This window comes from Catharus ustulatus, chromosome 5, assembly GCF_009819885.2.
Source record: "Catharus ustulatus isolate bCatUst1 chromosome 5, bCatUst1.pri.v2, whole genome shotgun sequence".
NCBI classification, from domain to species: Eukaryota; Metazoa; Chordata; class Aves; order Passeriformes; family Turdidae; genus Catharus; species Catharus ustulatus.
This window is the reverse complement of record NC_046225.1, coordinates 61131511-61203599: the sequence shown is the minus strand read 5'-3', so window position 1 is coordinate 61203599 and position 72089 is coordinate 61131511.

Below are 72089 nucleotides of genomic sequence, written 5' to 3'. Positions count from 1 at the left end.
GGGCTGAGACAATCAAGAGAGAAAAGGAGAAAACTCATGGGTTGAGATAAAGATAGTTTAACAGGTAAAGCAAAAGCCACACACACATGCAAAACAAAATGAGGAGCTCCTTCACCTCTTGCCAGTGGCAGGCAGGTGTTCAGCTATTCTCAGGAAGGATGGGCTCCATCACACCTCATGGCAAAAAGCACCATCACTCCAAACCTCACTTCCTCCTTCTTCCGCAGCTTTATATGCTCAGTGCAAAGCCAATTGATCTGGAATGTCCCTGAGTCAGCAGGGGTCAGCTGTCCTGGCTGTGTCCCCTCCCAGCTCCTTGTGCACCCCTGGGCTCCTCACTGGTGGGGTGATGGACAGAAAAGGCCTTGGCTCTGTGGAAAGGCTGCTCAGCAATAGCTGAAACATCCCTGAGCCACCAGCACTGTTTTCAGTGCAATTCCAAAACATATTCTCAATACAGTAAAGAAAATTAAATCTATCCCAGCCCAAACCATCACAAGTATAAATATTAATTCATCCCCACTCCTGTGCCCATCCCCCCCTCCATTTTCAGTTCTGCAAACACATTAAGACAGTAAATTACCATACATACGTTTCAATGAGGACATCAACTAGCCACGTACTATCTTCCCTGCAATTGACTACATCCATATTTCTCTTTGCTGTACTTTGAAAACTGTAAAATTAGTCCTGGTAATATCAAAACAAATACTCTGTGTTCATATTATAATGAAAAGAAGCAGAAGGTCTTTATTCAGTATACACTTCAGTTTCAATAAAAGAAAAGGAAGCAGAAAATTACTCAGCTAATTTTTTGTGTTTCACCTTTCTACTGCCTTTCAACAAGGACCATGACCTTGAACATCTACCACCTGCATATCAGAGAATAGCTCAAGGAATATTGTCACCTTGAGATCTTCTAGTATTGTGGAGTGAAAACAAAACCCAAGGTTAAACGCTCAAATATTAACAGAATAAGCTGTGAACAAAAGAAGCAGTCAAGAATAAAAACATTTGTGAAACAAAAACTGAAAACACCCTTTAATTTCTCATTAAAAGGACGCAACCAAATTCTTAATAAGAAGAACAATTTAATTCCTGGCATGACTAAAATTTGGTTGGAAAGCTGTATTTCACAAGCTTCCTAAATTCCCTATAGGTAGAAATAAATACCACAGTTTAAATGTTCTCAAACCCAGTTTAACACTTTCATTGTTTTGAGCATTTTATAATTTCTTAACTCTTTCCTTTGGTTTCTAAGCTCACAAAGCTGTGTTTTGCCTAGAGATCACGCACTGGATCACAGGTACACACTTCAGACAGCCACGGCAGAGGGAGAAGGCAGTGGCAGCACAGGATGGAAAGCAACCATGAGACTCCTGCTTCCAGGCCTTCCAGACATTTCACTGCACTGCAGCCTGTGTGTATTCACAAAGGCTCCCCCAAACCATGGCCTTGCTGAAGAATTTGGGTGCTTTGGGCAAAAAGATCTGCCCTGAGTGGATTATTTTTTAGAAAGGGGATGAGAAAACATAAAAGTTGTCAGATAAGAAAACCTTATATGTCTTGAAAAGTGCATCCTACAGTTCTTCTGGAAAAAGGTTTTGAGAAAGAAAATGAGAAGGTGCTATTTGAAAGAGATGTACTACTTTTAGCTGGAAAACTGCACTTGGTTGTTTGAATCTTCATGCTTTCAGGCATGGAGCTTTTTTCTAAATTTCTGACATGGGAAATACTATGAACTTTAATTTTATAGCCTGTTTTTCATCCTATAGCCTATTCCTTCTCTCCTTGCCACCACTGGATCCCAGAATTGACAACCATCTTGTCTGTGTCTGTGTATTCAGCACACAGACCTTGCTCACCCTTCCCAGGGGGAGCCTGGGGAACCCCCCCAGCCATCCCCCAGCCTCTCACGACAAGGCTCCCAGCTGATATTTTGGCCCCTTTCAAATGGGGTTAAAAAACCAGCATCAATGTCCCATGAAAGCCAGAGAGGGAAGAAACACCAGTAGTTTTCACCAGTAATTTTCTTTTGTTGGATACCTGTAAATGACCTTTTGGGGGGTTCTGTTTGTTTGTTTTGTCTATTTTTGTTTGTTTGTTTTGTCTGGTTTTGTTTTGGTTTTGTTTAATTTTCTTTTGTTCTTTTTTTTTCTTTTTTTTTTTCTTGTTTTTTAGTTTTACTATCTGATTCTATGAGAACATATGTCTTCTGCTATTGTGAAAAACAGATTTATGGATTAACTTAGACTATATTTCTGTGAAAGTTTTTGGTTAAAGTATCTCTGGAAGAAATTATTCAATGAACAGCAAAATAAAACAACTAGTCACACTGAATTTACTGAATAGTAGAACCAAAAGAGGTTTAAAGTAGCCCTCCTTCCCCCACTCCCCAAAATAAGTTTGATATGTAAAGAAAATTGTGTGCTTATACTTTTTTCTTTCAAAATAATGTAGAAAATTTTGAAAATACCTTTTTTTTTTTTTTTTTTTAAACTAAAACTAACCCAGATAAACTAAAAACCCCAAACATTTAAGCAATGTATTTTGCAATCTGGCCAAAGAAATTTCATTTACCTTAAAAATGCTTCCTTTGCACACTAAACCAAAAATTATTTCTTTACTATCAGAAATACCGGCAAAACAAAAGATTCACTATTTACACAGCTGTTTTCCTGACACATATGCCCCAGTCTCAGGGCTACATTTCTTATTCCTGGCTGGGCTTCCCAAGAACATTCCACTAGTTAATAGCAGTAACACGGGTCAATTCAGGCTTGAGGTAGGTAGGTAGGTGGTGTTTAGTGGATTTTTGCCCACTGTGATTCTGACTGAATAGATTCCATTTTGTTATTTTATCAGTTTCTCAGAATTGGGATAACATTTTATGCTGCAATCTGTTCTTTGATCTGGATGCAAGATTTAAAATTATGATAAAGGTACATATACTATATGCATATACTAATACATATACTAATATATGCATATACTAATACAAGTTTTCTCCTTTAGAAGGTTTTTTTTTCACTTCCTTATAATTTTCTTGCAGAAGTAGTTTTTGTGGCCTTGTCTATCTTACTGATATTTCACATTCTTATTTTTGGTTATCTACTGCATGCATCAAGATTTTGGATTGCTCTAAACTTTGCCCATAAACTATGGCTACTGTGCTCTGGGGTAAGATACTTCAAATTAGTTTTCCCAGTTTTGGAATTTACTTCTGCTGAGGCTGTGGGATTGATATGTTTCACTAGGGGTTAATCTTAAATGAAAAAGAGAGACCAAACATTTTCTTTAGCATTTAATCAATTTCACACCAAAAAGTTCTTCCTCTTTACACCTTCATAGCTTATCTAAAATTTATTGCTTTTTCTCTTTCGCACCTTCCCATTTTAAGTTTTCTGAACATTAAGCTTATACTCCAGTCATTCTCACCTTTCACTCACCTTCTCTCACTTTATTTCACCATTTTCTTTTTATTGACCCACCAGACATAATTCGCTGGCACCATTTGCCTTTCTTGTTTCACTGAATGCTTTTCCTAGTTTGAACTTCTTTACTACTTTCTGATGCATTCCCTGTCCCTCACCATCTCTGGATCCTCTGTGGAGTTTTCTTGGCTCTGTTTTTTTTTACATTTCTGCTCATCCTCATGCTGATGTACTGTTCAATATCTTTTCTTCTTATTTTTTCCTCCAAATCCTTTATGTAGAAGTTGTATAGAATGCTTCCCATTTAATACCTCCAGATGGATATCTACTAACATCATCCTCACTTCCTCTAAAGCCCAGAACTACCCTTTGCATAACCAATTTGAGTAACCACAGCAACAAGATCCTTGCCTGCCTTTGTTCACTCTAGTGCGATACTCGTCATCTTGGTCTTTTCTTTCCCAAAACTATTTTATTGAGTTTGTAGATATGATCAGGACATAGGCTTCAAAGTACTGAAAAGGCATTTTTGATAATATCTACAGCTTAGCTTTAAGGCATCCTTCCTGTGTCTCATGAAAAATCTTGCTCTCTTTTGCTTCCTCAAGGGGACCATGCTTAGCAAATGGATCACTGCTCCCAGTAAGAGTATACACTCCCCATGCTAGCCAGGCTGATCCCTGAATTTCTGACCAGGGGATTTTTACAGCCTGGATGGAACAAGGGCCAATAAGTAGTCTGAGAGCTCACAGCAAAAGTAGCAAAGTAATGAAGTAGCTTAACTATAACTTATTCATTGCTAACAAATTTTAGTTTACAAGGTAAATCGAAAGTAGAGAAGCTTTCTGTATCACCTAAGAAAGCAGAAAGGAAAAGATGTCACCACACTATATCTTCTATCTGTTCAGACATGGAAGGAGATCATCATATGAAATTTAGAACAAGTGTGATATTTGTTTGTCCAAAATAGGCGATGGAATTCTGCAGCCTATTCCTCAGGAGCATCTTGCTGAGAGTGCCTGAACTTCAGGATACCACTGCAAAGGTGACCTCACTGTGAAATCTAATCCAAATGAATACAAAAAATATTTGTTTATTAAAATATGTTGTAGCAGTTTTCAAAAAGTGATCTAGGGAGAATTACAGCAGTGGAAAAAAGATCTATTTTAGTTACTTCTCAGTTTGGTATATTATGCATTAATGTACGGTTTCTTTTGCCAAGGTTTTTAAATTGTTTTAGAGGAAAACCGAATAAATAAAATCATATATATTACCTCTACAGAACCATTTTTTCCCTCTCAGTTATATCAGCCTAAATTCAGAGTAAATCCAATTAAATCAATGGTTTTATAATAGCGTAAAAGCGAACAAATCGAGCTCTGAAGCTTTTCATGTTTTATTTGCCAAGTGTTTTCATGCTATGCTGGCAACCGGACAGTGACAGGATGTACAGGTTTCATGAGCCCTCTGGCAGGCACCAAAGAAGCCCTATTATACCCCATGACAATGCAGCCATTTGCAAGTGCTACCAGAACTGCACTTCCTAGCCAGAAGCATAGCAGTTCCTCTCAGTGGTTTGTTGTCCTCACATGCATACTTGCTACATTGTAAGGAAAAATGCATGCAGAATGCTTCCTCGAGGTGGTAGTTGAGATTTTTTTTCCAGTAAAACTCAAATATGAATGAAGAACATTAAACAGAAACTACCAACAACTGTCACCTACTCTTCCTCCTTCCTTCAAACTTGGGCTCTCAAACTTTGCATGCTTCCAGAGTACTCAGGATCATGGTTCTTTTATTCAGGCAGAACAAATCATCTCCTTTTGGAGATAATCTTTCAACCTCGCATTAAATTACTTACATTATTTATTTACAACCTATGTTTGCTGAAAGAATATGGAGTCATTTATCATAATTAATTTCATTTATACTTAACTAATCAAGAGGGCAATCCAAAAATGACCTTGAGCTCTCTAAATGCAACTTGAAGTGCTGGGCTCCAAAATCTCAGCTTTCAATACTGAGAGCTCTCTCCAAGTTGCCACCCCACATGAGGGTGCTGCCACTACTGAACCACTTCCCTCCAGGGGTCAAAAAGCCCTTGCTGCCAGACTGCCCCTCCAGGCACAGTGGGAAGCCAGCACATTGGTAGAGCTGCCTGGAGGCTTCCAGGAAAGAGCAGTAGTTGTACGGGGCTTACATAGAAGGGTTTTGGTAGCAGGGTGAACCTGCAGGAGTGCTTTCTGTGAGAAGTTGCCAGAAGCTTCTCCCATTGTTGCTGCCCAAGAAAAAATTGTGGTCTAACAAGGCAGACTAGGAGGAAAAGTCCTGAAGTAGTTCTCTTAGGGAAAAAGACTTCTTCAGTGCAGCCTCAGCTGTCTTTGAGGCTTGTCTCCTCTGCCAGTTTTGACTTGAGTTGGTCAACAAGGCTCAGAAGCTACTGAAGGGAATATCAGCAATTTACTTACCTACAGGTGTATAAAACCTTAGACCACCTAAACGCTGAGCCACTCACAGTCAACAAGAACTTTTATGTTGTTGAGACAATAAAGCACAGTGATCTCCATCACATCAAACAAAGTTTCCAGTTCCATTGTTCATCCCTGCCTCGTACACCTTGGACATACTCCTTCCCCACTTAGCACACCATCTCTTTCCCTGAGTGGAATTAGAATATGAGTGCAGACAAAGTCTAAAAGGAAGGAGATTTTCGCCATTAACTCTTGTTAGCATATCTGGGCATCAGCCTATCATCTGCTGTTAGTGTACTGAAACACAGAATAAAGCTGCCTTTCTGTAAAAGACATTGGGAACAAAATTGGACAGAAGAGTGTCAGACTGCAGTTTTTCCATTCTTTCACACAAAATGTGAAATAACATGTTAACTGCCTTCTGGCCATACAGTAAGCTTCCATTAAAATAATTACCATATGGCTCTTTTGGAGACATGGTAACTTTCCTGTTATTTCACGATCCTTTCAGATGAACATTTTCACAATGAACCCTACAGGACCTTGAAAGGTTACTGGATTAGGGCTTTGATAGAGATTCTGAGGAAAAAGCAGGTGGAAATAACAGCTCACAGAGTGGCTCTGCAAAGTGATTACTGGACTATATTCTCTGTTCAAATGGGAAAAGGAAATCCCTTGAAATAAAAAGTCTGGCTGCTGCTGATTAGCTGACAAGAATGAAATTGAACACTATGCACATAAAACTCTATATGTGCAACCAACAGATCCATCATGTCAGCAATTCATTTTCTTATGGTAGCATGGGCTTGGAGAGAAATCCATTAAGGCCCAAATAAATTAATATCGCAGAAGAGAAGTATCTTGTGCCTTGCCTGTTTTTTCATACACATGGCTTACAAGTCTAGTTTGATGTTGTTATTTTTTTATATTTATCCCTTCCTCATTCATCAACTTTACTGCACTGTATAGTCAGGGACGCGAATATTTTTTTTCTGTTATCAGCAAATAATTTCCATTAGTTTCTCCAGCTGCAGAAATAACATAGTAAGAATATGCTGTATATCTATAGATACCTCTAAATCCTTGGGTGGTTCCAGTTGTACCTGCACCTTATAACAAGGACTAAGGGCAGAAGAGATTGAGGGTGAAGTCTAATTAACAGTCGTCTCAAACATCATTACATCGGTAATTTTTTTTTAGCAGCCTATATCATCTCTATCTTTCTCTCCAGTTTTTCTCCTTGAGATTTGTTGAAATGCATTTTCTGTTGGAGGACTCCAGTTGTGGTGGTGACGGTACGTTAGGTGGCAAGTCCCATGAAGCATGCTAATATGCGCTAATCTTTTAATGATGATGAATATTTGACTCTTTGTAATGGGGGTATTTTTTTAAAGAGGCTTTCCACACACAAAAAAAAATCATCACAATGGTTGTCACAAGTAAGCTTCCCTCCCCTTTGAAAGAACTGACTGTAGTGGAAAAGATAATTACTTAGTTCCTTTATCTCCGAATTATTTGTAATAAAACCTGAAATCGCACCACAAGGTCTTTCATGAGGATGTCATAAATTAAGATGCATCGATGTATTTGGTGCATCTGTTCAGCTCTGTGCTCCTTTGTCTTCTGCAAATAGCGCAGCAGCTTCAATACCCAGCAGACAGCATTTACGCAAATGATGTCGTGGTCTGTATCATTAATATTCAGCGATTGTCTGTCATAGACACCTTACTGTACATCTGTTATGCAAATTTATGTTAATTTTCGCTCACTGACAGCTGCCTTGGTTCCCTCCCTAAAATGATCTTTTCCATTTTGAAGTTTGCAATCTGTTCCCAAAAATGTTAATCTAACAATTAACTGAAATTGCTAAACAGAAATTTTACATGTTATGTCCAAAATAGAAACCAGTGTTTTTAAATAGATGGTGAATCTTCTCTTCACATCATTTGTTTTATATGTGATTCAGAGAAGGGTAAACATTGATCTTTGCACAGTCTGTGTTGGGATAAGTGACAATCTCCCTATATAGTAATAGGTTTTGCAGGAAATGGTGCCATCTTTTCACATAGGCTATCGGCATAAACTGGCTTTCCCATTAAAAGCTGTTCTTTGTACAATTGTTTTCTACGTAGACTTTTAGAAATGGAAAGGTCATCCTTTATAAACACATTATTCATTTAAACCTTTTATTTAAAATAATAAGTCAGTATTTCAAACAGAGGTAGCAAGCATTTAAAAAATGTGTCAGAGAAATTGCATCATGTTAATGTAATATGTCAGGAAAAGTGAGATTTGGTCTTGTAAGTTAGGTTCAGGCTGCTGGGGAAAATGCTTTGGCCCGATGTGCCCACAGCAGGAACAGACAAGTTGCACCAGGTATCCTATATGGAATCAGTGAACATCTGGACAGTTGGTGTACAGGGAGGGTTTAAGTCTGTTTGACATGGGGGAAGGCGCACAAAAAGAGCCTCAGCATAGAAATAGTCTCCACCTTAAACCAAAGTGCAAGCGGGTTGCTGGCACAGTCTCTCTGAGTTCTCAGACTTCCCTTTGATACGGAACAAAAGAAATATTGACAAGAGCTGGGGAGAGCTTTGGTCAGGCAAATATCTGCAAAGGATGTCAGAAATGCAATGGCAGCAGGGATGAAATGTAAAGGAACAGGTTATAGCCACTGTTTGGGAAGGTAGTTAAATAGGAGCAGGCACACTGCCTGTATTGGGAAAGAAGCCCTTACTTGTCTGTGTACTGAGGACAACAGATTTAAAGCAGAAGCTGCTTAACTGCATGGCCTGACATTGTAATAAGTTAATGATGTAATAGATTTTTCAGAAACCTATGGCCAAATGAGAATTTTACATTATAACACAGAAGCTGACTGTAAAACATAGAGAAAGACAGGCTGAAAGGAGTTGAGTTTAGATATTAGGAACAGCATTACAGTGCACCAAAAAATTCAGTATCAGTCTTCACCATAGCAAATACAGCCAAGATACCTATCCAAGCTCTATCCTTATCAGGAAATAAAGAGCACACTATGTCAGGCTGATCTGTCAAAATAAGAAGAGTAGGAAAATTAAACTGATAAATTAAAGAGCAGCATGTCACCTGACTGATGGCAACCCTCCAGGAGATCTCTTAGAAGCATAGCTGCTGTTTCTAACAAAGAATACAGAATAGCTCATTAAAAAACACAGAATGGCAGGGTAGCAAACATTACTCTTTCCTTCCAAAAAGGGAAACCAGGGAATTCTCAGAGTTACAGGCTATGAATCCTCAGAAAAGTTTTGGAACAAGAATTAAGAGAAAAGTAAAAAATCACCAAAATAAGAATACTATGAGACCAAGCTGACTAAGGACAATTGTACTTTTCCAGTCTATTGTAATGCACCAAGAGTGTTAAACAATGGATGATGAAGACAATTTCATAAATAAGTTCACTTGAAAGACAATGTATTTAATTGGAAAAGTATTTCCCCGGGAACCAATTAGGAAAACAAAGTAGTCATGAAAAAAAACTGAATACTCTGCTGTAAGTTCAAGAAGTGATTGACAAAACTGCAGCAAATAGAAGTATGTAACTTAATCCCAAATTAGAAACTTATAGTGAAAAATGATGAGCTATTTTGGAAACTGCAGTTAATAAGGCTGTTTGGAAAAGAGCTAAACAGACATATCAGTATTTGCAGGTGACAACACATTGTCCACATGTCCAGGCAAAGAAAGCGCTTGACAGATTTAAGGCCTTTAAAATAAATCACAAGGTAGCACTTTAAAAACAAATTCAATGTCAAGCACAAGATAAATTTAGGGATATGGGACATCTGACTATATTTCAAGAAATTACCTGAGGCATCAGGTTCTACCATTTACTATTACAGGCAATCACACCATATAACTCTCCATTAAAGGTTTAACAAGTCCAAGAATTTTTTTCTAATCAGGGTTGTCATTGACATTTTTTTGACAAACAGTCCTCTCAGAGCAAAGTTTGAATTATTTCAACATTTGAGTGTCTGATAGAGGTTACAACTAAACAGAATGACTCATAAAAATTAAAGCTGATTGACTCTTCACCTGCCTCTTCATGAAGCACTTTTATAGTTAAAGTAGAACTTGCAATATAGTTCCAATACCATTATACTATACTAACACAAAGGGAAAAAAACACAGCATTTTTTTTCATATTAACTGACATTGCTGGGGATGATCCATTTTGCAGTAATTTCTTTTTTTTTAGGCACCAACAGAGAATGGAAGGACCCCTCTTGTGTCATGTCCTTAGTCTCCAGTGTGTGTATTTCAGCCCTTCAGCCTTCATAAATAGTTTTCCTGATTAATTACAACATCCTGAAACATCTTTCTGTGGAGGTTTTGGGGGTTTTAATACAAGAAATTGGCAGGGGACACAGGAGCACACCAAAAGTTGTCTGTCTAGCATCACCAGCAATGCTGGAAGAGGGATGACAGCAGGAGAGTGGTGAAGGCACAGAGCCGTGAGAGCAGTGAGCCAGCCCAAGGTTACTGCATCCACCCGGCACCCCAGCAGCACATCTCTGCCTGCTGGATGCTGTTCATCAGTCCCAAAGCTCAGGGCTCTGCTGCTGCACTCTTAGCTTACTTTTGAAGTTATTTCAAACCTCCAGAGTCCAGAAAGTTTGTTCTTAAATTGAGGTCCACAGAAAGATATAGTTTTCATTGTTTGATATAGTTCAGTCACAGCAGTTGGAAGAACAAGATGCCAAAGAGCAGCTACAGCATAACTAATCTCAGAGTTTAAATCAGATATCTCTTTGGTGACTGAGGTCTTCAAGAACTGATTTTTTCCCCTTGATGATATTAAGATTATATGATGCCTTTTTAATTATTTTTTTTAAACATATCAGCATTTTACTGTCAAATATCTGAATCGTTTTTAAGGAAAAAGAATTTGATTAACTGCTTTATTTAATGTCCTTAAAACCTTGACTGTATTTTTGTACTGTGTAAACCTTAAGTTGCTGACTATAGCCTCAGCAGGGGCTGAGGGACTATGCCAGGAATTTCCACATATAGAAATGAGCTAATACAAAGACAATTGCCATTTTGATTTTCTTTCTCCCCATCTTTGGAATAGAAACAAACATTTCAATGTTTCCTTATATTATATTTATATATATATGTATGTATCAGAAAGTAATGATAGTCTGATTAGGCTATTTTGTTTCCAGAACACAAACACTGTATCCTAGTTTTCAAGTTTCTGAACATCTTTAATATATAGACAAAATTAGTTTAATCAGAAATGGCCCCCTTAGATAAAACCAAATCAAAACATTGTTCCAAAATTGGTGAAGTACTTTTTTAAATTAAATGTTTTAAATGAAAAAAATTATTTCATTTTTCTTGTTTTCAAATTGTGTTTTATAGTCTTATTTTAAAAGTCCTAATAAATCATATTTCATTTGACGTAATGGAAGAGAGTTTCACAGGATCTTTTGACAGAAGTTTCTTGAATAGCTCTTTCCTCCAGCCTGAGACAATGTGCAAGAAATTGAAGTTTGAGCTGCTTGTAACCTAAATTCTGAATCTGACTGAATAGCAAGAAGTCACACCCTATACCCTTGTTCATGTTTTGTGTAGAAAAACCAACCAGAGAGAAAAAATTAATAGCACAGTCGCTTTCCAGGCCCCCCACCTTAGAGAAATGTGGCAAAAGCCTACCCCAAAAGTGCAGAGATGAACTGCAGTTCTTGGAAAAACCCTACAGCTGGGTGTTCACAGCCTGCCCCTTGTGTGGCTGGTGGGCTGTGTCACAGCCCTGTCCCCTGGCATCCCTCCCTGCTGACCCCGGTGCCATCCTGCTGCCAGGCTGGCACTGCAGCTTCTGGAGATGCTGTCTGCAGCCACAAGGACAAAAGGGTTTTGTTTGTTTTAGGAGTGCTGCTGAACCAGACAAAGCCACTGTTATTTTCACTTTTTGTTCTTTATCTTGACATCTACCTCCCCAAGACAGAATACACACCTAGAAGACAGACTTAATTAGATTTCTAATTTCTGACAGCCACTAGTGCAATAATAGTATTCTTGTCTCGCTACTCACATAGGTCACAAAAAAAAATATTGGAGGGACCTGAATAGATTAGAATTTTTCTAAAATAGTCACAAAAGCAGAGCTGAGGCCCACCTCTGAAGAGCAGCATTCCTTTACAGGACTGACTTTCATAATTTTAGAGATCAGTGTAAAAAATTATGAGCACATGAAATCTGATCCAACACCACTTCTCTGGCTGATGCTAATTAGTAGTAGGATCATGGGGTTTGAATAGGTGATTTTGTGGGTCTATCACCTCAGTGATTAATAACAAACAAGCAAGTCATCTAAATAGTAGGACTCATTAGGAGAGGAGTACAGAACAAGGAGAGTATATGCACAGTATTGCTGAATAAATCCATGGTTTACCCACATCTCGGGTATTATGCTTTAAACTCCCAGTTCTTAAAAAGTAGAATTAAACAACCAAGCTAAGAAATTCCAAGACAAATGTAATGAAAAGCCACTTATGTGTAAGGAATATCTAAATAGACTATGGGTCTTCAGCCTGTAGAATAAAAAATTGTGTATAGTCATTACTGGTATGGGTATCTGGGAAGTGGTTGTTTATTTTTTATTCACTGCAAATGTTCAGGAGCAAAGAGAAGATGAACTTGGTACAAAGGAGGTAGATCTTTATTCACTGGGTGCTGAATTGCTGAATTCTCCTCAGAGAAGCCATACCTGCTTCAGAAAGCCTCCAAGCTGGTACCTCCTGGAAACTGGATAGGGAGAGCAGGACCATGTGGATCTATCTGCTGTTCTCTGGGTCATCCATTTGTCTCAAGTAAAGACACAAGAAGTTAGGCCAGTGAAAGTTTAGAGGCTCAGGCATTTTCATCAGATAAATAAAAGATCTCCATGCTACCCACAAGAGAAATGAATAACTGAAAATTAGAAAAAAATCCCAAACACTAAGTATTTTGACTTTTCAGTCCTCAAGAGACCACAAAACATTCCTAAAAACAACCAGGCAAACTTCCCTTCAGATACAGGACTATTTATTCCCCATATGACAACTCAGCTCTTCATTTTATGCTGCTCAGCAAGTCCCAGCACTGAATGAGTCCCCAGTGTGCCTTCACTCTCACTTTAATAGGCTGCAGCTATGTTCTGTGGCCAACCAAAGGCTGACAAGCATCATGGCAAAGAAATCCCCTTACCCCCCTTCCCAACTCTTCAAAATCCCACTCACAGATGAAAACCCATTAGTCTGCAGTATCACCACATAAGCCATTTCACCTGAGAACAGCTCCCACCAGCTATGGTGCTGTTGGGAGCTCCTCCCAGCTCTTGCAGTGCCTCTGCTTCCTATGCCATTCTTGTCATTTCCAAAAATAAATGTTTATCAAAATGTGTTTATCAGCTACAAGAAAGTCAAACTCACGTGTTTTAAAACAGGTTTAGCAACTCAGTGACTGGAGTTAATACAGAAAAATATGTATGAAGACTTGTCATAAATAGTGATACAAGAGATTTTTGATCACTACATTGAATTATGATCACTTTCCCTTTCAGTACCACTGATTCTAAATCCAATTAAATATTTGCCTCCTCCTTGTATTTAGATACAAATTTTGCTAGTCTAACAAGTGTCAATGAACTGCTGCTATTTGTATTTTATTGTTTTGCTTCTTTAAAAATGACAGTGATAAAGAGGAACAAAACAAAAATAAAATTTTGATAATTAATTAATTAATATGTAGGGACAGCTTAAATTCATGAGTGTGTATATGCTGGCACTTCCTGAGGTCTCAGTAAAAATGACACTGTACCAGAAGTAATATCAAGGGGAAAATGATGCAAAATGACTTCATAGTTGGGATCAAGTTATAAATATCTTCTGAGGATATATAACAAATGCTGAACCTTCTGTGGCTGTAACTGCAAATAATTGTGATGATTCATGGAAGAGGATACCTTTACTATTAGAATAATGCTGCTTTAGAAGGTCTTTTAAAATGTTTTTTGTTTTTTTTTTTTAAATACACGTATATATGTATGGACTTAAAACGACACCTCCCTAGACTCTTTGGAAAAACTTTCATTAATCTACTCAGAAGAAAAAGTCAAGATCACAGTTGAGTAGAAATAAATGACATTTTGGTCTATGTAATATGAGGATATTCAAAGCATAAACTGAGATAATTCAGTTGTGTGCCAGTGTCTGTAAGTTTAGAATTTTGCCCAGAAATTTTCATTAAATTGAAGTACTTCTCAAATGCCAAATATTATTTGGCAATAAAGAGAAGTGCCAATGAAAAGAACAAATAAACCCAGAAAAACTTTTAAGATTAATTGTTTAAGCAGGTGTGCAGGTTAGAGAAAAATCACAAAGAAATTCCCCCTGGGAAAAGATATATTCACCTCGTTACCTGCCTGGGTTTCTACATTCACACCCCTTTGGTCTTTGTTTTTCGTTAACTCTAATAAATGTGGTTATTTGTAGCCAGGCAGAGAAAAATATGAATTTAAGCAAAAATAATGCCTCTGAAAAAACACTTTGCGGTATTTCAAGCTCATTTTGGGGTTTCAACCGAGATGTGGATCCTAGAAGCTGTGCTCAGAGCTTAGGAAAGGGAACACTTTGGCAATCTTTACCTTCATGAGGAGCACAGCACTGTCAGTCCATGTGCATACTCCTCAAGCACTGCAATTTTCATAAAATTCATCAAACCTCCAGCTGAAGGTAAAATGACTGAATCCAAAGTTTAATGTAGATGTCTTGCATCACATTTACATCACATCATATTTACACTGAAAAGGTCACAAGCTGAACTTTATAAAACCCAGCAGACCCAGTGTGGTGACTCATCATACTGTTTGCTAATCATTTCTACTTGTGAATACACTGAGCTTCCCTCAACTGTGTTTTAATACAAGCCTTGGGATAGCATCAGGTGGTACCCTCTGCTGAGACAAAATCAGCTGTAGAAAAGAGGACACAATAGACATTTATTCTGAGGACTTTCTGGCTAAGCCATCATTCCATAAGGAACAAATTAGCACTTTCTCAAGTTTATCTGCAATCTATCATTCTGCAAATTTTAATTATTGATATTTATTCTGTTTTATTATTCTGCAAATTTTAAGTCTTAGTTGTCCATGGTGATGACAGTTACAATCTCCCGTGTAGACTGGTCCAGCAGCCCCACAGCAACTCATAAGGAATTGGATTAGTGAAAAGATGTTCTTGAGAGTTTTTTCCAATCATCTATTTGAAGTGCTAATTAATATGAATTTTCTGTATTTCCCTAGTGCTCATTACTGTGATGCTCAAACACCTGGATACAGACAATACATTATAATGTGGCTAGTTATTGCAAAGGCTTTCTGTAAAATCAGTTAAGTTGGGCAGCCTCTACCATATGATTTATTTTTTTAAATTATTTTTTGTGGCTCAATATCAGAATCTCTTTATTCTCTGCAACTGACTTCTTTCTCTGGTTTGCCATTGACTCAGATGAAACACCTGCAACCATTATGGATAACTATTCGAAAGCAAATTTGAAGTCAAAAGCCCTACAAGGTCAGAATGCAGTGAAAATTCTTCAGAGGACTGCAATAAAAATCACTTTTGCACAAGCCTTGTGATTCTGTGTTAGCTAAACCTGCAAGGTAAAATCACAGTCCACATGATCCTCTGGTTATATGTTACAATTTGGTCACAACCTGGAGTCAATACTGCAGAGATATCCAACAGATGAACCATTAAAAAAATGTTTGCCATCCATGAGGAGTCTTTCTACTGTCAACTCTATTTACTATCACTGTAACATTATCCATCATGCTGTGGAAAGTGTCAGACATAAAAATAAAGTGGAAATCTATAAAACTGGTTTTGAGTCTGTAAAAAATGTCAATTTCGTGGCAGTCTTTATTAATCCTATTAACTGCAGTACTTTGGAATCCACATGATTTCATAAGACTCATAATGCAAGTAGTGTTCAGATAAAAAAAGACACAGGAATCCCATTTGTGCGTATGCAGAGGAACTTAGGGAATCCATGGCTGACATCCTGTTATGTCAGTAGTGTCAAAGGTGGTATGATTGAGAAGGTTGTGCAGTCTTATTAAGCTGGTTATCTTCTCTGTGATATCACCATGGGAAATTTTAGTGAAGCGGTTTAGAGATATAGTTTCATAGCTAACGTTGACTTGAAAAATATCCTTTCCTTCATCTATGGGCTGAGCTGTCACATGGAATGAACTGTGTCCCCCTCTATGTATCATGTCACATCTCTCTTCTTAGAGAAGGAGATCTAATCCAGCTAATCAAACATTACAGCATTATATGAAGTGTGTGAAACACCTTTTGAAATATCTTTCCTGCTGTCAGAATTACTGTTATTGTTTTGCTTTATGAGTCACATTCAGATTTACAAATTTTTCCTGAATTATTTTGCTACATGCATACATGGCCTAGAGGATATAAAATTAAACATCTTACAATTAGACATTTTGCAGGGAAAGAGAAAAAGATGCTTGCTCTTCAGTAATGTACGTAGCTCCAGGCATGTTGTTAGCAAGATCACAATTGCCTCAAACACTAAAGGACTTTGCCTGCAGTAGCAAACTGCAAAGGAGCAACTGCTCAGCCACAGCCACCAAAGTCCACCCCTCACAAAATCTGCCAGCTGGATTCTGGGAATTTGGACTATGAGAGACTGAAACGTTAATGCTTAATGGATCAAAACAATCAGCCATTTGATAAGGCCAGGTTTGCACACTCTCCCCCTGCCCAAATGAGGGGAAGGAGGAGAGGTTTTGGGTGTGTAGTGGTGAAGCCTCTGGTCCACATTCCCAGAAATTACAAGGTGGGTTTTGAGCCAGATAAGAAGTAAACCCTGCAGGGGCAGGATAGTGCTTTTCACCATGCCAGTTATGCCAGCTGTCCTCCCTTACACCGCTGGCTGTGTTGTAAAACTCCTCCTCTCCCTCCCCTTATTCCAGAAGGGCAAATTCACAAGGGACATTCAAATTCACAGGTAGGCTTGAGGGTATTCCTCCCTCCTGGTGGGGCATGACTGGCTCCACTACATTGACTTGTCATGTCTCAGAAGGTGTCATAAACCACCAAAGACCTCCAAAGCTCCCCCAGACTCAATTTTGAGGCCTTCCACCATGGGCTGTACAAAGATCCACAGTGCTGCAAAAGACAGTGTCAGCCTCTCTCCTCCAGGGGAGGTGCTTGGCAGTTCCCACTGTACCTGAACATATATTAAACTATTAACCCATTGAACTCTGGTTCTCAGGACCCCAAGAAGCCAGGGCAAAGATGACCAATGAGACTGTCTGAATTCTTGTGGTGGTGACTATCTTTCTACTTAATCAGTCTCTCTCTCACTCTCTTTTCCCCTCCCTCCCTCCTCTCTTTTCTATTTCTTTCTATCTCTAGCTCACATTTCTGTTAAATAAAATCCATATTATTGACTTCAGCATATAGTCTCATTTGCACCTTAATTCGGGTAGAAGTATCTCTAATAATCAGATCTTAACATGTATAATAAATTAAAAGTCTGACTGTGAACCTTTTCTTCCCTTTGGGGAACATTTTTTTCACATAAGTAACCTCATTTGTTTACACTGGGACACTACACATTCCAAAGGCAAGTGTCAGAAGAGAGCAGTCCAGCTGGAGCTGCACATGAGATGACAGGTTGTGAACTGTGGTTTATTAATTAATTTTGGCAATGTGACCCAATAAGTGCAAAATAACAGTAATGTGAAATATGATGCATAAAATGTGACTAGCAGCAATTATTCTAACTGTGAATCTAATCCCACAGAAAGCAACAGTAAGGGATGCTCAGCATCCCAGGACATGTGTGGTTAACCTCAGCTAACCAGATCAACCTTCCTATACTCTCTATTACATTGATGGGGAAGGATAAGCTCATCCAGACCATTATTCTAGAGCAAGATCCCAACTTTTCTTATTTTCACTTACTCCTAAGGACTCTTTGTGTCTGTCTCCCTCTCACTGCATACGTTACAGGAGAACACTTAAACTTAGGAAAGTGCCTCTTGTAAGTACGTATCATAGAGCTGTGGCTGAAAGTAAATTCCAGAACATGAATTCACCATTGTTATATAAGAATCTACACGTAGAATGTAAAGATAAAATATATAGATTGACAACAATGCAAAAGAGGATGCAAATGAGGCACATATTCAGTGGCCTTTTTTTTCTTTAAATAGCAAACAAATGCAAAAATCAATATTCATTGCTTTGGAAAGTTTGAAGATAATTATACCAGCGCAGGGAAGAGGGCCAAGGGTCAAGGCAGGAGCTGCCCGTGGCTCTCTGGGCTGGTGCTGCACTGACCCAGTCAATTCTGGGGGAAGTGGAGGGCACTGGGGAACCTGAGGGCCAGGAAAGTATTCAGTGGCCACACAACCAAAGTACCAGCCATGCAGACAGATTGTGTCAGGCTCTTTGCCTTAAGGAGCAGAGGATAAGGTGTGGCTGCCTTTCTTTATGACTACAAAAGCAGCCTTTCTTGAAAAGACTGCAGCACAGCTGCATAGCATGATATCAGTTCTTATCCCTGTGCCCATTTCATGTCTGTCTTCACAGGCAATACAGACTCCTGTTTCAGCATTGCTATATAAAGGTTCACAATCAACATGAAATAAAAAAAAGATGCCTCACCTCAGTCCTGCCCTTGACACAGGCACGTTTAGTTAGTACAGTGACTGAATTATTCCCTTATCCATAATATATTCATATTAATAACATTCTGCTCTGAATAACAAACAGCTTTATTTTATTGCCAGAATTTCTGACTTTCTCACAGTCTTTAAAAATATGAATTAAAATATTTCACTCCAAGACTGATCAAAAACTGTTACTACTTCAATGCAATATTGCAGGTAATAAATCTTTTCGTGTATTAAAATTAATCTCTCTGCTTGTTTAGAGAAACACATATTGCAAAATAAAATCACAAATGTGATAAGAAAATCTCCACAGCTGATACCTCTGCCTGCTTTCAGCTCATAGCAGAGGTATCTGGTGCAATGAAATCTGCTGGTTTCATGCAAATATCAACCACAATAAAAATGACATTGGTGGGATGCAGCACATCAGCAGAGAGGAGAGAGAATCTCTGTTACCAGCCTCCCAAAAGGCAGCCTGTGTGAACCCCATGAAACTCAGTAAGACCAAGTGCAAGACACTGCACCTGGATCAGGACAAGCACAAAATCAGGCTGGGAAGAGAATGGATTGAGGGGAGCTCTGAGATTTGGGGTAGGTGTTGGTGGATGAGGAGCTGGACATGACCCAGCAATGTGCACTCAGAAAGCCAGCTGTATCCTGGGCTGCATCACAGTGACCAGCAGGTGGAGGGAGATGGTTCTGCCCCCCAGTCTGCTCTGCTGAGACCAGCCTGGAGGGTTGCATCCAGGTCTGAAGTCTTCAGCACAGGAGGTACACTGCTGGAGTGAGTGCACAGGGAGGCCATGAAGGTGATCACAGGAGCACCTGTGAGGACAGGCTGAGAGACCTGGGATGTTCAGTCTGGAGAAGAGAAGGCTCCAGGGAGACCCTATAGCACTTTCCAGTACCTAAAGGGAGACTGTGAGAGAACTGGACAGCGACTTTATACAAGAGTATGCAGTGATAGGACAAGGAGGAATGGCTTTAAATTGAAAGAGGGTAGGTTTATATTAGATACTAAGGAGAAGTTCACTCCTGTGAGGGTGATTAGGGACTGGAATAGAAATATTGATGCTCCATCACTGGAAGTGTTCAAGGACAGGCTGGATGGAGCTTTGAGCAACCTGTTCTAGTGAAAGGTGTCCATGGAAAAATGTGGGAACCAGATGATCTTTAAGGTTTCTTCCAATCCAAAACAATCTACGTTTCTATGATTCTGGTAAATGGCATATGCAGGGTTGATTCTGGGCAAACTGACTTTGTAGTGTTTGCTCGGTACAAGCTTCAAAGAAAAAGACAACTCCAATCTGGCATCAGCCCCCCTGTCCTAATGGAGCAGAACTTCCTCTGAGAAGGCAAAGATTGTCTGGGCAAAGACTTCCTTGAAGCTTAGTCTGAGACAGTCAAGACACATAGAGTCTCTAAGGTCTACAGTAAACGTCAACACATTCAGCTTCAAGTGCAAGGTGTAAATCTTTCCATCTGCCTTCTCTAACAGGAACACAAAATAACATGCACACTTAAATAAAGAGGGGGAAAAAAAGACTCACACACTTTTCAGCCCACATAGATCTAACTGAAGCACTTGGTCTGGTAGAATGGTGATAGAAATTTAATGAAGACAGAGGAGTTGCCATCCACGGTGGGGCAGTGCTTCATGGGTCCATGGCCACACAACTTCTGCCCTTGGACTCCTTCCCAAGTGGCTGGAGATAACTTCTGGCCTGAGAAACCCTTATGCATTGGGCAGACTTCCCTCCCTGAGCCAGGACAGAGCCATAAGTCAAGCCCAAAAAACTATGCTTTTGGAGGAATCAGTCATCTTGAGGCTTATGATAACTTGGTTGTATTCCAAAAACCCTAGAAATTATTTTCCTGGTTTCCTCCACATCATCATTGACTTGGATGATAGGACTACCTTTTTGAGCATATGAAGGCAACAAAGTCTAGGAGTAACAGACATCCTCTACTGTATTCCTCGCAACCAGCTCTTAGAATAAGATTTGCTCTGAGTGAGCTCATGCAGCCCCTAACAGAAGACAAATCTCTGCAAGCAAAAGACAAATGTCAAACCACAGCCCGTCACATACACACCCCTTAGCCCAATTTGCAGTACTTTAATCAAGATGTCAAGGGATGTAGGGTCCTTTATAGAAAATACACCAACCACACTATATAGGTTTCAGGGAAACCAGCAGGGAAAGGGACGCTGTAGTCCCTCCTCCTGAGCCACCAGCTGTCAGTCCTGCAGCACATTCTCAGCTTTGCTGTTCTGGTGCACAAGAATGGCCCCAGTTTCTATATCTTACAGCAGCAGACCAGTTAAGCTTGACCTTATCAATTCTCCTACACCCTTGAGAAGGGGGATTGACAAAATTGCATACCATGCAATATAAATAAAGGTAATAATTCCTTGTTAATTTGAAGCTTACCATCGGTAAAGGAAATAAAAATGAAGAAAGCAAAGCAAGCTATCACAGAAAGTACTTCACTGCCATGGACAGTTGGGCTTAAGGCTATGCATGCTTTCACTGGTTTGGTATGTTCTGAGCAAGAAAGAAGTTTAGAAATTTGTTCTGCTCACCGTGTGACCCAGTGCAGGATGCTCCACCCTGCCTCGCAGCAATGCAGAGCAGCCTTGCCAAGCCTGATGCTCAGCTTCCCTCACTAGGTCCTCCAGGACTAAGAGTACAACACAGCTACCCCATTTCTCTCCTCTGTAGGCTGTCAGTACCATGATAAAGTGTTTTGGAACTTTGTTTCCTTTTTTCTCTGTTTTCTCGGTATTCTGAGTTACTTCTCATTCTTTCTTAGGGGATATATAAATCCAGTCTTAATGGCTTATTCCTCAAGCACAAGGGACTACCAGATAAAATAACACAAACTAAGGAACATAGGCCAAGTATCTGTCCCAATATTCAAAGTGAGTTTCACCATAGGCTGCTAAGGGACTCGGACTTGGCCCTATTTCTGCAGATATGGAAAACATTAGTGAAGCTTTAGAACATGCCTGGGGCTCTGTCCTAACCTCTGCTGAGCAGCTATAGGAAAAATGTAGGAAGCATAAATTTCTCCTCTGCTTGTGAGCCAGGGCAGGAGACTTGTCCAATGAACCATCTGTGACAGCATATTTTAAAGGTGCTGCACATTTTTAAAGCTGTCACAAGATGTGGGTGCAGCCCCCAGCAGCAGGTAGGGAAAGGCGGGCTCCTCGTGGAGGAGCACAGCACATCCCATAAGGGTTGGTTGCCTTGTTGCCACCAAGACACACAGCCTTGGAGGAAACTGGCAGTATCTCTAAGGCACAGGAAACATTAGGCTGTGCTCTTGTTCTGTTCTTCTGTACAAGCTAAGCAGTTGAGCTCGTACTTCATAATTAACAGAGGTGATTTATTCTCTCATTATCATCACAGAAGCTTAATCACGAGAAAGGTCATAAAGAAAGTCCAAACTTCTGCACATTGTAAAAATCTGGCTTGGGTATTCTGCTACATACTAGGAGTAGCGCTTCTTTTCTCCATAATCTGAGCAGAAATGGACTGTTCAAAGGAGTCAGTTTAATGAACTTCATTTGTACTTTGCCTTCTCTCACATAAACTGGGAACATATGTCAACTCAAGAAACCACAACAGTGTCCAGGATCATGGTTTGCATTTTTGTGGAATAATAGAACAGATGGAAGGCCAAATAACTACTTTTTTTTTTTTTTTTTTTTTTTTTTTTTTTTTTTTTTTTCTTCCCTGATTTTCTATCATGGGTGTGTAAGAGGTTAAACATTATCTTCCTTCTGTTATTTGCTGGCTCAAGTTTAAGGAGTTTGATGTGAAATTCTCACAGAATTGTGCATGAGACTGAAAACCCAGCTAAGCAATAGGAAGAAGAAACACCACAGAGTGTTTGTGCACATAACTGCAGTAACTGCAAGAGTTAAAAGAGGATGAGAATTACAATGGTGTAATGCAATTTTGCTATGGGAGGGAGGTTAAAATGTCTCCATATGGTTTGTTCTTATTTTAGAGAGTGATGCATATAGACATTGTAATTTCATACACAAGTGAAAAGGGTGATTTCTGCATAACAATATGTCACTTCCTTCTATCCCAGGCTGTTCTGTATTCTGACCATTCTGGCATGACCTTTCTGGTGGTGAAATCAAGCAGCTCCCTGATAGCACATGTGAAGGGTTTAGCTGTGTTTGGTGCTCAGTATAAAGATCCAGGCGTGTCGCTTTGCCGTGGCAAATTTGGAGTGAAAGAATGGATTAGTCATGGCAAAAATGCTAAGTATAGATGAAACTCAGCAAAAGCAACAGGCTTGTTTTCCAATGGCTCTGTGAGGCTCATGTCATTCTGTTTCTCACAGAGGGTTTTGCTGATTAGTTTTCTGTGGGTTTTGCTTTTAAACATGAGGGTAGGTAAGAGTTTGATGGATGAGGCAATGCTGGATCTGAAGGTGAGCAAAGACCACCATAAGATTAGTGACTTTCTGTAAAGATAAAAGACATTTATTATTCACATCCACGGTGTCTCAAAATTCTATTCAGGGACCAGAACGTTTTGTCATGGATATAGCAAAGATCCTCAAAAGCTTAGAAATGAGGTATAAGGTGAGCAAGAAAACATGGCTTTAGGCAAATAGTTACAGGAGTGTGAAAAAGCAGTTTCATGGACCCTGTTCCTCACAAGCATTTCCAGCAGACAGGCAGAAAAAGCAGAATACTCTTCAAAACACTGAATAGCACGAAAAGGGAAAATTAGAAGGCATATTTTAAAGAGAATAACAATGTGAATGCTTCTAGTTAAAAGCAATAAATAGTCAGAAAAAAACTCCAGATACATGCAGACCACAGTTAGTGATTTACATCATGGTACCTATGACTTGGAATGGCCCAAGACCTGAGCAACCACAGTTACCTTCAGCTGATAGGAGGGAAGAGCTCTTTTCCACTTGTTGAGTGAATATCAAGATTCTCCAAGACAAGCAAACTCACTGGAATTAGTGAAACCATCAAATTCGGAATTTTCCTGTTACAAAGTTTGCTTTCCATTTGGGAATTCCATGCACAAAAAACCCAAAACGCTAATGGAAATCATGGAGTTAGAGTGTTTAGTTCTGCTTCAGGAAATTAGAGCAAAAAACTAAATACTTATGAAATTTCTATGCCAAACACCTCTACTTGTCTTCTTTTGGCTTTGGATGTTTTTCTAAAGAGAACTCTGATTTTTAGGTTGAGATTTTAAACACACAGAAGTGTGAATATTCTAAGTTGTTGTTACCAAGCAACAGAAATTGCATACAGCAATTAAAGACTGTAACAGCCACAGGGGGTAATATCAATTATTATGTGAGGAATTCGCATCCTGGCTAATAAGAATAATTTCTTGAGTTTTTGTATGTGTATATGAATAGAAATAAAAAATGCAAATAATGATACTTTTCCAAGCTAAAATTCTTTCCATTAAATTACTGTCTCAACTTTTTATTGTAGAGTTTTTTACTTTGCATGCTACATTATCCTTGATTTTGGACCTTGCAGATTATACTAATTTTCCCCCTAAACTGTAAATCTAAACATAAGAAAATATTTCATCAAGGAGATAATTTCAATTCTAATTACCTGTGGTTTAGTTCTGCACATCTTACTGAAGAACTTGTGTAGCGCTGAAACTTTGGAAACTTTGGCTCTTCCTTAGAACAAACTCATATATAAGAACTAACACTGGGCTGATTAATTTGTTTCGTAGGGGTTGTCATCAGTTTATCATCCTGCACATAGAACTGGTAGGCAGCTATGCTTAAAAAAAATTATTCCTATCTCAAAAAATTTTTGACAAAGAAACAAGAACAGGACTTGTCTTCCTAAATCAGCCTCTGGAAGAGCATGTCCTTCTCCATCGACCATAAAAGGATCTAGCTGACAGCCTGGGACCAGAAACCTAATTTTTACCAACTAAATTTAAGTGAGATTAATTCCTTTGTACAAGAATGATGCTCTACTTATTTGTCTGCCATTAAAACCAGGTCTGCTCGAAAGTGACCTCTGAGGCTGGCCTCTCCTTGCTGCCCCAGGAGAGCTGGTGGGCTTTAAAGGAAGTCAAAACCACACAGACATTATGAGAATCCACAAGTAGGCATGTGAAGTTCCCATTGCTTGTTCTGTAAAATGAGAAAGGAAAAAATGTTTCATTTTCAAGACATTTAAGCTAATAGCGTGGTCATGACAGGCATCACAGAAGGTGTATGCTGGTGAAGAGGTGACATGCTGAGGATCACCTAGCTCCCTCCAAGGGGTGTGACATCCCCACACAGGGCCTGGCAGGGGCATCAGCAGCTGGCACTGCTTTTTTTTGTCTGTATAGAGACACTGCATTGCAAGGGGGTACAGGCCACAACCAAGCAATTAAAGCTGCTGAGCACTACAGGCCTCTCTGTAATAGATTTGAGCTTTCCACTGTCATAACTGAAGGAGAAAAATGGGCTTCTAAATAGGGATCAGTGATAAATAATAAATGTTAACATTTCAAAGAAAATTATTAATCAGTCAGAGGAAGCAATGTCTCTAGGTTTCAAGTACAAAATATTAATAGATTTCAAAGCCAGGAATGTACTTCTGAAAATGATGGGGTTTGGCATCCACCAGAATTTCATTCAATTTGTCCTTTCAAAGTGTTGTGTCTTTCTCTAACACAAACTGATACAGGAAATCAAAACCTTATAAAATAACTGCAGTTATGTAAAATATGCTAACATTCATCCACTGCTTCCCAGATTTATGGTTCATCACATCAACTCAGTTTCTAGTAACATGTTTATTTATACTCCTTGGGGAAACACTTGTGCCTCTTGATCAAATAAATCCACTAAAATCAATTTCACATGCAAATCACAGACACCATGGAAGCGATTTCTCTTCCAATCCATTTGAACCCTGAAGGTGCCATGCAACATGATGCCAGTCTGTGCTTTGAAGTATTGCTCATGAGATTTCCAAGATGTTGGTGATCCTCTGGGTGGATATTCAGCAGGATCCAATGGCTGGCAGCGTTACCTGTTGCTGATTGGAAACATCATTTGCTCTGCAGCCCCTTTTTGTGGTTATCCTGGGGCAAAAAGCAAATCACAAAACCACAAACAAAACCACACACAGACAGTAGATAAGCAAACATATACAGAAAGTCTGTAAGAAAACTCTCACACTGTGTTTAAATGGTGCCAAACTTTTATCTGTACCAGCACCTATGCTTTTTCTCTCACATGGATGCACACCTGAGGATAGGAGTCATTACACTTATCTTCATTCATCTAAAAATTGTCTAGTCTAAACTGATTATCTAGGTTCCCTCTAGAGCTTGTGCAGGGAGAAAAAGCAAGTGGCAGGCACATCCAGACAGTAATATACTCATCTGCATTAAACAGTCAGGATGGGATGAATCAGCTTTTAGATATGCTCCTCTCTCTCCTTTGCCTGCAGATGGAACATAGACAACCTGGAGAAGATAACTGATAAAGTTAGGTAAGGTGATTCCCACTCCATAGGTAGGTACACTCTGCTTTTGGAGACTGTGCTTTCCTTTGTTGGGATTTATCATGCTAGAAGAAGAGACAAATCTTTCACTAAGAGAAATAAGCAGAGCAGTTGGAATCTAATCTGAGCTCAGACTGCACCTTTTTGCTAGTGAGAAAGTGTTTGGAAATCATCTTCAAATTTTCATGCACCAACATGTTTTCCACTTCAGGTTAGAACTGGAAGTGGTGAAACAGTACAAGAAAATCATCTTTGGCTCTGCTGCAAAGCAGCTCCCATGGGATTTTTTCCCAGGCTGAAAAAGTAAAAAATGTTGAATAGTTCAGTCAAATTTTGGGAAACAATCCTCACTTTGGGGTTCAGCATGCAGAGCAGAGCACTTGTGAGATTCCTCATGGTCAAAGATTGCCTAGAAACTGTTTGAAACTGCAGAGTATGCAGTGAACAGACCAGCTACAATGTGGGACAAGGGATGTAGAGGACACAAAGCCTCAGTGCATTAACTCTGTGTAATTCATGGACTTAGTCATTATTTACTACAGCTCTAAAGAGGCTACCAACAGCCCCCTCAGGAATTAGCACTCTCTCTGCACTCGCAGCAGTAGCATTCATCCAGTTAAAGCCCAATATACCTCTCAAAAAAGATGAAGCAGAGTGTTATGGAGATGGAGAGTTGTTTAATATGTGGCCCCACGCTCCAGACTATTTAAACACTTTCTGGAGAGAGGATGCTCCTTTCTGCCTGCAGTTCCAGCCAGTGCTCAGTACTGGGGAGCTGAACACACTGCAGCAGCAGCAGCACAGAGGAATAAAGGTCAAAATCTCCACTAGCCTTGTGTGCCCATTCTAAGATAGCTATCACCTGATATTTTTGGAAGACACAGCACTATAAAGAATTTGCCATGTAAAAGAAACAAATTTTATCAATTTAACTCAAAACAGTGAATCCGCTAAACTTTCAAAAAGCAGACCCAAATGCTTTATTCTAGCTGAATGTTTCAAAAATTAGAATTTTTTTTTTTAAATTAATGATCTGCTGTAAAATGTTTGGTTTGAACATATTTCTTAGTAAAGAAAGAGATGGAAGAGAGAGATAGAGATTTCTTTGTATCATTAGATAAATGACTTAATTGCAACTCTTTCCTCTTGCTGTAGTTAATGCTTTGTTTCCTCCCATTTCTGCCAAGGTCCTATGGAAAACATTTCATTAAACAAACCTTTTAGATTTCACTCCTTAGACTATTTAGCACATTTTAAATGTGTAGCTGGAGAAGAGTTCAAGATCTTTCCTATCATACTTAGAAATTCTGCTCCACAAAGCTTCATGAAAATTGTCTTGCAGTTGTTTGGGGTTTTTTTTGTCTTATACGTCTACTTTACCAGACAGAGAAGACACTCTCAATGTGACTATTTAGCTTCTCAGAATTGTTCATTGTCCCTTCTTCTTTCACTCTTCATAATCTTTTAATAGTTCATGTTGTCTTTTTCCATGTTCTATACCATCTAGACTCTGCCTCATTAAGCTAGGAACAATCTCAAAAGTAAACTTTCTCAAGACAATTGGTTAGGGAGTCACAGCCATCAGTGCTGCAATTTAATATCAGGTCTCCCTCTAAATAAATGGTCATTATAGTTTTTGGGTTAAGAGCCTGAGCCATACAGCTCACATTGTCCAATTACCTTAACTTGGTATTAAATAAAATCCTCAAATTTGATAAAGCTGAGCAAGTTTTCAAGGTTAACTTAGAGTTGCAAAGCCTGCCTTGTCCCAGTCTGATGGAAAGTGTCTTGGGCTGATGGTCACCTGTGTTTTGTAGGAGAAGAGGACTACAGATGCTTAATGAGAAGTGAGGTGTCCATGGCATGCTCTGCCCACCCTTCCATGAGCAAAGCCAGCCAGCCCTTAGTGGGCACCACCACTGCCAGTGACCCAAATCAGAAGAAAAGGTGGAAATTGATTTCTAGCTTCAGTTCTGTTTTCTAAAGAAAGGATATTTCTAGCCTCTTCCTTTGTGATTAAGCCTTCGACATGCAAGCTGCTAGAAAAACTGATATAACCAGATTGTCAGGATGGAAAGAAACAAGCAGCTGGGATCCCCATCTGCTGCAGTAAGAAGCTAAACTAAAAATCCTCGCAACATACTCATCTGAGGTAAAATAAGTCAATAAAAATATATTTTTAATCCATAGAAGAACCCCAAAAATTCTCTATTTTTCTTCTGATTCCCTTTTCCCTACCCCTTTACAACACACTCAGAGAACTATCATCCAATATGGACAAGGCTTTTTAGCCAAATCCATATGAACAAAATCCAGAGCATATAGTTTAATTTTTATGTCAAGGGCATAATTTGCCCCATTGTCTTCAATAACACTGAAGAAATGTGTCAGTTGTGGTGTTTCATGTGGCCTGTCAACAGTTCCTCAATTGCCACTCCAGGATGATGGAGTCCTTGGTGTCACTGAAGCAGTGTTAGGGCATTCAGTGCAGCCTCTTTCTCTCAAGAACAAATTAGTGGCAACACACAATTCCACCAACTGTGACTACATAAACTGAAAAATAGGGAATATTATTTTAAACCATAGTTTGAACTACAATAAGATAAAATATTGACTGGGCATATGTATTTTCCTGTTAGGATGGAAAAAATCAAAGAAAACCAGGAGAAAATTGAGAGTTTGAAATATGTATGATTTCAAAAGAACTTCTTGACATGTAATATCAATAAATTTAAAACTGCAGTCATGTGATCTCTCTGGCTTTCTTATTTTAATTACTTTCATGTTTAACATAAATAATGCATTTAGTTTACATTCCTTTTCATGTATCTTTTTTATTCTATTCCTTCTATGTTAGTTTTTATCTAATTTTTACTAATTAAAATATTTTTTTCTTTGAGTATAAGTTACTTCTGATTTTCTACTTCTTGGTCCTGTTTTAGTGTTCTTTCTTTGTTCTACATTCAGTGCATTTTTTGGATATTTGAAACTTTAGCAAAAATAAGGGAACAATGTCTGAGATTTATTTTTTTCCAATGGAAGCTTAGAATGGAAGACATTTCATTTAAAATTAATTAAGAATTTTAACATATTAACCATAGTGATAATTTTAACATATTAACCATAGTGATAATTTTACTACTTCATATGCTTATATAACCTTACAACAAAATGCTTATGAGACAGAAAAAATACCAACATTTCTCCAGGTAAGACACTTTCTAATGCAAGGCATTATTATTTTAACACAGAAAGCAATTTAATTGAAGTAATTAGAATTTACAAAGACCTTCACCCTGCTCCTTAGATCTCAAAACAGATTTTCTATTTGCTTTGTAAATATTGAAAAGCTGAGAAAGAATACAAGGCAGCAACAACCAGTGAAAGTAGAGATTTCATCTTCAGGGTACATGCAGCTTTATAAAACAAACAAAAAAACCCTGAGATGCCTGAACCACCTGTGTTTGAGGAGCCTTGGATTCAAAGATATTCAGCTTTGTTTGGAAAAAAATAAGACAAAAGAAAAAAAAGTTGTGATTGACATGTCTTACCCTATAAATGTACTAGGTGTTATCAATACCTTGCATCAGACACAGATGATGTCTGTAAGATTATGATCTTATTTTTAACTTCATAAACATCAGACCAACATGGCTCCATGGAGGATGCATAGATATTGATATCATGATTTCAGAATGGTTGAAAGCAGAGATATATTTCTGCTCTTTCCTCACAACAGTCTTCCCATGGGGGTGCAGTTTTCCCTGTTTTATCCCCATATCCAACAGCTTCAGCTGAACACCTTGCTCAGGTACTTTATCTTTGAAGGAGAGTTTAAGGGTCAGCCCTTGGTGTGTATCCATCAGTCCCGAGCCCAAGCAGCAGGAGGCATCCCCTGTGCATGGCCTCAGTGGGGCACAGCCCTGGGGAGTGTGAGCCATCAGCAGCCAGCCTGTGTCTCCACTGCAGCACCATTTGTGGTGCCACACAGCCCACCAGCCACCAGCCCCTTGACAAGAACACAGCCAGTGAGCACAACTTGAAGGACAAAATGACCAAAATTTTAAAAAAGAAAAAGAAAAAAGAGGCAGCACTACACCATGTCTTATTTGCTATGGCAAAAGCAAGTTTAAGGGGTATAAATAGCAGCAGAATTCTTCTCTTTAGCATTGAAGGCGTACTGAGGGTTTTGTTGCTGTTTTTTTTTAAAGCTCCCTTCAGATTTGGTGCATGAATTATCACCTCTAATAGCTGATAATTAAACCACTTCAGCAAAGCTGTGAAATAGAGAGGACCAGCAATAAAATCTCAATCTCACCTGGCAATTATTTTGAAACTATGCTCCAAATAATCAGATAAATAAATCTGTGTACGTCACAGGCAATTCTCTGCAGGCTGGCAATTCCATAAATACTCACACAGATGCACATATCCATAACCACATCTATGTGTATAACCTTCAGTGAAATATGCAATAGCTCTTTAAATGAATTGCACAACCAAGGAGAATATGATAAAAACTAGAGGGTTACTGAATGACATCCCTTGAACACGGTGTGACTTGTTCAAGAACAAGATTCAAAAATCTAGATAAATAAAGAGCTAATAAGCAGATATTTTTTATTTATTGATTCTGAAAAGCTATCTGGTGATCCTGCTTATTGTTCTATTTTAGAAGTAAAGCAAACTGTTCTAGGGACAAATATTGATTTCACCATTAAAAGAAAACTATCCATTCATAAATATTAAGGGATGATATTCTCTCTTTCTATTACTGCCTTCTTATAGGCAACAAAATATAATCCACATTCCGGAAAACAATAAATAGCTTTAGCAGCTACAAAACCTACTCATCCCACACATCTCTCAAATGGAAAACTGGAAGGACATTTTGGGAAGCTATCCCACTACAGAATAAAGCAAAAGCACCCTATAAAAGACTCTGATGTGCCACAGACAAACTTCAACAGGCATAGAAGTGACAGTATAAAGTATTTCAGCCCTTTTGATCTGATGAAAAATGCCCTCTGTGTTTCTTATCTTCTAAAAAAGAAGTTTTTGTGCTCTAGAGTGGAAGAATAAAAAAATAAGTGCCTCATACAGTAGTGTGGGACCTCCATTAGGAAGCTTAATATTTAGAATCTTATAATAAAATTATGGATTAAAAGAATCCATACAGAATTCTCCTGTACTCATCCTTGCTTAGAAAGCAGTAGGTTTGGTATTAGAGTCCTTTAGAGAAGGAAGTAAAACCCTCGGATATTGTTAATGGTTGACAGAGCAGTTGTAAGTTTGCAATCAGGTCCAAGGATCTCTTTCAATATCTTCACTCTCTTCTTGAAATTATGACATTTGCTTTATAATTATGTTTCCAAAGCCTGCTGACTTTGAAGAACAGTAGTGAGTTTAAATATTTTAAGATGCACCTGAATTACGTGTCCATCTCTTCTTTGTAGGTATAACAGATAAAAAAAATTGTGTTCATTTTTCATTTGCACAAAAATGATATCTTCCTACAGCCAAGCAGCACAAGAATTGGAGCTGCAAGAAAAGCACCAAGCATGCAAAAAGAGAAGGTGAAAGAGATGAGCACATAAGGGCCATGTGCAGTAGCTCTCCATTTTTAAAAACACGATATTCCCAATGCAGAAACATTTGAAAACACTCTCTGAAAACTTTATCATCAATGTTGAAAAAACTAGTCACTACAAAATAGGGAAGATGAGATAGAATCTATCCTGTGTAAAAGCTCAGTCCCAACTGGATGATGCCATTTGTAGAGGAAGGTCATTTGGAGCAGAATGAAACATAAATCTGGTTTACTCTGCTCATTCTTCTTGATGTAGTGTTACAAATTTTTTTTTCCTTTAAATACTTGAGATCATTTTGTTTTGCTAGTTCTAGGTGTACAAAATTGTCCCAATTCAAATTGTAGTGAGGAGTAAAATTGAGACAGGAAGCAAAAAAAAAAAAAAAAAGGGAAGGAGAATATGCATGAACAGACATTGTGATAAATTAGGATTATATTGGTTTCATAGATTTCTCTGGAGTTATTCCTAATTTGCCCAGTCAGAAGAGTAACAGGCCCAACATTTCATAGCTATTATTTGATTCAGAAATGTCAGTGCAGAAAGGAACAGTGGCAGTGAATAAAGTATTTTTCCCCACTGAATGCATACATATCATTAGAATTGAACTCTTTATTTTTTAATCAGCACAGTCACTAAAATCAAATGTAAACTCAAATGCTTTAGATAATGCCATCATCACTTATGATAGTCATGTTTCATGCAGTAGCTTTCATTAGAGTGTAGGCAAGAAATGACTTTGTTTTTGTAGTACCAAAACCTCCCACTCCATAATCTACATCTGAATCAAGGAGATAGAAGTTTTCAAAATTTCTCTAGAGCTGACAAGGAGAGAACAGCAGCAAGAACAGCAAACAAAGAACATTTCAGTTTTGAAAAGCTCCTGCGAATTTTGATTTGTTATGAAAGGCAGGTTTCAGATAAATCCTAGTGCATCAGGAAGGTTTTTGACTTAAAATATCGTATTGCTGGAGAATTTAGATATATTTCCTATTTTAAATCCAAGGTCATAATTCAAGCAGCTGCTTCTTCTTCTGAAGAATGAAGGAAATGCAAGTTGTGCAGTTGCACAGCTTCTGAGGAATTTTTTGTCTGTGAGTGGAGATTGTGCCTAGGAGGTGGGCTGCAACCTATTTTAATTGCAACTTTGGTACAAGAATGGAATATGGAATATGGAATATGGTATATAGAATGCATTCTGGCATCACCTTTCAGTTGCTTTCTGACAGGCAGTCTATTGTTATTTAATTCACTTTTCTCTTTATTAAATGCTGAATCCACTTCACAAATTAATGGATTTTAGACCCTTATTATTATTTTATATTTCATGATACTATCTCATAAAATAGAAGCTCAAGATTTAAAATAAACGAGGGGGAAGCAAAAAAATAATTGGAAGGAAAAATTACGGAAAAAAATTGTTCAAACAGGTCCTGTCGTCTCAGAAGACTAGGCATACACAGTGATGAAAAAGTTACAATATAAAACAAGGTACATTAAAGGAATCCCTGAAGCAATTTATACCAAGACTTCAGATAAGCTGTGCTAATAAAAAAATTAACTGCACTGGTAAATTAGACAGAGATTGATAGGTTTTACAGATGGAGCAGTAAAAAGTGAGGTGGATGGTGAGATGGCAAAGTCAGTCCTAAGTGGATTGTGAGAAGTTACAGCTACATCTCACAATATCAGCCATCTGAGTGGTTAAACATTAGATTAGATTCAGTGCTGCTAAGTTCAGTGCATGTGAGAAAAACAATTTTAACTGGATGTATACTTCAAGAGCTTCTAAATTACCTAATAAGCCTCGGGAAAGAGATTTTAGACTCATTGTGAATGCTCTCGGAAAATGTCAGTTCAGTGCCTACTGATAGTTACAGGAGCAAAAAGCATCATCTGAATTGTCAGAATAAGAATAAAGAGCAAAGCAGAACAGAAATTACTATGTCACTGTAAAAATCAATGGCATGCTCATTTCTTGGATTCTATGTGCATTTTTGGTCCCACTATTACAAAAATTATAGAGTAGAGATGGAAAAGTACAGAAAAGGGCAATAAAAATCAGATTATTGGATAGCTTTTTTGGGGAAGAGAGACTAAATAAAGTATGACTCTTCAAGCAATGAGTAAGGGAAAATATAATAGAGGTCTATAAAATCAGGTTTTGCCAGGCAGAAGTTGCAGAGGCAACACATTGATGACAGGTCATACGAAATGTTATTAGACAGTAGACTTAAACCTAACAAAAGGAAGTACTTTTCAAACAACATGTACATTATAAAACTCATGGCCACAGGAAGTTCTGAAAGCTGAAAATATAAATTGGTGAGGGGTAAGACTGGCTGTTAAATGTGGCAGTGTAAGTGTGAGCTCCAAGCCCTCAGCTGAGTCCTGGGATGAAGGAAGGCAAGGCTGGAGAGCATCATTTCTAGTATGCCTTTTAAGACTGGAATATTCAGAGGGTGATATTTTCCTTTCTGGCAAGTGCACAGTAAAAAAGCATTATTATGTATTTTCTTTGTATTGCAGAAAATAATTCATATTAAAATATTTTTGTTCCCTTTAAGTCAGAAAAACTAAATATCTGGTTCTTTAGTACAGTTTCAGGCTGAAACTGTCTTACATTACTGCCTCTTGCAGAACAGGGATAGAGCAGTGGAAGGTCCTTTTGGTTCTTAAGTTCTTGCACAATATCTAGTGAAACAAGGCCCAAAGAATCCCAGCTTCCTTAGGTTTGTTTTTTTAAACAAACACTTAAGGGAAAGTAACAATCAGAGCATGTTGAAGTCCAACTTTCTGAAAGTACCATGTAAGAGTTTTCTTTCTTGTTGTGTTAGCTTCACCAGTTTTTTATGACTCACAGAAGCTTTGCATCAATCACAGAAAATGCATATGAATTGTATAACTCAAAATGTTCTGGTATTATATAGCAGCTAAATCTAAACTCAAGTGCTAGAGAAAAGGTCAGCAAAGAACTGTAGTATCATTCTTAATGGTATCATCAGGTAGTTTTACTTCAAGGACCTTGTAATGTCTTGGTTTAGTCTGACATATAGTTGCATAGCCAGAAGTACCTTCAGAAACAGTGTGAGAAGAACATTTTCTTAGCTTCCTGTTACCAAAAGAACAATAACTTTCTCATGATTTATGTTTCAGTTTCTGCAAGTTTATGGTACTGCCTTATGCTGTTCATAACATCAAGTAAGTAACAGTTCCTCTGCCATTTCTTTAGTCTTTTCGATATACTGGTCTTAATGGAGACCCTAATGGATCCTAAGAGTGCTTGTGCAATAAATATGTCCTGCTAGCTATCTGATGTAGGTTGAGTTTCCCTGCTTTAGGATCTTATTGCACTTTTTCAAGTCCAGCAGCTATAAAGTCTGGACACCAACACAGCTGAGTTGGTGCCTGCAGTAAGTCTGGAGAGCTCATTAAAAGCTTGCAGCGAAACCATTGGAAGTGAGTGCAGAAGCACTTATTTCCGGGATGGGGCTTGAATCCAGCCTCTTTTATAACAGCCAAGGCTTTTGCATACATGGAGTGTGTGCAAATAAAGGGTGTTAATTTTGGAAAATGTGTACTGAAATGGTGTTATACTTAGAACCTGTCTTTATATTTTAGTTAGTTTTTTTCTTTTTTTAATTACATAAAAATCAAGAAAGAATGATATGTTTGTCTGTTGTTTACCTCCATATACAGCTAGCAGAAGTGGAGGTACTGAGCAAATGGTACCAGATGAAAATTAAAGTTTCTGGAGAAATACTGGGTTAGTTGCAGATTGCCTCCACATCTGCCCTTGGACATCTGAATGAGGAGCACCTCCCTTGTGTGTGCAGTGCCCTGTCAGTCTCTCGTTCCTGCAGTCCCTCTGAAACCTCATGGGATGATCCATATCTCCATCTATGGTGTGCACAGTCTCATCTAAACAACTGTGTAGTTGAAGCAGAGGAAAAAAACACTTCTGGGGCACAATCACAGGTATTTTAGTTGTTTACTTGAGGTTAAGATGAATTACACTCTAAAAGCAACTATTTATTTCTACTGACTTTAAAGGGAGTCTGGGTGACTTGCTCTAATATAGCCATCTGTAGTGTAGTGCCTATAGTTATGTAAGATGAATCCCCCAAATTTCTCTTGCTTGCTTTCCTGCCAAGATTATACCCACCAAATCTCTACTTCACTTTCTTTTATCCATATGATCTTTCTTCAGTGAAAATTAAGTGTATCAGCTTTTTACTGTGGCTGTTGCTCTGAGACACAAAACCTCAGTAGCTACGTCCCTGCTTTCACTCTCAGCTCTGCAAACAATAGCACATAATCTTCAACTGCTAGTCTGGACTCAGTTACATTGGATTTGATGCCAGTTCCATTGGTTTCCTCACATGTTTTCCAGTTGGCTGCCTATGCTCATAAAATAAGAGAAAACAGCATGCCCTGTAATCACTCCCATCCCCCTAGGGGATTGGTTACACAGGGTCTGCTTTTTGCTTTCCTTAGAGCATAATTCTTCTGTCCTCAGTCATGGACAGAGTCCCAGTAGTGTCCAGGAGAATTACTCTCCTGAGTTAATACTGCTGAACCCCTGTTTCACTTCTCTTTAATCATGCTAATCTTCATCTTTTATTCACTAACCAATAACAATAGAACTGTAAGCTCAGCCTTGCCTTCATCTAAATTTAAGGCAATAATTTGTAATCAATTTCGAAATTCTAGAGAAAATGGAAGGTTCAACTCTTTGTTTCTGATGCCAGAGGTGAGTTAGTCAGCTGGTCATTCACAAATCAGTAAAGAAAAATATTCATAGGCAAAAAAAATTCTATTTTTTTAATCCCCTGTTAGCATATTATTTTTCTGTCTTAGAAATAACTTCTCATCCTGATTTGTGCAATACTGTAAGTAAAACTGATCTCCAAACATCATAGTGTCTCACTGGGTGGCAGAAACAAAAAGGCTGATTTTTAAACTGCTTCTATGGCCATTCTGATGGTCTGTCAGGAAGCCAATACAATTCAACACCTATATGACTGATTATACCTCAATCCCTCACCAGACAACCAAACAGATGTCACCACCAAGGATGCCCAGTGGCTGCTGAATAACGTTTCTGCTGCAGTGACATGGCCTCAATCAGGACGAAAGGGGATTTTCTCAGAGAGGTAATTACTTCTTACTGATATGAAATCTGAATGCTGAAAACAGTAAGACTCCTGAATAGTGTCTTAGATGGAACAAATTTTAAAATAATAGAGGCATCCAATCTTACCTACAAATAGTGAATGTGAGCCTAGCAACAAATATTTTGCAGAACTAGGCTGAACTCTATTTGAGCAAATATCTTCTCAAAAGTGTCAGGGATGACAAATACTGTATTCTTGACTGCACTAACACATTATTCAGTCAACATAACACATTCGAGTGAAGAAATACTCTTTGCTTTGAACTGATCTGTAGAAATGCTACCCAGACTCAGGCACAGCATTCCAATATATTTCTGTTATGTTTTGCATAAGCCATTTCTAAGGAGAAAAAAACCTTGTGAAAAATGAAATTTACACTAAAAACAATGAGTAAGTTGATGGTTCCATGACTTATTGCAGTATTAGAGCAGTAACCTGTGTGTTTTCTTGCCTCCTTGAAATGCACTGTGATAAACATGCTGAGTTACTGTTAATGATAGTGATATGTAGTCTGTTCACACAAGAAGAAATATATTCCAGATATACATCTATCACAGCCTCAGTAAGCTCTGGAAATAAAAAGACATTCTTACTGCTGTGTAGCCAGGTTTCTCGCTAGAGACAAGAGTAGCATTTTAACTATCTTCTGAGTCTCTACTTTATTTCACCCTGTTGCAACTTTGCAGCCTCTTTTTCTCTGTCTAACCTAGCATCGATTTTTTTTCTTTTTTGCAGACGAAGTTTTGTTTTGCTTTTAGCCTCTCAGCAAGCTCAGTATGGTCAACAGTTAAATGTGTAAGTTTTTTTTTATTTAGTACTTTGGCTATGTCCCAAGTAGCTCTTAAAATGTAAGTTTTACTACTTTATTTATACTCTAAACAACTATTATTATTTACAAGGATTTGGGCAAGAGCTGTTTAATGTGAAAACCTAAAACATCATGCATAAATCCATGCTGAAGCAGAGTATATAAAGGCCTGGTTTGCTTCAGCATTGACTTAAATTGGCTTTGCACCAGGCCCAAATTGTACAAAGATTTTTGATGAATCAGATACTTAAACAAAGCCAACTGAGAGGACTTAAAGAGGCTGCATGCAGGAGATATCGCCAAATTCCACGCATACAGCAATGTGCAAATAAAAGTGGCCAAATGTTTTCTCAGAAAAAAATCTGTAGAAAATATGTAGCCTAAATCTGGCCTGTCTTACGTGCTGGGCATGAATATTTTGTTGGACTAATTACAGCTGTGTAATCGCAGATCTCTGAACTCATCTGCACTGATGAGGACGGGACAGGGTTAACACAGGGCCAAAGACTGGCGTTTCAGCCAGCCCAAGAGAGCTTGTGTGCCTTCCTGCCAGCCTTGCACGATCCCTGATGTTTGATGGTCACACATGTCACCCTCAGATGTGTCACTGTGGGGCTTCAAATGCTGAGGTGCTGGGGAAGGACAACTTTGGGATCATGGATGCCCTCAGCTTGCTGAGCTTGCAGGTGTGCAGCAGGCATTTTGCCAATGTATCATGTCGCCAGAGTTTATTTTGCACCAAGTGTGGGTGTGCTGTCACATACACACTTCTGTATGTATGTACGCACATCTAGTAAATGCATGTTCCATCAGCATCTACAGATTTCTATAGGGAATGACATTAGATAGCTGCAAATCAGTGAACCAGAGTTTTTACTGCCTCTGCACAAGCCTGGTAATGAGACATGCTGTCTTTACAGACACCAGCATAGCAAGGGTGTAGAAAAGTTAACAATGAACTTTTAGTCTTTATTTGCAAATAAATTATAACTTGACCGGGAGGCTCTGTAACAACTACTTAAAATTAGAAACTTCATCTCCAGAAGACCTTTTCACTCTTTGAGCAGAACTATTTTAGGTTTTGAGACCTAGGTTCTGTTTAAGACCTGTTTAAGGAAGATGCTTAGGCCAAGACAGCCCTTTATAAAACCTGGGTGGGTAAAAAGTTTCAAATTGTGAATTACCCTTGAGGACATTGAAGCGTGGGCAAGAATCCCATACAGCCTTCAAGATCTGTTGGTAAAGCTCCCTTTGGAGCTTAACCTCAAATCCCTGGTGTAAAAAGCCTGAAAAGGACAACACGAATTTCTGACAGTCCTGAGTTCACCACTAATATATTGTCCACATTCCACACGGGGCCTCTGCAGCCCAGCTCAGCAGAGTGCTCCAGTAAAGAATCTTGCTGTGCTGCAGTGTAACTGCATCTTAATGCATCATCTGAGGAAGAAGTAAACTTGTGTTCTTTCAGACAAAGTAATTTTTGTTGTAGCTTAAAGGAAACAATTATCAGAATTACAGAAAACACACAATCTGTATGAGAGATCATGGTAGTTCTGCAAGGAAGACCTAAAATCTAGGGCAGTGTCAGCACTGTTGCCACTGCACAGAGCAATACAATAATGTATACACTGAAATTGCAGTTGCCCAGTTGACAGAGCTAAACCCTCACATGATGCTATCTGCTTTGACTTAAATCCCAGTTTGGACAGATTCCAGGGAAGAACATAAAGATTACAGCTCAGTGATTTCTATTCTTTGTGTTCTTCTGAAAAAAGGAAATTTCTTTTGCTGTTTTCCAAAAATGAAATCAAACATTCAATGCAGGTATTTCCAGAGAGAGAAGAATAAGAATGCCAACATAAAAGGTGTTGGTAAAATGTCATCTGAGTAAGCATAAGTCTCTCCTAAAAAAATGTTCGTTTGAATTGAAACAGGTGCTGGGAAAGGCATTAGGATGGAGACAAAGGAAGTTTAAAATTTCCTGATCTTTTTGAAAAGACAAAGGTATGTAAAAAGAGGAAGACATTTAAGGGATATTAGGGAGTTAAAGAACATTTTCAGTAGAGATGAGGATGACAACATCTGTGAAAACTTTACATTCCCTGAGTTTTAGATGAAGCAGTTAAAATGTGAGTTGAACTGAAGAGGCTTTATGACTGTTATTACTATTTTTTATTATTTGCTCAGTGCTGACAGAGCATTCTCAACTGTGCAAGGCACAAAGATTACTCCTTTCCTACCAATGAGAGGGGGCTTGTAAAATTTACATCCATAATATGTAATTGATACTCATACACTGTTATTAATGCTATTCTTATAGGTTTTGCATACAATGGAGCATTATTAGGAGGGCTTTCAAAGAGAAGTTGTGGATAATTTGGCAAACTCTTAATGGGAATTTGGTTTCCTGCATGTTTTCCATGCATATATTGTCTGTCCATGTCTAGTCTTATTTCCCCATTAATCTAATTTCTTTCTGATTGTTCTTTGCTTCCGAGGCTTAAAAAAAATCAAAAACAAAAAAATTATTTCCATGTCATTACATGGAAAACAGAAAAATGTTCCACAGTTCCCATAAAATAAGTTATCTTTTTAAAAAGGTAGTCTTCAAGAGCTGCTGAAACTTCCTAGCTTAATTTTTTTTTTCATAGAGCCACTGTTTAATTTACAGTAAGTCAAGAGGCAGGAGGGATGATGGAGTTAAGCTCATGCTGTTGAGCACAATTATCCTGGCACAGAGACATATGTAGCCCCAGAAGGTTGAACAGACCACCATAGCTTAAAGGCACTAAGATAAAAGGGCACGTGCTGCGTGGGCCCAGTGGGAGCAGGGCCACAGCCTGCAAACAGAGCCCACTCAGCTTCATTGGATTTGTGCCTTGCTTGCTCTCCCTCCCTTCTCCCCTCTTTTTTATTTTTCTTTTTTTCTTTTTCTTTTCCTTTCTCTTTTTCTTTTTCATTTTGATTTTTTTAAGACTCTGGTGCATTCATTGGAAAGAAAAAGAAGATGGTACCTGGGACAGTGCGACAACATCAGGGTAATGTTTGCTACAGTCAAAAATAGCCTGGCCAAGATTCATGGCAGCCACTCCAAAAAGATTGAAGACACCCCAGTAAGAAGTACAGTAAAATAGATGAAGTCAGGGGACATTTAGATTCTGCACCAACTGAATAGCAGCAGCAACTATTCTTTTTTTTTTCCCTGTCTCATTAATCATGCTGGTTAATTGTTGGGATAATGATTTCACAAGTTCATGTAGTACACAAAAGGATTATCCTTGGATTGTGCATAGCGCCTGGCATTTACTTCTGCATATGCCAGGATCTCTGCATTACAATGTGAGGATGTTTTTCATTCTACTTTTTCCTATTGTCCAATTTTGCTAGAAAATGAATTGCATGTTGTTGTCAAGGATGAATATAAATGAAGATAGAAAATTTAAGATAGCAAGTAATAAAAGAGATTTCATCTTTTTTCAAAAAGAAAATAGTAAAAGACATAAAGATAGAAAAACAGGAAAATATTTTTGTCATTTAAGTGGTGTTTTCATACCTTTAAAAAGGCTTAAATATTTTGTATCTAGGTATTTCCTTTCCTTTCTAAAAACAATGGAATTTTTAATATTTTTTGTCAGTTGAGTTCAGATTTCTAAATATAAATGATTAACTGGACCCCTTTCTGTGATTTCAATCCTCACTGTCCAGAAAATTGTGATACTTATCTGTCACTGGGGCTAAAGGGAAATTGCTTATGGATGTCTGTAAGAAACCTATCTGAATTCTTAAGCACTTCATGCCTACTTATAAAAAAAAATTACATGTTTTTTTACAAGCTGAGAGATCAGTTAAAATCCGTGTTATCCCTCTCATTGTTTTTCAGATTTATACCAGTTTATAGTTTGTTATTGTTTTACTCTAGGGCTTTTTCCCATTTGCATATAGAATTAATTTTTTTATCTCTAATGAACCCTGCCAAACCCATTCTAAATATTTATTCCCATCTCCAAATGGAAAGGGAGATACATGAGGTTTCTCTGCACTGTTGACATCTTTCAAAGCCTTGTAGTCTTCCAGCAAGATGACTTGCGAGGCTTTATTTTTCCAACGTAATCATCCAGAGAAAGTCTGAAACTTTGGCACTGCCAAAGCTTCCCCTTTTAATTCTGAAAACTTACATATTTATTTGAAACATAAAGAGAAAAACAGACAAAACTTAATTTGGTTTCTCTTATTTGTGCTCCTATTTTCCCTGCAAATGGATGTCAAGCAGATAAACAGTGAGTTATTGCCACAGTAGTATTTTATGATGTCAGATAGGTACAATTTGCTCTTCCCTCTTTCTCATTGGAAAAGCAGCTCAGCAGTAATCCTCACAGCTCCATGCCTTGAGCTGCAGCATGAGAAACTCTTTTGTGGCATTTTCTTAGCCAAAGTTTTGTGACTCCTTATTGCAAAAAATGGCTCTGTCTGAGGCAAAGCCAACAATCTCTTGGGTTGAAATCATTGACGTGAAAGTCCATTTCACAATGCAATGCAAAAGGTGAAATTTATTCTGGAAGATGTCTTAGGGTGCCCTGTTTTCAAGTGTCCCCTGTAGATGCAGCCCTAGATCAAGTATCTAGAATTACTGACTCAGAAATAGCCTTGTCTGGAGTTACTCTTTCTTGTAGTAACTCCACATCAACCTTCCTACTCAAAAAGTATCAAGATGTTAATCTTTTCAAAAGGATAAATTCATGTTCCATTTCAAAATGACAGCTTTCACTTTCCCTCCTCACCTTCCCACTGCAACCATCAGATCAGGGAAGATAAGCAGTACCTTGTGATCAATTGGGAGTGTCATATCACACTGGCACATCACAATAAAGAATATCTCAACTTCCCTTCACCCCTAAAAGTTGCATGATCTTGAGCTGCAAGTAAGTTTGAAACCACTGCAGCCAGCACATTGTGAGTCCATGAGCAGGAATGAAGGTTAAATTCAAAGGCTAAATTATTTATTGCAAACTATTTGCTTAGTTCTGGCACTGAAGAACAGTGGAACAAATGGAATTGTTAGATGCAACACGTATTAAGAACAAAGGCTGAAATCCCATTTCTGGTACTCCATGCTTAAATTTCCCCTGTGCTTTAAGAACTGCAGTGTTAGCTTTTCTCTCTCATTAAACTGCCTCTCTTCTGTATTGAACCTAACTTGTATTTTTTTCCATTTTCTGTTTACCTAAAAATCACACATTCTGAAACAGTCAATAGGTATAATGATTGAAAACAGAAATGCCCTGTGAAGCAGTGGGTACAGTTGTACAGACTGAACTGTCCGGGGAGGTTATCTCATCACTGCCATGACAATACACCATAGAAGCTATAACTCATTCAAAATTGTAGAAGATTGCAGGAGAACTGCAGTGAGCATGGACACAACACTGGAAAGGTGGTGAGCAAAGACCAGGACCCCATCAGCAGCAGCCAAGCACCCACACTCGTGGTCCATCCCTCCCTTTTCCTTGGGAAGTGCCAGCCCAGCCCATTTGGTCAGTGGGGCAGCTCCCCAGCATCACCCACACCTTGGGGCTGCTCTGTGCTCTCCAGCTCAGCAGCACCAGCTGAAGGCACAGAAACTTTCTGCAGGCCCTGGGAAGCAGGAGGTCACTCAGACCCTTCTTTCTGCTGCTTGTGAAGCTTTCATGCTCTGTATTATTTTTATATACTGCCTGGACATCTCACAGTGAGGGCAGCAAAGCATTTTAGTCATTTAGAGCAAGCTCTCCCTTCACTTACACCCAGGCAACTCATGGCCCTGGGAGATAAATATATCTGCCAACAAAGCATCATCCAAAGTTCCATTTCTTTAAAAAAAAAAACAACACCAAAACAAATAGAAGGATTTTGCAGCAAACAAAATGCGGTCAGTCAAGTAATGCTGAGCTGAGATTTGTTGGGAGTTATGAGCTAATTTGCTGTGATAACAGTGCTTTATGAACACAGTAGACTATAGAGGCTGCAGCAACCTTGGTGAGTTCTCTAGTTACTTCCAATTCATGAAAATAACCCACATTTTTCACTTTTGCATGAAAATGAACACTTTCTTCCTCCAGTTCTCTGTATCAGTAAGTACGTAGTCATAGTTACAAAGCTAAATTTCTTGTGGAATAGCACATGAGTATTACTACACTTCTTGTCAGTCAAGGCATCTAAAATCCTATCCTGAGGATCCTCAGTTACACCAAAGCTTTTAGAGATAAAGCAGCCCTCAGGTGTCCTGCATCATCACCCATTCTGACTTTCTGATTGAGGAAATATCCCATTAATCTCAACACACTTTTTAAAAAATTTTTTAAAATACATTTACCAAACAATAAATATTCTAACACTTACAGAACAGAATAAAGCAGTTTGAAATCCCACTTACAAATTTATTTCCCCACCTTTTTTAGAATAGGCTTCTTTGCTAAAAAAACCCTCAAACATTAACGTTGCTGCTCTAGGCTCTGAGTTTGTAGCAAAGTCATGGTTTGGATCATATAAAAGCAATCTTTGGAAATGTCCTTAGCTCTGTTTTCAGGACATTCTTACTGAGAAGTGTTGCATATCCAAAGGCTTGAATAAAGGCGCAGATCTATGTTCTTTATGCTCTTCCCAAGACTAAGATATTCACATCCATTTTCTAAACAATTGCTGCAGGTTAATGCTGCAGAACAAAGGTGATGAGAAGCTACCAGGAGCTCACACCAAACTCCACAGGTATGAAGCCAAATACCTTCTGCCTCAGATTAGCAGATGTGTGCATGGAAAACTATTTTTTTCAGCTCACTGGTTATTGCTGATCTCTTCAGTGCTGGTTGCATACTGATGTGGCCAAAAAGCAGAGCTGTCTGATTCCTGCTAGAACTACTGATGCAAAGCCCTGAAAATGCTAAACTGAGTTAATTATACTGTTGCTCTGTTGCCATCATCGGCTGTTTAATCACTTGTGGTGCAATCTGGCATAGTACTGGCATTCATTCCAAATTATGACAGACTTTACTTTCATTTTGGTCTAAAATTTCTAGTTTCAAAGAAATCATTTGTAAATTTGGTAATTTTTCATAGAAAATATCTTCTGTGAGTCAGACATTTGTTTTCAGGGTTTTCAAACATTTCAGAGCTCAGGAATAAATTAACAAGAAATTGAAAACATTCAGAATTCCCCGGCTGAAATTATTATAATATTTTAACAAGTGTGGAGTGTTTTTTTCCCAGTACTTGGAGTGTTTGCAGCACAAGTCAAACATATTTATAGAATCATAGAAACTGTGTTTGTAAGAGACCCCTCCGGGTGTCTCAAGACCATTTTTCTGCTCTGAGCAGGTCTCTTACCAGCCTGAGAAAAGGGCTGTGCCCTTTTTTAGCTGAGCAAACTTGCAAACTTCCACAGATGGAGATTCCATAGGTTTTCTGGGTTATTTGCTCTGATCTCAAACAACAGAGTTTGTAGCAGAATATGTCTTTTATGTCAGACATATTTATACTGTGACAGAGGAGTGATAATGATTTCCTAAATTTAGATGGAGATACTTAGATGGTGTTTGCTGTCAGGAGACTGCAACCAGAAGGAATGAATAAACAACCAGCTAGCCCCAGTCACCCCCCTGCAAACCAGCTGGATAGTGGGGGTCACTTCTAAGTGCAAAACAAAGGTGATCACCACCCTCCAAGCAGTTCTGCTTGCTTTATTTTGATTTAAGATCCAGCCTAGACCAAACAGCAAAATCTGCACTAGAGAGATAAATTTTACTCTCACAGAATTGTAATCTCTAATGAAAGAAAGAAACTGGGCTGTGTCAGGCTATTTGTAACTACATTGACATTGCTGCAGTACTTTGACCGTAGCAGTCTATCTTATTTCAGTATATAACATTGTGCCTTTTCCTTGACTCAATAGTCAATTCCTCTTCTTCTGAATACTTTTTGTGCAGCTACAATAGAAAATTAATTCCAGCACAGAACTGGCTGTATTTAGGGATGAAAAAATGCAATTCTTATGTATTTACTCAAAGAATGTACACATTTATATCCACATGTTTTTGTATATAGTATGTATCAACATGGATCTGTAGATAAAAATGGTAATATAGAGATAGATATAAATAGACGTAATTATAATTGCTATGTAGTTTCATACTTGCAACAGAAAATACACGTTCTTTTATAAAAGAATATCTAAATATTTAATTATGGAAGGATACATCGTCATTTTAAAATACTCATTTCCAGCAGCAACAGAGTCATTCTTTCTAATTGTTTCCCTTTTTATAGCTCCTCTTTCTTTCTGCCTTTCTTCCTAGTTTCCTCAGATATAAGAGAGCTGTTCATGCCTCCCAAGTGCATTGAGCCACATTTTGAAATCACCTACACACTTGTATTAGGTATCCATAGTCATTAGGTGCCTCTGATGGAACTATAATGAGATGGCACTAACTGATGGATTGGACCTTCTACTCAAGATGAAGTGAATGCAGTAATCTTTGAGGTGAAATGTGCCACAAAATAACACAGCACTAATGATATTTCAAGATTAAATGTGTCTTTGTGCCCCACTGAGCAAAATATACTGATTCATTAATAACAAACTAGATTGCTACCAAATGCATGCTACCAGCACAGAGTTTATATTGCTTATTCAGTATTCAAATGTTTGAGTAGATACGCTTTTGAAGACATTCTAGGTAGTTAATGTTATTTAGGATGGAATTACTCTTTATTCCTCAAAGAGCTGAAGGACTCTCCCAACTGAAAAATGTTATCAGCTCTCATGCAGTTATCTTAAAACATCTAGGGGCACATTCTGCACTGGTGCTAACCTGGGAACCTTGGGTTTCCCATCTTCATAACAAATCCCACTGCTGTCTCAAGAGAGAGCAAGCATGATATATCTTTCCCATAGGGTTGTATTTGTCCTTTCTATGAAAATCCCATGACATTACCCTCAGAAGGCCCTAAGTTTACACACTGAGTGATGGAAGAATAACAGCTATGAGGACTGAGCTGTATTAATTTTCTCATACTATATTTTCTTTTCTTTCAAGATCTTTAAATGAGGAACCTGAAACTTATGTCACACATGACCTAAATGCAACTGCATTATCTCTTCAACACATTGTAACACAGAAGTTCTGCTTATTCCTATGGATATTTCTCATTAAGTCTGTCCTTTTAAGAGATAAATGTTGTTCTGCTATACCTTACCTGCTATCTGAATGCACATTTTGACCTGAGTGCTACAGGCTTCACACCAACAAAGTTCTCTCCTTGCAGAGATTTTTCAAAGAGCTTTTGGGTCAGGTTTTATGCTTGTGACTCATGAATAAAAGCTCTCAGTGCTTCCTGTAACATTTCACTCAAGGTTAATCATTATATAGTATGAAGACACCTGAGAAAAAAACTCCCCTGCCTATACACTCTATAGAATACATTAAATTCTAAATCCTTGTATTCTTAATCCAACTCCCTAATTACTTAATTAAAACTATAGTATGTGTCTAATAAGCTACTGCAGAGATTTAGTTTGCAGTAATTAAAACACGGTGAAGCCTTTATAGCCCAATACACCTTAAAATATCCTCTTTTCCATCCCCTCTCTTAACTTGAAAATCTTCTCATCTTTTATTTTGCTTATCATATCTTAGTTTCCTTGATGGTACCTGCTGCCACAGCATGTACTGAATTTACATAATGTTTGCTCCTGTCCCCTAAATCTCAGTGCAGCCCAGCACTGGTTTCAGCCTGCCAGCATCTCCTGGTGAGCAGGACACTGATAGGCATTTTCAGACTTAGCTAGAAACAGATAAGATAACAAGCTTGAAGCTTGCTCTCTACTTGTCTCTTCCATAACTTGCAGTAGAGGTCTTCCTCAAGATCTGAGAATCTTCTGCTCTTGACAACCAGCTCAGGAGAGTCCACCAGGCAAATGAAACCATTTCCAATTCCTCTGCTCTCCAACCTATACTGAGGTAATTACCAATCTACAGGAGCAAAGAGTTAATTGAAAATCATAGGCTCTTTCAGATGGTATCAAGCCTGCAATTCTCCAGAGGATCCTGAAATAGTAATTACTCAGTGAGCACTTTTCCCTGTGCTCTCACCCCCTGAGGGTGACCTTACTCTGCAAAATATCTGTCCGTCTCTTGTGTGCTTTATGCATCTTCCCCATGGAGCATACATTTTATGTAACAGGATGATTAATCCACATTCATCTCCACATCAGGGAAAAAGACTTCCTTGAAGGGGCAAAGTAAAAGGATTGGGGTGATGCAGTCATCCCTGAAAGAGATTTTCATGAGGCTTTGCTTTTCTTTTGTGCTTTGAGATGTTATTTAAATGGAGTTGTTGATGCTAAGTGAGAACAGAGCAGGTTCGTGCATGCTATTTGAATATGATTGTTTTTCAACTTGTGCCCCTCAGTATTTAGTGCCTGCTGGGCATTACTTCGTAGACTGTATCTGCTCTTCATACCACTTTTATTTGTTCAAACAGCTACAGTGCATCTGGCTCTGGTATGAAAAGATAGTCAGTATTACTGATAAACAGGAAATTCAGGACCATTTAAACTGTAGCTGTTGCACTGAATTTATTGCCATTGAAGAGATCCTATTCACTTTCCACTTTTTCTGAACGTTTAGCCAAGAATTTCATTCATGCATATTCCTACTTAACAGGCAGATCTCTGTCTCAGTATGGGAACACTGTCTATAACCTTATCCCATACAATTAAAGGAGTGTACAGAATTAGGCATCTACATTTGCATATTTATAAGCAGCCTGAATGTCAAGAACAATGTCCTTTTCTGTCTTTGAACAGCAGAAAACTTGTAGGTTCCATCTTGGTGTAGGAAATGCTGATTCTGTACACAGACCAACAGGTGAACCAACCCAACTTGTTCTTTCCATGCGTGGTCCCAGAAACCCATCTCTTCTTTCATAGTGCTTGAAATAAAATCAATTGTTTATCCTGGGTCACTCCCTGATGTAATCAACAGGCCATTTTTTTTATCCTTCTCCAGCTAACAATACACCTTTAGTGAATCTGTATTCTCTCAAACCCTAGAACTGTCCTGGTTTAAGATTACAAAAATCCTGATGAATGATGCTGATAGAAGATCCTGCAGATAACCATTGATTTCAAAGATGCCAAAGATACTTGTTCTAGACAAGTTCTGCTGGTGCTATCATAGCTGGACTGCCTCCAGTATCTTCTTGAACTTACTGTCATTTCCAAATGGTAGCTCTCAATGCAGGAATGTCTAAAAAATAAAAATACTTTTTAAAGTAATGGGGGAAATCCACGACAGAGTAAGAGCTTTAGTTGAGATCTCCTCATCCTCATTGCAGCCCATTAACCACCATTCCTATTAAAAAAACCCAACCAAACAAGAAGAGCAAACAATAGACAAGCAGAGGACTAAATACACGATGAGTGTATGGTAAATTCATTGGAAATTTGCTGTGCTAACTCAAGTAACTTAGTTCATTAAACCCTGGCACCCATTCACTTGTTCTTAGACTAAATTACCTTTTTCTTTCTGCTTAATTATGATGCAGTTTATTTTTTTGTGTGTAATTCTGGTGCAGAATTGTCAGCATTGTAGCTAGTGCATTTATAGATGCATTACAGGCAACAGAGGTGACGCATCTGTTCTGTCTCCTTATGCCCACATCTGGGAAATGTCTGCATTCTTCACCTGGCATGACTTACCACATGACACAGCTCAGTGCAGATAAACACACAGAAATGGGAGAAAAGTTCTTGGTTTGTCACATCAGCTCAGTGTCAGCATTTCACACAGCCAGGACCTGCTCTGAGTAGACTCTCCCTGTTACACTTGGATCAGGCATCTACGAGCATTCCTGACTTCAGTTTTTGAAAGAGACCACTCACTAAAACTCAGGAACACCAAAGCCACCCTGGGCAATGTGTCCACCTTGGATATCTGCCCATTGTGCAGAGTTAAGTGCAGGTCACATTCCACCATGAGAACCTCATTGTATTTATACATTGCATTTAAAGCTTGTTTAGAGCACTACATCTTCCAGACTTTGCATTAAAAACATCATTTGAATAAATAGATATATAATAATATATAACTATAATATGTATATAATACATATAATATATAAAATATATATTTAATATACATAATATATATTATTTAATTTTGAGTTCAAATATCAAAATTGTGGATGGAAATGTACAGATCCTTTTGGATTTTACTGAGAACTTTTGAAATAGATTATTTCCACCTCATGACTTCCATAAGAGAACACAAAGCAGATAAAACCATGACTACTGAGCAAATCATACACTGAAATAATTTTGGAGGACATAATTACAAAAAACCCCTTTGAGATTTCAGATTTCATTAAAATTCACAAACTCATGAGCTGTTTTAAAACATTGGTACCCTTGTGTGATAGGCATTCTGGGTTGTTTTTTTTTCAGTTCTTGTATGGATACTAGGCTGAACACTTACAGTAAGTAAAATATGAGGCCAAACAAATGAAGGTGACTTTTTGTCACATTTGACAATGTTTTGTAAAAAAGCATTGTTTGGAGTTTATTATGGGAAGAGTGTCTGGTGTGAGAGCCAATTTGAGGAAGGTTGTGGTCATCATTACTGTAGTCTGGCCAAAAAACTGCCTTAAAACCTCATTTGTCAGCACACCAAATTGTGCTCATACAGTAGGCATTTCTGGAGGTACAGTAAAAGAGTCTCCTGAGGGAAAACATGAGCTGAGTACTAGTTTGAGCCACTTTAATGGGGAGCTGTGAATAGGAGAGAAGTGCATCAAACTGACTGGGTCCTGTTTTCAAAGATAGCTCAGGAAATGGCCAAAGAACAAAAAGCTTCTTGTTTGGTTAGGGACCCAAAACTGCAGACACAGGCTGCTGAACACAGGCTTAGCTCTGACAGATCAAGTGATTCAAAGGCAAGAATCCACTGAGAATCCTGGAGACAAGTATGTACACAGTCTTCTGCAGACATGCATTTAAGAGGTCTGTGCTATGGTGTTGAAGACCAGACACAGATCTCCTAAGAACAAATGCAGTTTTATGGTAGGAATGCTCATAAAATCAAATTTGTAGGAACACTATTAGCTGAAAGGATGAGGCATAATTAACCCTTTTGTTGTGAAAGTTCTCTAAGGCTGTAGTGACCTGAAAGAGTTTAGCGGTTTTGTCCTTGAAGCTTGGTTCTAGCATCAGGGTGGTCTTTGTCCTCCAAGAGGAATTCTGCATTACAGAGTGAAAAGTAAAGTAAATTTTCTCATCTGGAAGATTTTTATGTGATATTTTCAGTGTTGTATTTCTTCATTTTGATTTTTTTGGGTGCAAAGTTAGCTTTAAAACTGTCTTTTTTCCAAGAGAAACAATGGAAGATGGGGTCCTATGAGTTTGTGGGATATCACTAATTTATCTGAAGAGGAGTCATGGAAGTTCAAACTGAGGTCCTATTCATAAATCTCATGGCTGCTAAATAATTCCCAGTAGATAGTCGTGAGCAATATTAATGAGGCCCATTATTTGTTTAGAAAACCCTTAGTTGAACTCTAATTGCAGTTCCAGTCATTAATTGCAGTAATTAACATTAAGGACTGTAAAAGCTTAATAAACAACTTTTCCATCCATACATATGATGCTTATAGTGGAATCAGGTACTTACAGAGCCATACCTGTGGATTACATTTGAAGGAAGAAAATTTTTCAAATAGTGCTCAAATTGCATGTTATTCTTTGATATTTGCAGAAAAAGAAGTCATAACTATGAGACTAAGGAGGCTTCTTGTCACACTGATAGCATGGTAGAATTCATCTTTCTCTTTGTTCTCATCCAAGGTGCTACACTATAGGTTTTTTTTGGGTAATGGACTCTGTAATCTTCTGGGGCAACTTAGTTGTTCTTCATTTCAGCAAATAATCACAATTATGACAATGACTGTAATGAGAATTGAATTAATCATAATCTGAACCAAATGCAAAGCCAGGGAAGAAAATTGCTCAACTAAGGAGAAAAATCAAAAGAACCCCAAACTTGTTGCATAAGTTAGGCAAAGCTGTTCAAACAGATGTGGAAAGAATAAAAGGATGGAGAGGATCTTATCTGTTGTCATTATCTTTTTAAAATACCAAGCACCAAAGAAACCACAAAACACATTAAATGAATAGACATAATCAGTTCAGTCTATTTACTTTCAGGAACATCCAAAATTTAGAAATAGCCCGCTGTGGAGAATAAAGGCATCAGCCAGTATTACCACCAGAAAGAACAGGTAATGTGTCATGTTGGCATATTCTTACTTGAGAGAAATGCAAAAATATCCATGAGAATATGATTGCAGAACCCATAGGATGATAATAGTAGGACAAATTTGGGAATTAAGGTCTTAGGAGGGAATTTTTGCATTGGTGATTAACCAAACTTTCTTAGTAGTGAGAAAAGTTAGATTATTTCAGTGGTAGAAAAACCAAAGCTCATAGGTAGCAAGTCTCTTTAAAGTATTTTTAATTTCCTCTGTAACATGTAAATCCTCCCATTTCCTTGGAGAAACAATTATGTTAATTCTATTGTCCCTCTCAAATTCCAACTGGATAATTGCATTTTTTCTACTTATATCATGACACAGTTGTGACAGGAAGGAGTTTTATTCACCTATCATGTCTATCAAAACTATCATGTATTTTTACTATTAATTGCTTCTTATGTCTCACTGCAGAAATGCTTGCACTTCACAAGTAGATTTAAAAGACCCCTGAACGTTTTTTTTATGCATATGTGTATAGAAATTATCTTTAAATTATTTGCTGTTAGGTGATTTTAATTAGCTCATAATTCTGAAAAAAAAAAATTATTTTAATTAGTTCATAATTCTAAAAAAAAAATTATCTGGCTCTTTGGAAGCTGGGATAACTTAGGAAGTGGAATATTTTCCTTCTTGAAAAAATCTGAGTAAAATACAACATGCAATAGGAATTTATAGGCAGATCCCAGCTACTGATAGAAAAATTAAGTATACAGTCTTCCTTTTATTCAGTTTCTGTTGGAAAAATATGGGAACAAAAGTGTTTTCATCTAGTTCTCAAATTCATGTTCAATGCAAAGATATATCACCTTTTTACTGCATTAAAAAAACACCTTTTTTCCTTCAGGCGTAGGCCATTAAATATTTTCAGATTCATCACTGCAAAATAAAGTAAGTATATCCTTCATTAAGATTGATTCACACAGTGTCAGAATATAATGTCATAAAATCATCTTTTCACCTCCTCTCTTGAGAATGTGTTCTGGTCCTTCCAGACGGTGTTGTCTCTTTTCCTTGATATCTGACAGATTCCTAGAAATCATGTCACTTAAGTGGAACACTTTTGTGCCATTCAGAAATCTTATTGACTGTAAACTAGAGATGAAATGGACATATGAGCTACCAGTCCAGATTGATACAGCCATCATTATATACCTCAGCTAAGTATTAATTATCTATATTATCCCCACATAGGGGCTGCTATCCATACAGTGAACTCATTTCCTCCTTAGCTTTCTGTGTTTGTAAAAGAACTGCAAATACTGAAGCTAATAGCACGAAAAATCTATTTTCCTGCAATGTACAGAGCAAGGTGTTGGGTTGGGAAAATCTCAGTCATCATCTGGTGACAGGGTAGCATCTATTTTCAGTGCATTCCTACAGAAGCCAAGATTCAAATGAAAGCACATAAAAAGAAAGTTCCTTTCATTACTGCCTCAGGTTATACCATGATATAATATCAGCAATTTTTTTTTCTGATAATCCATGACAGTTTTGCCTTGGGCCAGCCTACAGACATGATGAACCTTGTGTGTTCTGCACAGTGTGGGCATAACCAGGCAGTAGCAGTTCCCTGTGTACCTAACACCCACCCTGGGTTAAGGCACTGCTCTCATTTGTCTTGGCCTGGAGAAGAAAAAAAAAAAAAGACCTTGCAATCTTTCTGCTCTGACTATATAAATAATTCCAATGATTTTGGGATTGCATGATTTGAAGAACTATGGGAGCCCTATATTAGAGAGAATCTGATTTTTTGGATATCCAGAAGATCTTTGGAATCAATGTGGGTTGCAACATGAATTAGTCATACCCATACAGATTCAGTTCAAACACTGCCTCAGGTACAGGACTTCTAATGGTGGGCACTAGTTTCAATTTTTTAGGTCATGTACAGACAGAAAGTGTGTAAAGCCAGTTTCAGTACTGTGGTAAGTGCTAACCTGGACATATAACTGCTGAAAATATATTTGTCCTTATATTAGTAAGGAATGGGATACAACAGGACCAAATCTGCAGTTTTGATGATGCAGAGCAGCACCCACAAACACACTGACCATGGTGCATTTTGGAGTAATTCTCTTCTAGCCCCACGGACTGAGCATCTATTAGTACTTAAAGCATATTCAGGGCTCACCCCAAGCTCATATTTTGGTTTAATTTCACCCATAAGACATTTAGTGCATGTGCTCACAATCGCTCTAAAATTGATAACAAATGCAGAAAAGGAGGGGCAATCAGAAGATTTGCTTACAAATTTGTTTCTTACACCTGAGAAAGAAAATAAAATGGTAATAATGCAGATGTGCCCACTTTTGATGTCTATACAGATGAAGACTATTTTTCTCCACGTATTTTAGCCAAACCCTAAAAGTTAATACCTTGGATGGCCCAGGAAAAGGCTCCTTTCCTACTCGTGTCGTTGAAAAGCCACACTTACAAAACTATCTTTGCATTGTTTCTGATCCATGAACCTGAGAGGCAAAACTCTGCTCTCACCAAAGTCAACACTACATTTCCCACTCATATTCATGCAGCTAGGATTTTGCCCAATATTTGTGTGAACCCAAGATAACACCTCCTTCAGCAATAAAAACTGGAAAAGACAAGATCACTAAATGGTGCTTTTTCTGTGTGGGAGGGGCTGGCTGAGAACACTCCAGATGCCTGAGCAGGAAGATGCTGCACGCTAGCAGAGGCTGTGCTCCTGGGATTTGCCTTAGACTTCAGTGGTAATTCACATCCAAACAACACTGTGTTCAGAATCCCAGAGTCACAGGATTGAATTCAATTCTACTTGGGTATCCAAGCAAGTCACCTCAGCTTCTGCTCCCTTCACTGCCCACCTTGTATCTTGGTGATTTCAGCTGTAAGACCAAATGTGAGGTCACTTCCCATGCTTCTGGGGGAGAGCTTAGCACAGCTGGGAGCTCTGAACATGACTGGTGCTGACCTGAAACAAATACCAGCATCAGAATTCTCTGAGAGAATTGTCGCTCCTGCCTCTCCTCTGAGCTTCCTCTGAAGTTTCTCATTTTGAAAGAAATAAAGGATTAGTGTCATGAAGGAAAATAACCTGTCACCCAGCAGAATCATGTTTTGTGAGACTTATCTATTCCTTATCAGTGTTGGCACCTCTGTTAACTGAGCACTGATCTGTGGTAGTGGAACTTCGTGGGAGCTGCCGGTTGCATTGCACTATTTTACTTCAAAAGTTTTCTGGAACTGTATTTACTTGGTATCCTACTTTTTTTCCTCTTCTTTTTCTTTAACATTTTTTATTCACATGTGAGTTTCTGGCAGTTTCAATATGTTAAAACCCATTTAGACAACATTAAACTAGAGAATTCTCCACTGTATAAATTTAATTCCAATTACCCTTATTCCCTTGTTATCTGCTGGTTATAATATGAAATTTGGCATATTAAAGAAGATATAATTTTCTCAAGAGCTGTAGAAACTGTGATAATTAAAGGAAAAATTAATCTGTTTTATTTTGATGTTTCTTTTATTATATTGCAAGTATGAGAATTTTCCTTTCAAGGTAAGAAGTCATCAATTCTCATCTGTCTACCTATCTATATATACACCACAGCATCACACTTCTCTGAGCACCTTCCCAAAATGAAAATATGGAAATAATATTTATCTCTTTCTTCTCCCCTCAGCCTGTAGAAGAAATAGATTGCCTGATTCTAAAGTCAACAAGGACCACTAGGTTATTTAGTAGGAGATCCTTGATCAAGCCTTACATCCAGGCATGCCTTTATTGAACACAAGGATGTGATTTCAACTCAGGCTATTCAAGACAGGCAGTCAGTTTTGATATGAAAGCTCCAAGAAATGAAAAATTCAGCACTTCTTTCAGCAGTCTCTTCCAGTGCATGCTGAGTACCTGTGTACCTTCCTTCTGGTTGAATCTGCAGATTTAACTTCTAGGTGCTAGTTCTTACAGTGCTTTTTCTAGCATGTTATAATTCTCCCTAGCAGCAACCATTTTCTCTTCAGGATGGTATCCATGCCATCAAGTCAAAGCATATGTTGTTCTCCTCTGAACAAATTATTGAGATTTGATTTCTGTGTTTGCCATTGTCAAAGAACTTTTGCACCACAGGTGAGATGCATGGAATTTATTAAGTCCTTTTTAAAATTATGAGGTCCAAAACCAGACCCAGAAGCTTGTTTTGGCACAATTGGTACAAGCTGAAGTGGCAAAACAATTTTCCACCTCCAAATACCTGTCCTCTTTTGCATATTCAAGGGCACCAGACCTTTGTCATGGTTTTAGGCTGTGGATCATGGGGAAGTGTTTTGTTGGCATGATTCCTAAAACACTTGCAGTCTATTTGCACAGTCATTTGCTCAGCTTTAGCTGTGAAGGACAGATTTCTACTATTCCAGTCACTAATTTCTAGTAAATATTCTAGCAAGCCCAGTTCCCATGAAAGATGTCATATATTGATTCTTACAATGCAGGGCACTTTAATCTCTAGGGGAAAACTACAAAGAAAACTCAGTTCAGGCAAACCTAACGCTTAAGGTACTTACAGAGATGAGTAAGCCAATGTGACTAGATTAATAACTGGAACAGATCAACTCCCTTTTTAAAAACAAGTGGTGTGGATCCCTCCAAAATTATAATTAGAGAAACATTGAGTGGTCTTGCAGATATTGGCCTGAGGCTTTCTCCTCCTTAAACTTTCAATCAAAGTATTGAATATACAAATATTTATCTATATAAGTACTATTCATTACAAGCTACTTATAGTATACTTCTGCAATTAATAGCTGGTTTAAATAGATGTCTTATAATAATACACTAAACAATCAGTCATTCTTAGGAGAGTGCAAGTTAGGGAATGTCCTTAAAGAGAAGTTTAATTCCAGTTAAACAAGATGTATTGAAAATGTTCCCTTATACATTCATTTGACATCCAAGTCTCCTGAGAACTTTTTGTTCTTTTCCTACTTTGCTCTGCATCCATTTCACTTCCCCTCTGGTCATCCATTACAAAGAGGAATTGGGTTGCTGTGCTCAGACATCACTGCTGCAGCACTACCCCAAGCTATCTGTTTCTTCAGAGTGCAGGTTCAATTCCAGTTGTTTATTGACTTGCTCTGGGTTTCTCAGAACACCTGCTCATGGCCAATTGCAGCTGACTGCGCTGTCAGCTGGAGGTCTGGGTCTGGAAAGGGCAGGAGAAAGCCTCTCCCTGAGAGTAGGCAGCCCAGCAACACCACAATTATATTAGATTCCACTGTGAATTCCATGAATAGTTAATATCAGGCTAGATTTTCTTTTATAAGTTGGACAATGAATATAAGCAGAACAGTATATAGAAAAAAAAGCCATACACAAGGATGAAATATTTTTCATGTCTTAGTTATCACAGTAGAGAAAAAAAATGAAAACTGCATTTACCCTTCTCTGGGTAGGAAATTTGTATATTGGAAGATTTTCACTTCCCTAAAAATCTCAGTACAAGAGACTATTTTTCACCTAGTAGAAATACCAGTACTGAAGGAAACCTAATGCAAACAAGGTTAGTATTTCCTTACCACTTCATGATTTATCCTTATAGGGCTAGAAAAAATAGTGGTTGCAATGCTTTGGCATGCCTAAATTACAGTAAAGGAGATAGAAGTTCCATTTTCTTTTGCCACTGCCGAAAAGATCCAAGAGAATTAATCTGTGGAGAGACATAGGAATATCTCACCTTCCAAAGGCAATCACTTTTACTGAGAAAAGTTGTTATAACAAAAGTTTTCTACTTTCAAAGTGTGAAATCTGCCTTTGTCTGCATATACCTGCTAAAGAAAAAAAGTACAAAATAAAAACACTGAATTACCAGACTGATATTACTGATTCAGTATAGCAACATTTGATCTTGGACACTTTGGCACCTCAGAAAAATTTCCGTAATTAATCACGCAGGTCCGACTTCAGTTGCTAAATCAATGTACAATTCATTGTACAGCTTGATCGAAACAAGGCACACAGCACTTGTTAGGTCTCACATGCAGTTCATTGACATTGAAGGGCCCTCCCAGGTATTTCACTGAGATGTCAGATATAACTTCATAGATGCACTTTGAAATCAAGTTTTGATCCCAAAGCAAAAAGAGAAGTCATAAAGAAACCAAGACATTTTCTTGATGACTGTTCAACCTTTCCAGGAGACTTGGAAACAAGTCCTGGAAGCTCTTTCAGCAGTTTGATTCTCTGCTGCAATGTAATGGTGTTAAGGTATTAAGGGCAAAGGAACAAATGGGAATAGAAAACCCCAATAAAAATGATCCATTTTCAGGATGACAACATGCATTCTTTCCACTTTGTTCCTGTTTTTTTTTACTTACAGTAGCTAACTGTTTTACTCTCTCAGCATCTGAAGGAGGAGATATGCAGTAACGTAGGCTGCTCAGAGGACTAAGGGGACCTCATCTACCAGGTGTGCTGTGACCACTGGCTTGTGCAAAACAAACTGCAAAGCACTTGTAAAGCTGTTACACTTCTGCTAGTAGTATTGCCCCCTGATTTTGCATTGCCTTTACAGTTTGACTATGCAAAGAGCAGGGAATCATCAGTCAAGTCCCAGTCTTTCTTTCACCACTTTGCACATCTTTACTATAGTAGGAGAACCAAACTGTATTGTGAAAAAAAAAAGTAGTTGTGGAATTGTGGGGGTTCTTTTTCATTAACTACTCTAGTCAAAAATGGTATCTTATTGGTATCACCTAAAAGAACTACAAATAATTGAAACACTGATTTAAAGAATCGAAACCGCATAGATTCACACATAAGCTCAGAAGCAGCAGTGAGAATTTCTTCAATGATTATAAGAACAGTTAAGAGAGAAACATTTAACTATTCTTAACTTTTCATTTAAAGAAAATAATGAGCTCTTTTATGTTAAAGTTATGCACTAAAGTTAAAATTTTCTATTCTTTAAAGACATATCGCTTTATGTGTTAAAGGTTCATTGGCTTTTCTGCCAGTGAGTTTGTTTACCAGTAATAATCTATATATTAAAAGCTGCCTGAAGTCAGATGGAAACTATTAGTGGCCAGAAAGAACATTTATACATTTATACCCATGAAACAATCAAACTTGCATAACAGACTTTGCAAAACAGGATGAAAAAGTAGGAGGACTTTTTACTCATTAACAGAAATGAAACCACTTCTGACAGATAAAAGTGCCATTTTTATGTTGCTTGCTTAAGATGTGTAAACAACAAAGTGATCTTGAATTGCCCACTGTTTCTGGTAGAAATGAAAGCCAAGTGGCCAATTTGAGTCATTTTATATCTTTCAGATGAATAGCTGTGAGGTACGTCCTTTGAGCCAGACAAATGATTTGTGACAATTCCCAAAACGTATGATTATATATAAGCACCTGCTTGCTGTTATGATGATTCAGTCAAGAACAATTGTGAATGCTTTTATGAGTTCTGCAAAGCTATTAACCTCAGCAGAGTACAAACCAGTCTTTTTCTTAAGTGTCATGGTTCTGAAACCCCTCCAACAACTTATTATATTGTGTATAATATGATGAGCAAACCTCTGTATATTGAACCACATAGTCTAGAAGGACAAAGTTTCAGACAAGGACATGGATGAAACTGTTAGGAAACTGAAATGTGTGTAAATTAAATTACAATCAGATCTGTGGAAGGTCTTTTCTGGTCCTCTGGGCTATTTGAACTGGTGAGAGAGTGCAGTCACGTTCTAGCAGAAGTTCATTTTAATTGCCTTCAGATGTTCATATTTCTGCAGCCAAGTAGGCAGGGATTGTGCAGCATGAAGCTCAACTTTAATTTCAGATTTAGTCACAGTGGCACAAAAATTAGCAAAGGAAAATGCTATATAATATCATTACTCTAAGAGAAATATCAAGGAAAACCTTCACCTTGCATGTTTGTGTAAGGCAATGACAATTAAACAAACAGGGAATGTAAAAGAGGTGCTCCAAGAGGTGATCCAAATGCTGTTACTGTCTATATGCAAGGTGGAATTAGGAATGCTGAACATCATGATGTAATAGCACAAACTCCTTTCATTTGTGTCTCTCATAGAAATCAAAAACAAGAAAAAGAGGAAAGACAACATTCTGCGTGGGAGCATGAATAATGGACTTAGTGGAGACAGAGATCATGAACTTATCACAAGCTTAGAGTTTCTTAACAGGAGCCACTTAGGGAAATGAAGGTGGCTTAGGATGGTCCACATTAAAATGTCATGTGGCAAATATTATACAGAATGGATTAAATAATATGTATGTATATGTATATGTATATGTATATGTATATGTATATGTATATGTATATGTATATGTATATGTATATGTATATGTATATGTATATGTATATGTATATGTATATGTAATGGACATAAAATCTTAATTATGCACACTGTGTGATGACCCATTTGCTTCAAAGCCAGTGAGCAGGCAGAAGATGAGATATCATCGTGAGTATCACTAGTCTATGTGAATGAGAAGAGTCCCTCCTCAAACAGAACTCCTGAAAATATCGCAGTGGTGCTATAATCCCTTTCTTATTGAAGAGAAATGTAAGCCTTAAAGCCATGAACTTCTGCTCTGTGATCAGTGATCTCCAGATTTATTATGCAACTTTGCAGGGTTTCAAAAGTCAAACATATGAATAAGAAGGATATATTCATATATATTCAGCTATATTTTCCTCCTTTGCAAAAAGTTATGGTTATTAAGGGTACAGACAGCTATGTTTACCTATGTTACAAAAATTTTCTTGTGTTATGCCTGTGTCATCAACAGACATGCATGCAATTAAACTCGGAAAATAATTTTCCCTTAAGCCTAAACAAAAAAAGCCCTTGCCCACAGAAAAGCATGACCTAAGGGGAGACAGAATGCCAGCCACAGCGAATGAGTGAAGAGTGACTAGCAGAAAGAGTACAGTGTCTTCCCCTGTCATTCCTTTGCCTCTTTGCCTTCATGGAAGTGACTGAAGCTGGAGTCTGTACAGCCACAGCCTCTTTTCCTCCTCCCCTTTTCTCACTGCTCTTTCCAAGCTTGGTAGAACAAAGTCTGGTGCTAGAATCACCCAGATCAATGACACTTTTCAAAGAGATTGAGTCAAGCATGTAAAATTCCTGCTGTCAGTCTCCACTTTACAGCTTACATAACCTTGATTGACATATGTGAAGTGGTTTGGTGGGCTGTGATCAACCAGGGATTAGGCTGATTTTGAGTTTCAAGCACAGATGAAGGGGTTGGATAAGAAAAGTATTTTTTTCCTGCTTATTTGGGCTTTTCATGAGTGGAAGTACCTGTCTTGTTTGCAAAGACTGTTTGTAGAAAGCTGCATATTTGCCATTTCTTCCCTTTTGCATGAGGTATGGAAGAAAAGGCTTCAATTGCCTGTGTTTTGCCATTTTTCAAGTCTGGGGCTTTGCTTGACTACTGTATTAACCCAGATATTCAACAAATGAGATCCCTCCAGTCAGCAACAGCTCACACACCAAACCCATGTGTGTCAAGCAATGTCTGCTCCAACTGCAATTTGAATAAATTCACAAAAATCTAGTTTTAATCTTGGTAGTTTGTGTTCTGGTGAAGCAAAAATATGTTTACACAGAGGTGTATTCAGCTTCTGAAGGGCTGAGATTTTCTGGAAGGCTTGATCACTGTTGAAATTCACCCCACCATCCCCTCATTTATTGGCCTGTGTAGTCAGATTAATTCCTGCTTGGTGTTGTGCTAGAAAACAGGGCATTTGGCACACCTTTTGCCATGAAAGTTTACTCCTGCAGGGTAGAAACACCTTCAGCCTGAGCTGCTAGCTCATCTGAGGTTTATATCACGGAATCATAGAATGTTAGGGCTTGAAAAGGACCTTAAAGATCATCCAATTCCAGTCTCCCCTGCCAAGTGTGGGAACACTTCCCACTAGAACAGGTTGCTCAAAGCCCCATCCAACCTGGCCTTAAACACTGTCAGGGTTGGGCAATCCACAATCTACCTGGGCAACCTGTTTCAGTATGTCACCACCCTCAGAATAAAGAATTTCTTCCTGGTATTCAACCTGAATTTCCCCTCTTTTAGTGTGCCCATTACTCCTTTTCCTGTCACTACAGTTCCTGATGCAGAGTCCCTCTCCAACTTCCTTCTAGGTCCCCTTCAGGTACTCAAAAGTTGTTACGAGGTTTCCACACAAAATTCTCCTCTCCAGGCTGAACAGCCCAAACTTTCTCAGCCTGTCTTTGTAGGGGATGTGTTCCTGTCATCTTATCAATTTCATGGTGTTCCTCTGGACTTCTCCAATACTTCCTTCTTATGTTGGCATCATCAGAACTGTACACAGTGCTGCAGGTGGGAGTCCTATAAATGAGTGCAACTCACAAAGAAAAAATAATCCCCCAGATTCAAAGAATTACAGAATCACATAATAATTGAGTTTGGAAGGGACTTCTAGAGGTCGTTTAGTCCAACCACCCTGCTAAAGAAAGTTGAACAAGGTTACATCCAGGTGGGGTTTGAGTATTCCCAGACAGGAAGATATTCAACAGTTGCCCACAATCTCTTTGTGCAGCCTGTTACAGTGTTTGGCCACCCTCACAGTAAAGAAGTTTTTCCTCATATTCAGATGGAACCTCCTGTGCATCAGACTCTGCCCATTGCTTCTTTTCCCATTGCCTGGCAACACAGAGCAGAGCCTGGCTCCATCCTCCTGGCACCTCCCTTCAGATACTGATAGACACTGATGAGGTCCTCTCTCAGTTTTCCCTTCCCCAGGTTAAACAGGCCCAGCTCCCTCAGCCTTTTCTTGTAACTGAGGTCCCATAATTATCTTTTTAACCCTCTGCTGGACCACTCCAGAAGTTCCCCATCTTTCTTGAACTGGATGCAGCACTCCAGTTGTGGTCTCTCCAGGGCAGGGTGGAGGGGAAAGATAACCTCCCTTTACCTGCTGACCACACTCCTCCCAATGCAATTTCTAATTTGGCACAGCCTAAACCTTTATGCATTCATACTTTCCTGGTGTCACAATTTCTACTAGGGACTCAAAAGAGCAGTCATATTTTTCTGTAAAGAATGGTGAAAATATCACAGAATGGCTCAATTTAACGAGTGCTAAGAATGATTGGATGTTGTTAGCACCATGCAGAGACTATTTCTTAAATACCATTTGCCAGATGAAAAATGCAAAATGTCTCAAATAATAATTTTCATAGGCTAAGAATTCTGTCTCCTAGTAAGTAGGAAAAACATGTGGGTACAAAAGGTCAGAAAGGTTCACAGCAGCTGATTTTAGCTATATATATACATACATATGAGTACACAAGTTCTAAATAATCCCAGATTCTATGACCAAGACGTGTTAAGGAGAGAAACATAATTGCAGTTTTTCAGTCAAATTGATTTTATATGTACAAGCTCTAACCTTCATTTCATTTGCTGAATGGGTGGGTCATGACTCATTGACATAATCTCTTCAAAGTCTACCAGCCTGGATGTCTTCCCTAATGATATTGCTTGTTTCATGCATTCATACAGTGACAGTTGAGAAAAATGCTTATTCTTTGAAAGGTCAGTGTACAGCTTAATCTACATCAGAGCAATTGGTTTCTGCACAGCCTACTGCTGAAACATAGTTTTTAACCTTTTTACATCTCAGCTTTTCAGTCTTCTTTTCACTTACTGCTCTCTGGACTGACACAACAGCTATTTGACATTAAAGTTTGAATCTTCTCTCCAAAATGCTAAATTTGGTAAGGTCAGGAGTATATCTGCTCTTCCTTATCCTCAAGAGTATTTTAATGAAAGACCAGCATTACACAGCTCAGTGCTAAAAGGATTACAGAAATTGCAGAGCACAGCAATCCCAGCCCTATTTTATGCAGAAAATCAAAGCCAAAAGAGGTTTGTTTTGTTTTTTTTTTTCATTACAAATAACGTTTGCATCCCATCATTATTGGACAGAAGCCCAAGAGGTCTATCTATCTACCCACCTGCAGAATTGTTTTCCTGCCATTTGCCATCAGGCCCTGGTCAATAAGCAACTCAGGGCAGAACAGAACTTGCTCAGTGCAGAGCACACAATCAGCACTGAAAGCAATCACATTAACATTCCTCTGCCTTAAGGCCTTTGAAACACTATTGTGCTTCTGAGAATGTTTCATGCTGAATATGCACACACACACACCAGAGGCATACACACTCTTGTAAAACCATACTATTTTGCTGTTGTAAGTTTACTCAAGACAGCTAGAGAAATCATTTATGTGGGCCATATGTAGATGTGCAAACATCTAATAAGACAATCAGTAGAAAGGCAGTGAGCCACACAGAACCCTACCACATGACTCTACTTGAAATTTATTATGTGAATTAAATAATACAGTTCAAAACCTTTTTACATCACTTTGCTGTTTCCCTTGGTGCAAGAGAATGAATTAGACAGCTGTCACCTTGTCTGTAAATAATGTTCAAAGCTAATTTCTTTGAAGATGTTCCTTTATGTGCATTTCAGCAAGCTGAATGTAGATAATTAAATATTAAGATATTTAAATCAAGTTGAATATAGTCAGTAGCTGAAGTAAATTACTACCTTGTGCTGAATCTTTATTGCATGAATCTTCCTGTTTTGTTTTGTTTTGTTTTGTTTTGTCTTATTCTATTCAGAAGGAAATGCCAATGAATTGAGATTAGTACTGGATAAGATGTTCAGATGACAACCTTTTTTTTGTCAAATTTGAAAAATTTTTCCCTGATTTGTGTCTTGCTAGATATGGCATAAAGTGAAGGATGTGAGGATCCTACTCTCAGGTGAGATTATATTCTGTGCCCTGTACCTGGAATAAGTTACTGAGCAAAACTTTTGGAGTTTTGTGGAGTTAAAGCCTGTCTGAGGTCAGGGGAAAGAACCAGAAGTAGCACTCTCTGTACAAAGAGTAGTGCCAATAAGAATGACCTCAGGGCCAGAGAGAAACATCAGAGAAAGTTCAGTGAGATTTTTTAATGCCCATGGAGAGGCAATCAGGGCATTGGTGTTTAATATTCCAATTCCATATCATCAGTGCCAAAGAGAGCTTTGTCAGTGGGCTTTGCCTGATTCATTAAGACTTGACACACGATTGCTTTGCCTTGGCAGGAGAAGATGCTGAGGTAGTTGCACCAGACCTGAGCCTGTGCTCCCAGTTCTGACAGCCCATTAAGCTGTATTTGCTGGATTTATTGCTTAGACTGTCAAATATGTTTGTCCCATGACAAGCAATATGAAGCGTTAACAGATTAGGAAATGGTTCAGCATGAACTCAGGAAAGTAAATATGGTTACTTTTTACTCCATGAATTTTATTCTATGCACTTGAGCATTCACTACTTAAGTATTTCAGAGACACAAATCACTTGCATCCATAGCCGTCAGTGTGACCCAATTCTAGAGTAAGCCAGACATGTCTCACTAACTAACATAAAATTTAATTCATACTTATTGGAGACACACTAAAATGGAGAGAAGAAGACAGGTGTGTCCTCTCAATTGAAGAGTTATATGGAGGTAAGAATGATAGAGCTGTCCAAAAGTGGCACTGTTTTTTCCCTATTTCCAAGCTGTTTTGTGTACAATACATTGTTGTATCAAATCATCCCCCATACAGTCTGGTTTGTTTTGATTTTTTAAGAGTCATGCACTCCTTGGGTCAGGAGTTAGGACATAAGAATCACAGAGTCTCTCCATTTCTGCTACCTATAGCCTGTATGTCAATGGAGGAAAATTGAAGTGGGTAAAGTAAGGGTACCATGAAAACTGAAAGATTGTATGAAAAGAAGAAATTTTTTGTATTCCTTAGCAGCTCATTTGCATGCAATCTAAAAACACAGTATTTCTTCAAGCATGTATTTTTCATGTAAGGAAGATGTAGCCTTATTTCAGAACAACACTGCTACACTGCAACACATTTGCAGCCTTTACATTTCATTAATTAAGTTATTTATTGAAGAACTACTCTATTAATTCCCCCCAAACAGGCAGTAAAATTAAAGCATATATATGCATGGTGCATAGCTGATTTACAGGGACTGGTCTCCTTTAAGTTGTGTAGTAAAATAATAATTCCTTCAGGTTGGATGGCTGGATTTAGTGACATGTGTACTAAACAGGAGTACCTCCTGTAAACAGATACATTGCCAGCTGCCATTGCTCTTTGCAGTATAAAAACTGCCACAAACATACTGGAAGAGTGATCTGTTTTCTCTTTTAGCTAGCTGTTCTTGCAAAGATGTGAGTGGAATAGCAAGCATGTTTGTAATTAAAGATAACACACAAGTAACACACAATTCTTCTGTGTCATCGTTTAATGAACAAAACCCCAGAGTAAAACAGCAAAAGAAACACATATAGGGCAGTTAATGGGATTTTCTCTGCCTGAATTACATCTTAAAGAGAGCAAAAATTTTAAGTATGGATCCCAACAACAACAAAAAAAATAAGATTCCATTTATTGCTTCTGTCTGCTCAGTACCCTTCTGTTACAGCTGTAAGAAAAAAAAACTCAGAATAAACTTCTGGATAACCATTAGCTGCAATTGTTTTCTGGGAAGATGGGGCTTCCTGTAATCTCCACTCACTGTCCACAGTGGTCTTCAAACCCTCCAAGAGCTATCAGATATTCCCATTCCAAAAAGGCCAGGCCAAGGGAGTGATAAGGTCTCCTGCTGGCTCCTGTGAGCATACGGGTGAGAGGTGCCCAATAGGAAGGAATGTTCTTCTTGTAAAACATCAGACTTGTACATAAAACTTGAAAATTCATCTTGGAAGCAGCAAGGAAGTGTTCATATTTTTCAGAGAGAAGGAAAAAGAGACACATGTTGTCATGAAATTTTTACTGAAGGAAATGTTTTTAGGAGAGATCTGGTCTTTCACATAACCTGTTGGGACTTCTTAAGTATTTTTCAGCAAAACTCCCTGCCACGGTCATGCCTTGCTCATCAAGCCATGCAGAAGTAGGAATGGCTTGGTGAGGCTGTTAAGTCTGCCCCACTACTCTGGCCCATGAGACTGGGTTTTGGTGCAGATATTGTCCAGTCTTCAGTCTGGTTATGTACACGGGCTTGTGAGCCCCCACTGTCTTCTGTAGAGCCAAGGCTGCATGGCATGACTTAGAAATAATCCCTTGGTATCCAATTCAGAGAACAGACTAGATATTCTTGTGAATAAAGATTATCTTACTATTGTCAACTCTCACTTCTCCCACATTAAATAACTGTAGCTTTCCTTTTTGGTTCTAAAATCTATTAATTTATGACTCTGGACTTATAATTTGTTAAGACTTTGGAATACTTAGATAAAGGATTTTTCTTCTGATGAATCTTTGTTTTTTAATAAAATGAGAACACACAATTTTTCTGGTTATGTCCCAGTAAGGAACCCCTATACCTATTGTTTAACTGGGAAAATACGAGCACCAGTTCATTACATTCCAATTTATTAACATCTCTAGTAACTCCCAATGGGAACTTGGCATGGATTTTCACAGGAGCACAATAACACTCTGGAATGTAACATCTTTTAGACACTATAAAGGAAAAGACCACGGCAATTTTATGTGCACTTTATGGAAAATAATGACATACAGAAAATGTATGAGTAGAGCACTGTCAATGAAACTCTGTAATCAGATTATTTTTCTACCAGGCTCTAACTCCTGCTTCATGATGCATAGCATATATCACAACCTAGTATTTCCCAGAAGAGCCCATAACAGTGAGAACTATTGATTAAATGTTAACCCCTTGACTCAGAAAGTTGAAATTTCACAAAGTACATCCCATTACCAGCAATGGTAATATGTTGAGAAAAATCAACAATTTCAAACATTTGCTCTAATATGTATTTTTATCTGTAGATTTGAATTTATATTTAAATAGATCAAACTTATTTTTCACTGCATATAGTTATGAAACAAATACACTTTAAAATATAGTATTGGATGTTAGTATTACATGCACACGCATATTTATACTGTAGTGACAAAATATTGTTTGTAAATTAGCAAATAGATATATAAATATCAATCTGCATATGAATTCCAACATACTGTTATGCTAAAATGTGTGTGTGTTTTCAACTACTACACATTTGCATTAGGAGTCTATAATAAGTGGTTATTTCCATATATAATTATGGGAATTGCATAAATTCTCTACATTTATAAATGTGGATACAATGTATTTCTTTTTTATGTTAAAGCAAGTCAGTTTATTCTGAATTTCTTCACTGGATTTCTTTCTGAAATTCAACTTCCCCTGGATTTTTTTTCCTAAAACCTGGACACCTTATCTGTAAAACAAGCTCACATGTTTTTATTTTTCGAATGAAATATTTATGAGACATAGAATTTTCTTTATCTAAAGAAAATATGTAATTGAAGTCAGAAAACATTCAGCTCCTACAAATATAATTGGCAAATTTAGAAACAGGGAATTCTCGAAATATTCATTCAGATGAAACCTCAGGGGTTCACACAGCAGAACAAAACCTCAAGGCAAAAAACACTGGGATTCTCTGTAAAGCTTTCTCTGGGTGGATACTTCTGATTTAATGATACAACGACTTTATTTACAGTACCTTTACTAATAGTGCTGTCAGCCAGATAACTTAAAAAAAAACCCCTAAATTGTAGAAATTATAGTACTAGATCAAAATATTGTGTCTTTGTCCACCTAGTTTAGTAATTTTTTCTTTATTGCATGAAAAACTAATATTGCTGACTATTACCATTACAATTAGTTTCTTTAATGCTCAACACATCAGCACTCAAAGATGCTTAAATGTCAGTTTTCAATAGAAGTTACCCCTTAAATACATCACAGGATAGATGTGTCTACATTTCCCAGTGTCACTGAATCAAGACACAGCATGGGTCAGTGTGTGATACACTGCTGTATCTGCCTCAGAAATATTTGTAGGACATTCTAAAATCATCTTCAGCAACACAGTGTTGCAGTTAGGGGCTCTGTGCATCAAACCCATGTTTATGCAGTAACTCATAAAGTTACTCCTTTGGAAAGTCCTTAGCAAGGTGCAGTCCATGGCAGCAATATGATGGCTTTCATTTATCAGGAGCAGTGTAAAACCCAAGCACTGTATTAAATAGAGAGGGAATGTATGAGAAGTCCTGCAGAGTTTTACCTTTCATTACAGGGGAGTTCCACTGTGGTGGAGTTTATGGACTTATGATTTTATGGAGTGTGCCTATGATTTCTTATTTTTTATCTATATCTATTCATTCAATTGCTTTAAATTACTCTCTGTACAGGCTGAAAGTTATTGTTTATAAGTTTTCAGTCCTTGCAAGCATTACAGGGCAATATCCATCATAGGGAATAGCTGTGTCAGGCAGCAGTTTTTTGGGATCTTGTGCTCAGCTGTATGTGTGTGCCCCCTCAGCCAGCATTTAATGGGAATGAGGGATTATTTTTGACACTATGTAAAAAAGAAGGGACTAATGGTCAGAGGCTGTTCTATGTTTTTACAAATCTGTATATATATTGTTCATAAGCATAGTGTCAATATTGAACATTACAAAGGTCATGTTTAATCAATGTACAAATTGCAACGAATAGCAAATCTATAGGCAAAAGAATAATTTTATGTCACTGCACAAATATAACCTTAGGTTTTGTCAGAAATGGCATCACAACAAAGAGCTAGCATTTCCTACTGTGTTCCTTTAAAACAAGCTAGCTGGACTGCATGGCACAAATAGGGAAATGAGGCATGCTGTTCCTTGGTTCCTTTACTTCCCCTTGCCCTTTGTGATGGAAAATCAGTCACATCTCTTGTCCTCAGCAAGTTCACTGTGCATATGGAAAGGTCAAAGGCAAGGCATGAACAGAAGGTTACTGGGTGCATTTCTCAGTATGGACACACTTTCTTGGTCTGAGCTGGTTAGATCTCCACTGCTCACATGTGCAACAACCAGAATAAAACGAGGTGCCCTGGATCTCCCTCTCCTGGCTTTGGACTGTACAGAGGATGGCCACCTGCTGCTCTCTCCTTCCATTTAATAAGTAAGGATTAAATTATGTACTCAAGAAGTGGAAACACTAGGGGTTTAGGTCCTTTACAGCCCTCAGAAAAACTGTTTTTTCCATTTCCCTGGGAAATGTGAAGGCATGTCTAGAAATGTCCTTGGAAAGTTCCCTGACCGTCAGCTGGGATGTGATTCAGCTGGGATGTTCAGTTCTCCATCTGAGGCTGTGACCCCTGAGACAGGCATGGAAAAGTGATGGAGCTGAAAAGAGGAGGTAAAAAGCAGGAAGGAGCACAGCACTCCGAGCCCTTTGCTGTCATGCTGCAGAGAGAGAAAATACAAATGTGTTACAGAAAGGAGCAGACTAATTCATGAATGATTGGTCCATCAGGAGGCAAATACAGGATCAACTTCACCTTGCTCTGAAAGTTTTCAGATCTGGGAAAAGATGTATGGATATGCATCTTAGGATAGATGGACAGAAGGGTATTTCCATATTTATATTCTTTATCATGCTTTCCCCTCAACTTTGATTCAGAACAAGGTGCTAGGGTATGTATGCTCTAGGTTTGAACCACAAGAGATGTTCTAATGGTCCTTCTGCAGGGGAGGTGGCTCCCACTCCTAACCTTTTCTATGGGTTTTATGTTAAATAGTTATTGAAAGGAGAGAGTGGGGGATAGCAAACAGCATAAATAACCCTACATAAAGAACAACCTCTTGTAAAAGCTGGAAATATGCACAAGAGATACAACTATGAATGAGGGGTGTTAGCTCATTCTCAGCACTCTAGGAAATCTTAGTGGTCTGGGTGTCCTTTGAAATATGCCTATACATGCTATTTTGGATAGCTGCAGTTCTGTGCACAGGGAACAGAGGACAACATTCATTTCACATAGGCTGCTAAACAGCTGACAGATGATAATGACTTCATGTCACAGGTGACCTGAAGGTGAAGGTCTCCATATCTCATTACGCAGCCCCTTGGCTGTCCAGTAATCCCAGGTACTTTTTGTCAGGCCCACACTTTTGTGTGTGAAAGAAAGCATTCAATCATGTGCATTATTTCTCTCCCTTTGCCAGATCCTTCCTTCACGATGGGAAGCCCCTCAGGCTTTTTAGGACTGAGATACCATGTTTGGAAGGTTATTTTCATCAGCTTTTAAAGCTTGAAGCAAGCATCACTACTCCCAATCACACAGAGCTCTAATTGAAACCATTCCCAGTAGCTCTGTATCTACATATACACATCCTGATTATGACAAAGCTCATGAATAATCACTGGTGTGAACTTGTTCCTCATTGTCACAAGTTCAGGAAAGCAATGGGGATCCAGTGGCATCACCCGATCCCTCTGCAGGGCAAAGATGACAAAGTTCCTATTTTCTAAAAATAATTACATAGCCCAGTGTGAATTTGTGCAGCAAAGGACACCAGGATGACTCACAAGCACAGAGATTATGAAAATGTATTCATGCTGCAGCATTAGGATTAGGACAGAGAGAAGTTGTAAATATTCAGCTTCACTTCAGGTTTCACCTCAGCTCTTCAAATTTCTGGCTAAACCCATTTGCAGAATTAACTCAGCACTGTTGTTTCCTTAAGCACACAAAAATACTCCTTTCTAAAAGCTTTTAAATGAGATGCAGCAAATTCTTCTGCTTTAGGTTCTGTGCTCTCCCCCCTTTGTTAACATATGTGGTTTTCAAGGGGGGAGAATGTGTCAGGCAATTTCTCTTTTCTGACCCTATGAATCTAAAATGAGATGGTTTCATTGTCTTTCTTTATCCACACTGTAATTGCAGTTCCTGCTCTATTTCTAGAAAGCACCTCTCTGGGGATCCACACACAATCACAGTATATTAGAATATTTCAATGCTTTTGTTTTCTTCATGGCTCTTGTAATGCTTTATTTCATATTCCTGATCCTCTCTGGCACATACAGGAGTACCTCCATTGAAGTCAATGAAATGTCATTTATTTTTTGCCTGCTGAGGAT